The sequence below is a fragment of the Mustela erminea genome, chromosome 5 (assembly GCF_009829155.1).
Source record: "Mustela erminea isolate mMusErm1 chromosome 5, mMusErm1.Pri, whole genome shotgun sequence".
Classification (NCBI taxonomy): domain Eukaryota; kingdom Metazoa; phylum Chordata; class Mammalia; order Carnivora; family Mustelidae; genus Mustela; species Mustela erminea.
Window position 1 is genome coordinate 52698840 of NC_045618.1, and position 72089 is coordinate 52770928.

At 37.8% G+C, this 72089-nt stretch overlaps 2 protein-coding genes and 1 pseudogene across 2 annotated transcripts; all 3 read right to left on the reverse strand.

Moving 5' to 3' along the window:
• Positions 1-4702: 4702 nt before the first annotated feature.
• Positions 4703-35233, reverse strand: LOC116590103 (olfactory receptor 11H6-like). Its single transcript, XM_032341765.1, has 2 exons — positions 35206-35233; positions 4703-5682 (listed from the first exon to the last, which is right to left on the reverse strand). Exons 1-2 carry the CDS (start codon positions 35231-35233, stop codon positions 4703-4705), a joined length of 1008 nt encoding a protein of 335 aa, XP_032197656.1.
• Positions 35234-50341: 15108 nt separating this feature from the next.
• LOC116590104 lies at positions 50342-52014 on the reverse strand (annotated as a pseudogene).
• A 15332-nt stretch (positions 52015-67346) lies between these two features.
• LOC116590105 (olfactory receptor 4K13) lies at positions 67347-71528 on the reverse strand. Its single transcript, XM_032341766.1, has 2 exons — positions 70605-71528; positions 67347-67400 (listed from the first exon to the last, which is right to left on the reverse strand). Exons 1-2 carry the CDS (start codon positions 71523-71525, stop codon positions 67347-67349), a joined length of 975 nt encoding a protein of 324 aa, XP_032197657.1. The 5' UTR covers positions 71526-71528.
• Positions 71529-72089: the final 561 nt, after the last annotated feature.

The following is a 72089-nucleotide window of genomic DNA, read 5'->3' on the forward strand; positions in this document are numbered from 1 at the left end:
ACAAATGGATAAAGAAGATGTGGTCCATATATACAATGAAATCTTACACAGCCATCAGAAAGGATGAATACCCAACTTTTGTATCAACATGGACAGGACTGGAGGAGATTATGCTGCATGGAATAAGTCAAGCAGAGAAAGTCAATTATCATATGATTTCATTTACTTGAGGAATATAAGGAATAACATGGAGGACATTAAGAGAAAGATAGGAAAAGTGAATTGGGGGAAATCGGAAGGGGAGACGAAAGATGAGAGACTGGATTCTGAGACACAAACTGAGGGTTATGGAGGGGAGAGAGGTGGAGGTATGGGTGAGCCTGGTGGTGGGTATTATGGAGGGTATATATTGCATGGAGCACTGGATGTGGTGCATAAACAATGAATCTTGGAACACTGAAAAAATAAAAGATGTTAAGAAAATAAAGAGAATGCACAGGCTTTAAAAAAGAAAAACAGAACAAAACAAAACAAAACAAAAAACTAAGGATACCAAAATATTGATTCAAAAGGAAACATGCACCTCAATTTTTACAGCAGCAATGTCCTCAATTGCCAAAATATGGAAAGAGCCCAGATGTCCACTGATGGAAATGGATAAAGATGGAATGGATAAAGATGATGTGACATATATAGAATGGAATATTATTACTTAGCCATCAAAACGAATGAAATCTTGCCATTTGCAACAACATAGGTGGAACTAGAGGGTATTATGTGAAGTGAAGTAAGTCATTCAGAGAAAGACAACTATTATATGACTTCACTTATGTGAAATTTGTGGAATTTAAGAAACAAAACAGATTAATATACAGGAAGGGAAGGAAAAATAAAATAAAGTAAGAACAGAGAGGCAAACCAAAGAGACTCTTAACTATGGGGAACAAACTGAAAGGTTTTAGAGGGGATGTGGTTGGGGGAATGGGATAATTGGCTAATGAGCATTAAGGAGGGCATAAGGATGGGAAACTGAGCACTTGGTGTTATATGCAACTGATCAATCACTAAACTCTACCCTGAAACTAATAATACATATTGGTTAACTAACTTCAGTTCAAATAAAAATAAATTTAAAAACATATTTAAAAACTACAAAAAAGTCAAAACTTCAAAGGATATATTCAAGAAACTAAAAAGCCTACAGATTAGGAGAAAATAATTGCAGATTACATATCTGGTAAGGGACATATGTCTAAAATATGTTATTTATACTTTCTATTATTCAACAATAAAAAGACAAATAACCCAATTTAAGTGCTCAAAGGATTTGAATATATATTTCCTGAAAGAATACAAACAAGTATTGTGTCTCCATCAGAAAGGATGAATTCCCAACTTTTGTAGCAACATGGACAGGACTGGAAGAGATTATGCTGAGTGAAATAAGTCAAGCAGACAGAGTCAATTATCATATGGTTTCAGTTATTTGTGGAGCATAACAAATAGCATGGAGGGCAAGTGGAGCTGGAGAGGAGAAGGGAGTTGAGGAAAATTGGAAGGGGAGGTGAACCATGAGAGACTATGGAGTCTGAAAAACAATCTGAGGGTTTTGAAGGGGTGGCGGGTGGGAGGTTGGGGGAACCTGTTTATGGGTATTGGAGAGGGCACAGATTGCATAGAGCACTGGGTGTGATGCAAAAACAATGAATACTGTTACGCTGAAAATAAGTTAAAAAGATTAAAAAAAAATAAAGGGAATGATATCAGCATTTCCCCATGGAGGATTATATTTGCTGTGGGTTTTTCACAGATAGATTTTATGAATTTGAGGAATTTTCCCTCTATCCCTATATTTTGAATCGTTTTAATCAGGAATGAATGCCGTATCTTGTCAAGTGCTTTTTCTGCATCAATTGAGAGGACCATGTGGTTCTTCACTCTTCTCTTATTAATTTGTTCTATCACATTGATTTGCAAATACTGAACCACCCTTGCATCCCATGGATAAATCCCATTTGGTCATGGTGGATAATCTTTTTAATGTGCTGTTAGATCCTATTAGCTAGGATCATGTTGAGAATCTTGGCATCCGTATTCATCAGGGATATTGGTCTGAAATTCTCCTTTTTGGTGGATCTTTGCCTGGTTGGGGGATCAGAGTAATGCTGGTTTCATAAAAAGAGTCTGGATGTTTTCCTTCTGTTTCTATTTTTTGAAACAGCTTCAGGAGAATAGGTATTATTTCTTCTTTGAATGTTTGGTAGAATTCTCCAGGGAATCCATCAGGTCCTGGACTCTTGTTTTTTGGGAGGTTTTATGATCACTGCTTCAATCTTGTTTCTAGATATTGGTCTATTCAGGTTGTCAATTTCTTCCTTATTCAGTTTTAGATGTTTATAGGTGTCCAGGAATGCATCCATTTCATCTAGGTTGCTCAACTTACTGGCATATAACTGTTTATAATAATTTCTGATGACAGTTTCTATTTCCTTGATGTTAGTTGTAATATTTCCCTTTTCATCTATCATTTTATTACTTTGGGTCCTCTCTCTTTTCTTTTGGATTAGTTTGGTCAATGGTTTATCTTATTGACTCTTCCAAAAAACCAGCTTCTAGTTTCATTGATGTGTTCTACTGTATCTCTAGTTTCTGTCTCATTGATCTCTGCTCTAATCTTGATTATTTCCCTTCTTGTGTGTGGAGTTGGCTTAATTGTTGATTATTCAGTTCTTTAAGGTGTAGAGACAGCTGGTATATTCTGGACTTTTCAATTTTTGAGGAAGGCTTGGATCGCTATGTATTTCTCCCTTAGGACTGCCTTCGCCATATCCCCATATCCCATAAGTTTTGGACCAAAGTGTTTTCATTCTCATTGGTTTCCATGAATTGCTTAAGTTCTTCTTTGATTTCCTGGTTGATCCCAACATTCTTAAGCATGGTGGTCTTTAGCTTCCAAGTATTTGAATTCCTTCCAAATTTTTACTTGTGGTTGAGTTCCAGTTTCAAAGCATTCTGTTCTGAGAAGACTCCACCCTCAAACCACTAGAACTCATAAAGCAATTCAATAATGTGACAGGATTCAAAATGAATGTACAGAAATCAGTTGCTTTCTTATACACTAACAATGAAAATATAGAAAGGGAAATTAGAGAATTGATTCCATTTAGTATAGTACCAAGAACAATAAGAAACCTGGGAAGAGACCTAACCAAAGAGGTAAAGGATCTCTATTTGAGGAGCTACAGAACACTCATGAAATAAATTGAAGAAGACACAAAAATATGGAAGAGCATTCCATGCTAATGGATTGGAAGAATAAACATTGTTAAAATGTCTATACTGCTTAGAGAAATCTATACTTTCAATGCCATCCTGATCAAAATGCCACCAGCATTTTTCAAAGAGCTGGAACAAACAATCCTAAAATTTGTATGGAACCAGAGGAGATCCCAAATTGCTAAGGAAATGTTGAAAAAGAAAAACAAAACTGGGGGTATCACGTTGCCTGATTTTAAGCTTTACTACAAAGCTGTGATCACCAAGACAGCATGTCACTGGCACAAAAACAGACACATAGACCAGTGGAACAGAGTATAGAGCCCAGATATGGACCCTCAACTCTATGGTCAAATAACCTTTGACAAAGCAGGAAAAAATATACAGTGGAAAAAAGACAGTCTCTTCAATAAATGGTTCTGGGAAAATTGGACAGCTATGTGTAGAAGAATGAAACTTGACCATTCTCTTATACCATACACAAAGATAAACTCAAAATGGATAAAAGTGGGTGCCTGCATGGCTCAGTGGGTTAAAGCCTTTGCCTTTGGCTCAGGTAATGATCCCAGGGTTCTGGGATCCAGCCTTGCATCAGGCTCTCTGCTCAACAGGGAGCCTGCTTCCCCATCTCTCTCTCTGCCTGCCTCTGCCTACTTGTGATCTCTGTCTGACAAATAAATAAAGTCTTAAAAAAAAAAAAAAAAAGAAAAGTAATGGATAAAAGACCTCAATGTGAGTCAGAAATCTATCAAAATCCTAGAGGAGAACATAGGCACTAACCTCTTTGATAATGGCCACAGCAACTTCTTTCAAGATATGTTTCCAAAGGCAAAGGAAACAAAGCCAAAAATGAACTTTTGGGACTTCATCAAGATCAAAAGCTTCTGCATAGCAAAGGAAGCAGTCAACAAAACAAAGAGGCAACCCACTGAAGAAAACAAAGAGGCAACGCATGGAGAAAATATTTGCAAATGACATTAAAAAAAAGGGCTGATATCCAGGATGTATAAAGAACTCCTCAAACTCAACACACACAAAACAGATAATCACATCAAAAAATGGGCAGAAGCTACAAACTGACACTTCTCCAAAGAAGACATACAAATGGCTAATAGATACATGACAAAATGTTCATCATCTAAATTCAGCATACATAACTTTTGACTCATTTGAGAAAATTTAGCAATAAGGTCAGATTGACTGCATGTATGAATGTGTGTGATATTACCAGCAAAATTTTAACTAGTATTAAATCTAAGGGTCAGAAAGATTAGTGACTTTTTTTATCTTTATTTGAATTTGAAAGATTTTACTATTAATAATTTTCCTTACAAAAATGAAGAGATGGATACAGTTACATTTATAAAAATTCCATTACAATGATTATTCCTGAATCCCAAAATACTTAATTCCATTTATACAACTGAATATCAGGCTTTTAATTATTTATTCACATACATTTTTTTCAGTTATGAACAAAAGTACTTCAAAGATTTCTTCCATGCCTCTGACTAAATCTCACAATCCTGAATAATTTTCTCAGAGCTACCTTCATCTCCTTATTTCGGAAACTATAGATCAAGGGGTTGAAAAGAGGAGTTAAAACAGAATAGAACAAACTCAGAATCTTCTGTATCTCAGCTGGATTGCCTGCTGTTGGGCTTACATATACAACCATGATAGAGCCATAGAACAGGAACACCACAGCCAGATGGGAGCCACATGTGGAGAAGGCCTTATGCTGACCTTCTACTGAGGGGACCCTCAGCACAGCTCTAATCACCAGGAAGTAGGAGCTGGTAATAAAAAGGAAGGTGGAGAAAATGAGGACTGAGTTATAGATGGCACAGATGATCTCAGTAGCAGGAGCTGGCACACAGGACAGTTTTATAAGGATATCTGGGTCACAAAGAAAGTGATCAATCTTCTTGCAACAACAAAATGGGAGTTGAGAGATGAGGTTCATAGGCAAGAGGAAGTATAGGAAGCCACACACCCAGCACCCAGCTCCTATTCTGATGCAGCGCTGAACAGTCATGACAGTGGGGTAGTGCAGGGGCCTGCAGATAGCAAGGTACCTGTCAAAGGCCATGGCAGACAAGAAGAAGGTCTCAGTGGTACCCATGGAGAAGAAGAAGTAGGATTGGAGGAAGCAGCCATAGAAGGAGATGGTGCTGGTCTCAGAGAGTAAGCTGGCCAGCATATTAGGGACAGTGGAGGTGATAAACCAGATCTCCAGAAAAGAAAAATTGGCCAGCAGGATGTACATTGGAGTTTGCAGTCGATGGTCCCACCTCACAGCACAGATAATGCATAGATTTCCAGTTAGTGTCAGAATATAAGTCCCAGAGAAGACTGAAAAGAGGAAAACCTGAATTTCACCGGTATAAGAGAAGCCCAAAAGAATGAATTCACTCACAGAGCTTGAGCAATTATTTATGTTGGAATATTCATTTGTTTGTAATGCTGCAGAAACAACAAATTTCCATAAGATAAATGACCTTTTAGTATTACTTATTAAGGCAAGTATATTGATTATGATTACACTACTCTGCATGTCAATAAAATAATATTATAACTCATGGAGAAATATCTTCATCATTTTTAACTATTCATAGTCCCATTCTAGATATAACAAAGATAAAGTGAACAGATACTTGCCTGTCATCCTGAGTGTTACAATCAAAATTTTTGGTATTGACCAAAAGCAATTCTATATTCAAATATCTACAAAGTTTGGTCAAGTAGTTAATGAATAGACTGAATTAATACAGCTAAGAGATAACTCAGCATTTTTAACATACAAAGATATTAAGATAATAATGTTCCATAATCTTTGCTCTATTTGTGAGAGAAATATGTCAAGTGGATTTGAAGACAATATCCAATTTGTTAAGTACTATATGCAAGATAATTAATGTTTCATTAATTAATAAATAATTTTATTGTTAGGTTATGGGCAACACTCATATCTATTTTAGAATAGATTATAAGTCAACATTAAAATGAGAAATTAAAAAGTTGACAGGAAGCAACAAGTGTTGGCATGGATGTGGGGAAAGGGGAATGTTCTTACACTGTTGGTAGAAATGCAAGCTGGTATAGCCACTCTGGAAAACAGTATGGAGATTCCTTATATGTTAAAAATAAGGCTACACTACAACCCAGTAATTGCACTATTATATATTTACCCCAAAATACAGATGTTGTGAAAAGAAGGGGCACCTGTACCCCATGTTCATAGCAGCAATGTCCACAATAGACAAACTGGAAGGAGCCAAGTTGTCCTTCAACAGATGAATGGATAAAGAAGATGTGGTCCATATATACCATGGAATATTACTCTGCCATCAGAAGGGATGAATACCCATCATTTACACTGACATGGATGGAACTGGAGGAGATTATGCTAAGTGAAATAATTCATACAGAGAAAGACAATTATCATATGGTTTCACTCATATATGGAACATAAGGAATACTGCAGAGGACCACAGGGGAAAGGAGGGAAAACTGAATGGGAAGAAATCAGAGAGGGGACAAACCATGAGAGATTTTGGACTCTGGGAAAGCAACTGAGGGTAACAGAAGGGAGGTGGTTGGGGGGTGCATCAAGGAGGGTGCATGATGTGATGAGCACTGGGTGTTACATGCAACTGATGAGTTGTTGAACAGTCCATCAAAAACTAATGATGTAGTATATGTTGGCCAATTGGGCATAATAAAAAAATAAAAGTATTAGACCTGAAAAAATAAAAGGTTTTAAATATCCATTGCTCCCTTCAGTAAAAATAGTAAATACACTCTTAAAATTATTACATGTAGTGTAATATTACGTGCATGACTCAGTGGGTTAAAGCCTCTGCCTTTGGCTCGGGTCATGATCCCAGGGTTCTGGGATTGAGCCCCGCATCAGGCTCTCTGCTCAGCAGGGAGCCTGCTTCCCTTTCTCTCTCTCTGCCTGCTTCTCTGTCTGCTTGTGATCTCTGTATGTCAAATAAATAAATAAAATCTTTTAAAAAATCACATGTTGGGGCGCCTGGGTGGCTGAGTGGGTTAAGCCGCTGCCTTCGGCTCAGGTCATGTTCTCAGGGTCCTGGGATCAAGTCCCGCATCGGGCTTTCTGCTCGGCGGGGAGCCTGCTTCCCTTCCTCTCTCTCTCTCTGCCTGCCTCTCTGCCTACTGTGATCTCTCTCTCTCTCTCGGTCAAATAAATAAATAAATAAATCTTTAAAAAAAAATAAAAAATATTCTTCTCCTACCACTTAAGAATAAATGAAACAAGATGGGATTGGGAGGGAGACAAACCATAAGTGACTCTTAATCTCACAAAACAAACTGAGGGTTGCTGGGGGAGGGGGTTTGGGAGAAGGGGGTGGGATTATGGACATTGGGGAGGGTATGTGCTTTGGTAAGTGCTGTGAAGTGTGTAAACCTGGTGATTCACAGACCTGTACCTCTGGGGATAAAAATATATGTTTATAAAAAATAAAAAATTTAAAAATGCAAAAAAAAAAATAAAAAGAAAATATAAAAAAAAATTTAAAAAAATGAAAAATAAAAAAATCACATGTATATAATTTTTTTTAAATGTTCACTGCATTTCAGTACTTATGATGCTGCACAGAAAATCAAAGAGATCACAGTCATTGAATTTTTGTCAACAAAGACAGCCTAGGAAAGTGTGAATGTTTCCTATTCATAATCCTCCCTATAGGAAGGAAATGCCATTTAAAAAATTTCAGTTCTAATAACAAATACTATCTGAGGATACTTCCTTTAAGTTGGTTGTCTAACAGTCAGCATTATAATCATCATTAATTTAAATATGAGAGAGTAAGGGCAGTATTCAGTGAGGTTCTTCAATACCATATGATTGGTATGGAGGGTAAGTCTTCAACTCCCAGGTGTTTTATGTGGAAAGGACAAAGACTCAAAAGTGATGTCTAGAAAATGGTGGTTCTCATAGTATGGTCAGGAACTCCTGTTGGTCTCTGAAGATGTTTCAGGGCATTAAGGTCAAAAGTAATTTCATAATAATGCTAAGATATCATTTGCTTTATTCACTCTTATTTTTTCTTGATTACTGAATGGAGTTTTCTAGACTGCATGATGGGTGATCTCCTACCAAAATGTTCGATCTCACAACAAATGTCTAGTGATTAAAACCAAACAACATCCTACTGTTTTCTCTTAAAGTAAACATTAAAGAAATTTATTAAAAATGTTTAAAAACACAATACTTTCCATTAATTTTTTATGCTGACAAAAACAATTATCTTTAAATTGACATTTATGGTAATGTGATTACTTTATTATTGCCACTTTAAAAGGAGTTTAGTATAAACTTTATTTTTTGTTTTAATTTCTAAATGGTAAATATGAATAGCTATAACTCATATGAACAAAACTACTTAGGGGTATTTGATGAGTTTTAAGATTGGAGGGGTCCTAAAATCAACAAGTTTGAAAACCACTTACTTTGCAAAAATTACTACTATCTATAAATAAAATGAAAAGTTTATATTTTTTGTTTTGGTTTGGTTTGGGTTTGGAATTACATAGATATTTGCATGTTAAACTGTAAATAATGCTGTGAAGACACAGCAGATTTCAAGTATACAAATTATTATTATTAACTATTGCTACCATGCTGTACATTAGATCTGTAGAACTCACTCATCTTGTAACTGAAGCAAAGTAAAAGTACTACAGGAGGTGATGGATAATTAGTTTGGTTAATTAGTTTGACTATGGCCATCATTTTATGATGCATATCAAATCATGTCATTGTACCCTTAATACATACAATTTTTATTTGTCAATTATACCTCAATAAAGTTGGAAAAAAATGAACTATAAAATAGGACAGTTTGGAAATTAAGAGCAAATAAAGAAAAAAAATAAATTAATCCATAGTACTAAAGTCTTAATCATGAATTCACATATATTCATACTCTTTAAAGGAATTATATACTTTTTAAAATATTTTATTTATTTATTTGACAGACAGAAATCATAAGTAGGCAGAGAGGCAGGCAGAAAGAGAGGGGGAAGCATGCTCCCTGCTGATCAGAGAGCCTGATGTGGGGATTGATCCCAGGACCCTGGGCTCAAGGCAGATGCTTTAACCCACTGAGCCACCCAGGTGCCCCAGGAATTACATAATTTTAAGGTTTTTCTTAAAAACAAACTTCGAAATTTGAAAAGTAACAGACTCATACTTAGGAAGAATTTTTCTAAAACAGTAATTTCATCTAAATTCCAAAGTAATCACAGATAAGAACCCAGACTGAGGCCCTGGATTTCATATGTAACACAGTGTTACAAAATTGTAGCCCATGTAAACCCTCAATAATCTATTACTTCTGCCATCAACTTCGGGTTTTACCTCTTCATGTTTTTCTTCATTTATTCTACTATCTCTTTATGTGTGTAGAAATGTCTCTAAACATCTTAGTGTCTACCTATTTCTCATTGTTTCGTTTGGCTTTTTTCTATTACGAGTATATGTATGCATGTGTGTATGTATGTTTGAATACCTTGCAATTCTTTCCATGTCTATAATTTATTCACATGTGATACATCTCCAGATTTCATAAAACAACTGCCGGGAGTCTAGCCTTCTAGCCAATCAAGTTCTTCTTTCTCTTGCCTCCTCCCCCAACTTTTTATTTACCTTCTCTTTTTATAAACTCTTTCTCCAGTGTAGCTGAATATGTATGAAAGTTAAATCTATTTCATTTTATATATGGACACACATATATTCACATACCTATTACATATATTTATGAAACAAGAGAGGATGGGTTTTTATAAACATTTTCAAGTTGAAAAAATGATATGTAAAATACTGTCTTTCTTCAAAAGGAATTTTTTAAAGATTTTATTTATTTGTCAGAGAGAGAGAGCACACAGGTAGGCAGAGTGGCAGGCAAAGAGACAGAGGGAGAAGGAGGCCCCCCACTGAGCAGGGAGCCTGATTCGGGGCTGGATCCCAGAACCCTGGGATCTTGACCTGAGCCCAGGGCAGTTGTTTAACCCACTGAGTCACCTAGATGTCCCTCAAAGGGAAATAAATTTTAAAGATATTCATAAAAATCCTCATCTTTAACATATAAAAAAAAATTTTTTGCAGATTGAAATAAGGACAGGAATGTGAGCACCAAAACTTAAAAATAAAGAATAGAAAAAATACAGATATCTTGAAAGTAGAATATTGTGCTACCAATTAGAAAACATCATTGAACAAGGCATAGAAAAGGCAAATTACTTACTAGACATTAAAGTCAAATATGTATCATTCATAAAGCTATGTCAATGTTCACTGTGCTCAGAGAGGCTAATCCTCAAATTCTGCAAAACATAACTAAAATGTCCTTCTTTCTTATCCTCTAAAAATAACAGAAATTAACAGGGCAATAGGCAATATATCACTTGAGTTTCATTGAAGAAAATAGTCACTTACTGGAAACACATTCATTTACTGGAATTTTCTCTACCTACAGACCCCAACTCCTACACAGAGCAATACAAATGGGAAACTAGCAAACTACTTTAAGAGTTCTAATACATTTTTGAAGTAACATTTGCTTATAAGCTCTAAAAAAAATGCCTGGCTTTAATTCTGAAGAAAAACTATTTTCATAATTCATATTTAAGTGGTGGAATATAAAACTAGGAATGGGTGGAAGGGGGGACATAGAGGGGCTTGGAGTCATGTGAGCTTTACCTTACCTGTAGATACAAGATGGGTATCATAGAAATCTGTATGGTTGAACACCATCTTCTATATCACAATGAAAACTCTAGTCTCAGATCTCAGAAAAAGAACAAATATAATAGTGTTCCATGCACTACTGCGGGTGTTCACAGAACTGCAGACCTTTTTAGGAGAACATTACAAAAGCAGTCATGGGCCTCTTCAGGCTTGCCGTCTTATATTTCTCTTGCTTACATAAACTGACAAAGCAACAGGAAACTTGACAGTTGAAAAGAGAATCATAGTCTCATGATCTACACAGAACAAAATGAGCAACTGAAATAGGAAGCCCATTTACTTTCTTTGAGGATCATCTTTGGGGAGTGGCTCTCTAGAGAGGGAATTTATAAAACAATGGCTCCATTTTCTCATTCAGCATGCTGGAATTTGTTTCAAATTCAAACACGTTTCCTACTTTAATTCACAGATTTTTTTATTTGGAATAACAAGAGAAATATAAACACATAAAATGATTTGGGCAGGTATAAGTTTGCTGTTTAACTGTGGTAGAAGTAACCTTCTCTCTGAGGATAAAGAAAAAGTTGTGATTCTGGCAATGAGACCTCTTTCCAATCTTAGAGAAAAGACTGTGGAATATAGGTTAACACAGAGATTAGGAGCCTGTGCACTTAAGCACATTAAAAATTCTCTTCTTTTCTCTAAGTCCCCATGTCCTCCATGCTATAATAATGAATACTGTTATGCTGGAAAAAAAAAAAAATTCTCTTCTTTTGTTTCAGACTATTTATCATCTTAACTTCAATTTGTTTGTCCCACCCCAAGCTCACCACAATCACAAACACTGAGATGCATTCTTTAACAATGACTAAATTTCTCTCTTTTTTTTTTTTTTTTTAAGATCGTATTTATTTATTTGACAGAGCGATCACAAGCAGGCAGAGAGGCAGGTAGAGAGAGAAGGGGAAGCAGGCTCCCTGCTGAGCAGAGAGCCCGATGTGGGACTGGATCTCAGGACCCTGAGATCATGACCTGAGCAGAACGCAGAGGCTTAACCCTCTGAGCCACCCAGGCGCCCATGAGTAAATTTTTTAAAATAAGAAAGACATTTATGGAAATTTCTCTTTAGTTAAGTACTTTGCTAATGCCTTTTAATGGCTCCATAGTATAGCATCAACATTTTATGAATAAACAAAATTTATGTAATGATCCCCAAGTTTTTGAGACCTTTGGTATAATAATTGGAGCTATGAAGATTTTAAATCTAATATTAACACATATCTTGAATAGAGTATTTCCAAATAATAGAATATGATCAAATAGAGGTTAGTCCTTTAAGAGATATTTAATATTACCTCATTTACATCATATGCAAATATAATATATAAACATAACTTTTTAAAATCATTGACTGATAGAAAAATATAGGAACATCTTACTAATGGTAGAAAAAGTAAAAGTAATGATAAAATTAAACACCATTTTTGATAGACTTCATAATAAACCAGAGATAGAAGAAAATTTCTCTACTTGGTAAAGAATCTCTGCACCAGAAATAAATGGCTGAAACATTCTATAATAATAAAATGTGAAGCATTCCAATTAAAACCAAGTACAAACAAGAATGGCCACAATAGTAAAGAGAGTTGCTGTTTCAAGTGATTCACTGTCCTTCCTGTAAAAGGATTATATATCCATGTCTCACAAATGTTACGCTAGCCAATGTAACTTGGTTTGTCCAATGTAGTGTATGACAAATTTAAATATAACTTTTTTTTAAAGACTTTATTTCTTTTTCATCAGAACAAGCATGAGTGTATAACCAGGGGGAGGGAGCAGCAGGCAGAGGGAAAGGCAGGCTCCCTGCTGAGCAAAGAGCCTCATGTGGGACTTGATCTCATGACGTGAGCTGAAGGAAGATGCTTAACTGACTAAACCACACAGGTGTCCTATAAATGTGCCATTTCTAAAGAAAACCTATAGGGGGGGACAAGATGGCAGGGAAGTAGGAGGAGGCGCCTTTTCAACCTGCACCCTAAAGTGAGCTGATTACCTACCAAAGAATTCCGATCACCCACGAAATCAGCCTGAGATGAGAATTATACACATCTGGATCTCTATAGGGGCAGAAGACGCCAGTGGGCAGGTAAAGCGGTGTGGGAACGACAGACTGATATCAGAAGATAAACAAAAGGGGGAGGGAGTCACCAGAGGTGACCTGTTGGAAAGTAATACCCCTAATACGAGTGAAAGTGCCCTGCGTTTGGGGACCAGCATTAACTTAGAGACTGGTTGAAAGCACTACAAAAGAGCAAAGGATCACGGGGGGGGGGATTGTGGGAATTGGGGTGGCTAGGGACAGGGGCTTAAGTCCCTGGTCCCCGGAGAGCCTCCCCTGGAGCTGAGCCAGAGAGAGTGTGGTGGAGAAACCAGGCCTTGGTCCCTGAGCCGCCAGCGAGCCCGAGATTGCGTGGGGTCTGGCTCCTGTGAGGGGATGGGAGCCATGCCAGATGGCAGAATGTGTGAGCCCTGCTACAGAGCCCTAGATGCACATGCCCCTCATCCTCCCCTGAGAGAGGTACAAAGGCCCAGCCAGCGCTCTTTGACCCACGCCATTGTTTCAGAGCCTAAGACGAGTGCCCCATACTCTCCCCTGAGAGAGGTGCGTGAATGCCCTGCCTTGTGCTTTAGGACCTGCGCCCCGTTCTCAGAGCCTGAGACACACACACGACCCACAGCATCCGCTGAAAGAGGTGCGTGCAAGTCAGGCGATCTTAGACCCAGAAAGACCAGGCACTCCCAGCCTGGGCCAATGGGAAAATCTAAGTGCAATCCCTGCTTGGAACCTCTTTGAGGGTCTGGAGCTGCCCAGACAGCCACAGCTGCCGTGCTTTGGGGTACAAGCAGAAGATCCTGCATCCCCAGGGACCGCGACTTGGAACCTGCTCTGCCAGCAGCCAAGGGCAAATTTATATGGGCTCTGCAACACCCACAGAAGAACAGACAGAGGCTTCTCTCTGAGAGGGAGGTCAGGGTGCAGTTTGCTTTCCTCTAAACCTACAAAAACCATCAAAAGCAGTCAAGGTGAGAGGAAAAAAAAAATGTGAACAAACATAAAAACCTCCAGAGAACAAAAGTCTGAAAAAACCGGTTTCCTCAGAGCCCAACCCTTCGGGGGGCAGGAGGACTTAACTCAGAGAACATCATTGACTGAAAAACCACGTAGCCAGCCCCTCCCCCAGAAAGCCAGCCAGGAGAAAAAAAAAGAGAACGACTACCACTACTTCATAGGATAAACTTTATTTTTAATTTGTTCCCACTATTCTGGTTGATTTTTTTTAATATAGATAATTTTTTAACCTATTTACCAACACAGCAAGCTGTCCAGTACATCAAATTCCATAATAACCTTCTAACCTGAACTTTTTGATATATACACCTGTGTTTTTCTTTTGCATTTCTATTTTTTGAATTTCTCTTTTTTTTAATATTAGTTTAGCTTAGTCTAGTTTGTTGCTTTTTTATTTTTATTTTCTAATATTCACATAGAGTTAAACTTCAAAGTAGTCCCCTTTCCCCAATCAATACTACCCCTATAGGTAAACCAATTTTTATACCGCTTTATCTTAGGGAAGTTGAATCCTTCATCAAAGATATCAAGATACATCCAGGAAGAATCAAAACAACGTTCCTCGCCTACACTGAGAATTTATAACCACTCTCCCATCTTTTTTTTCCACCACTGCTTCTATGTTTTTGTGTTTGTCCTGATAGTATATAAATCTTACACTTGGGGTTCTTTTTGATGAGGTTCTTCCTTTATTTGCATATGTATATATATTTTTTCTCTTGTCATATACTTTTTTTTTCAAATTTTTTATTTTTTATAAACATATATTTTTATCCCCAGGGGTACAGGTCTGTGAATCACCAGGTTTACACACTTCACAGCACTCACCAAAGCACATACCCTCCCCAATGTCCATAATCCCACCCCCTTCTCCCAAACCTCCTCCCCACAGCAAACCTCAGTTTGTTTTGTGAGATTAAGAGTCACTTCTGGTTTGTCTCCCTCCCAATCCCATCTTGTTTCATTGATTCTTCTCCTACCCACTTAAGCCCCCATGTTGCATCATCACTTCCTCATATCAGGGAGATCATATGATAGTTGTCTTTCTCTGCTTGACTTATTTCGCTAAGCATGATACGCTCTAGTTCCATCCATGTTGTCGCAAATGGCAAGATTTCATTTCTTTTGATGGCTGCATAGTATTCCATTGTGTATATATACCACATCTTCTTGATCCATTCATCTGTTGATGGACATCTAGGTTCTTTCCATAGTTTGGCTATTGTGGACATCGCTGCTATAAACATTCGGGTGCACGTGCCCCTTTGGATCACTACGTTTGTATCTTTAGGGTAAATACCCAATAGTGCAATTGCTGGGTCATAGGGCAGTTCTATTTTCAACATTTTGAGGAACCTCCATGCTGTTTTCCAGAGTGGCTGCACCAGCTTGCATTCCCACCAACAGTGTAGGAGGGTTCCCCTTTCTCCGCATCCTCGCCAGCATCTGTCATTTCTTGACTTGTTTATTTTAGCCATTCTAACTGGTGTGAGGTGATATCTCATTGTGGTTTTGATTTGTATTTCCCTGATGCCGAGTGATATGGAGCACTTTTTCATGTGTCTGTTGGCCATCTGGATGTCTTCTTTGCAGAAATGTCTGTTCATGTCCTCTGCCCATTTCTTGATTGGATTATTTGTTCTTTGGGTGTTGAGTTTGCTAAGTTCTTTATAGATTCTGGACACTAGTCCTTTATCTGATATGTCATTTTCAAATATCTTCTCCCATTCTGTCAGTTGTCTTTTGATTTTGTTAACTGTTTCCTTTCTGTGCAAAAGCTTTTGATCTTGATGAAATCCCAATAGTTCATTTTTTTTTAATTAATTTTTTTTTTATTTCCAGCATTACAGTATTCATTAATTTTGCACCACACCCCGTGCTCCATGCAATCCGTGCCCTCTATAATACCCACCACCTGGTACCCCAACCTCCCACCCCCCGTCCCTTCAAAACCCTCAGCTTGTTTTTCAGAGTCCATAGTCTATCATGGTTCACCTCCCCTTCCAATTTCCCCCAACTCCCTTCTCCACTCTAAGTCCCCATGTCCTCCATGCTATTTGTTATGCTCCACAAATAAGTGAAACCATATGATAATTGACTCTCTCTGCTTGACTTATTTCACTCAGCATAATCTCTTCCAGTCCCGTCCATGTTGCTACAAAAGTTGGGTATTCATCCTTTCTGATGGAGGCATAATACTCTATCCCCAGGGGTACAGGTCTGTGAATCACCAGGTTTACACACTTCACAGCACTCACCAAAGCACATACCCTCCCCAATGTCCATAATCCCACCCCCTTCTCCCAAACCCCCTCCCCACAGCAAACCTCAGTTTGTTTTGTGAGATTAAGAGTCACTTCTGGTTTGTCTCCCTCCCAATCCCATCTTGTTTCATTGATTCTTCTCCTACCCACTTAAGCACCCATGTTGCATCACCACTTCCTCATATCAGGGAGATCATATGATAGTTGTCTTTCTCTGCTTGACTTATTTCGCTAAGCATGATACGCTCTAGTTCCATCCATGTTGTCGCAAATGGCAAGATTTCATTTCTTTTGATGGCTGCATAGTATTCCATTGTGTATATATACCACATCTTCTTGATCCATTCATCTGTTGATGGACATCTAGGTTCTTTCCATAGTTTGGCTATTGTGGACATTGCTGCTATAAACATTCGGGTGCATGTGCCCCTTTGGATCACTACGTTTGTATCCTTAGGGTAAATACCCAATAGTGCAATTGCTGGGTCATAGGGCAGTTCTATTTTCAACATTTTGAGGAACCTCCATGCTGTTTTCCAGAGTGGCTGCACCAGCTTGCATTCCCACCAACAGTGTAGGAGGGTTCCCCTTTCTCCGCATCCTCGCCAGCATCTGTCATTTCCTGACTTGTTTATTTTAGCCATTCTGACTGGTGTGAGGTGATATCTCATTGTGGTTTTGATTTGTATTTCCCTGATGCCGAGTGATATGGAGCACTTTTTCATGTGTCTGTTGGCCATCTGGATGTCTTCTTTGCAGAAATGTCTGTTCATGTCCTCTGCCCATTTCTTGATTGGATTATTTGTTCTTTGGGTGTTGAGTTTGCTAAGTTCTTTATAGATTCTGGACACTAGTCCTTTATCTGATATGTCATTTGCAAATATCTTCTCCCATTCTGTCAGTTGTCTTTTGATTTTGTTAACTGTTTCCTTTGCTGTGCAAAAGCTTTTGATCTTGATGAAATCCCAATAGTTCATTTTTTTTAATTAATTTTTTTTTATTTCCAGCATTACAGTATTCATTAATTTTGCACCACACCCCGTGCTCCATGCAATCCGTGCCCTCTATAATACCCACCACCTGGTACCCCAACCTCCCACCCCCCGTCCCTTCAAAACCCTCAGCTTGTTTTTCAGAGTCCATAGTCTATCATGGTTCACCTCCCCTTCCAATTTCCCCCAACTCCCTTCTCCACTCTAAGTCCCCATGTCCTCCATGCTATTTGTTATGCTCCACAAATAAGTGAAACCATATGATAATTGACTCTCTCTGCTTGACTGATTTCACTCAGCATAATCTCTTCCAGTCCCGTCCATGTTGCTACAAAAGTTGGGTATTCATCCTTTCTGATGGAGGCATAATACTCTATCCCCAGGGGTACAGGTCTGTGAATCACCAGGTTTACACACTTCACAGCACTCACCAAAGCACATACCCTCCCCAATGTCCATAATCCCACCCCCTTCTCCCAAACCCCCTCCCCACAGCAAACCTCAGTTTGTTTTGTGAGATTAAGAGTCACTTCTGGTTTGTCTCCCTCCCAATCCCATCTTGTTTCATTGATTCTTCTCCTACCCACTTAAGCACCCATGTTGCATCACCACTTCCTCATATCAGGGAGATCATATGATAGTTGTCTTTCTCTGCTTGACTTATTTCGCTAAGCATGATACGCTCTAGTTCCATCCATGTTGTCGCAAATGGCAAGATTTCATTTCTTTTGATGGCTGCATAGTATTCCATTGTGTATATATACCACATCTTCTTGATCCATTCATCTGTTGATGGACATCTAGGTTCTTTCCATAGTTTGGCTATTGTGGACATTGCTGCTATAAACATTCGGGTGCATGTGCCCCTTTGGATCACTACGTTTGTATCCTTAGGGTAAATACCCAATAGTGCAATTGCTGGGTCATAGGGCAGTTCTATTTTCAACATTTTGAGGAACCTCCATGCTGTTTTCCAGAGTGGCTGCACCAGCTTGCATTCCCACCAACACTTGTTTATTTTAGCCATTCTGACTGGTGTGAGGTGATATCTCATTGTGGTTTTGATTTGTATTTCCCTGATGCCGAGTGATATGGAGCACTTTTTCATGTGTCTGTTGGCCATCTGGATGTCTTCTTTGCAGAAATGTCTGTTCATGTCCTCTGCCCATTTCTTGATTGGATTATTTGTTCTTTGGGTGTTGAGTTTGCTAAGTTCTTTATAGATTCTGGACACTAGTCCTTTATCTGATATGTCATTTGCAAATATCTTCTCCCATTCTGTCAGTTGTCTTTTGATTTTGTTAACTGTTTCCTTTGCTGTGCAAAAGCTTTTGATCTTGATGAAATCCCAATAGTTCATTTTTGCCCTTGCTTCCCTTGCCTTTTGCGTTGTTCCTAGGAAGATGTTGCTGCGGTTGAGGTCAAAGAGGTTGCTGCCTGTGTTCTCCTCAAGGATTTTGATGGATTCCTTTCTCACATTGAGGTCCTTCATCCATTTTGAGTCTATTTTTGTGTGTGGTGTAAGGAAATGGTCCAATTTCATTTTTCTGCATGTGGCTGTCCAATTTTCCCAGCACCATTTATTGAAGAGGCTGTCTTTTTGCCATTGGACATTCTTTCCTGCTTTGTCGAAGATTAGTTGACCATAGAGTTGAGGGTCTATTTCTGGGCTCTCTATTCTGTTCCATTGATCTATGTGTCTGTTTTTGTGCCAGTACCATGCTGTCTTGATGACGACAGCTTTGTAATAGAGCTTGAAGTCCGGAATTGTGATGCCACCAACGTTGGCTTTCTTTTTCAATATCCCTTTGGCTATTCGAGGTCTTTTCTGGTTCCATATAAATTTTAGCATTATTTGTTCCATTTCTTTGAAAAAGATGGATGGTACTTTGATAGGAATTGCATTAAATGTGTAGATTGCTTTAGGTAGCATAGACATTTTCACAATATTTATTCTTCCAATCCAGGAGCATGGAACATTTTTCCATTTCTTTGTGAAAGGCCCATTTCTTCCAGATTGTCAATTTCTTTCATGAGTACTTTATAGTTTTCTGAGTATAGATTCTGTGTCTCTTTGGTTAGGTTTATTCCTAGGTATCTTATGGTTTTGGGTGCAATTGTAAATGGGATTGACTCCTTAATTTCTCTTTCTTCTGTCTTGCTGTTGGTGTAGAGAAATGCAACTGATTTCTGTGCATTGATTTTATATCCTGACACTTTACTGAATTCCTGTATAAATTCTAGCAGTTTTGGAGTGGAGTCTTTTGGGTTTTCCACATATAGTATCATATCATCTGCGAAGAGTGATAATTTGACTTCTTCTTTGCCGATTTGGATGCCTTTAATTTCCTTTTGTTGTCTGATTGCTGAGGCTAGGACCTCTAGTACTATGTTGAATAGCAGTGGTGATAATGGACATCCCTGCCGTGTTCCTGACCTTAGTGGAAAAGCTTTCAGTTTTTCTCCATTGAGAATGATATTTGCGGTGGGTTTTTCTTAGATGGCTTTGATGATATTGAGGTATGTGCCCTCTATCCCTACACTTTGAAGAGTTTTGATCAGGAAGGGATGCTGTACTTTGTCAAATGCTTTTTCAGCATCTATTGAGAGTATCATATGGTTCTTGTTCTTTCTTTTATTGATGTGTTGTATCACATTGACTGATTTGCGGATGTTGAACCAACCTTGCAGCCCTGGAATAAATCCCACTTGGTCGTGGTGAATAATCTTTTTAATGTACTGTTGAATCCTATTGGCTAGTATTTTGTTGAGTATTTTCGCATCTGTGTTCATCAAGGATATCGGTCTATAGCTCTCTTTTTTGGTGGGATCCTTGTCTGGTTTTAGGATCAAGGTGATGCTGGCCTCATAAAATGAGTTTGGAAGTTTTCCTTCCATTTCTATTTTTTGGAACAGTTTCAGGAGAATAGGAATTAGTTCTTCTTTAAATGTTTGGTAGAATTCCCCCGGGAAGCCGTCTGGCCCTGGGCTTTTGTTTGTTTGGAGATTTTTAATGACTGTTTCAATCTCCTTACTGGTTATGGGTCTGTTCAGGCTTTCTATTTCTTCCTGGTTCAGTTGTGGTAGTTTATATGTTTCTAGGAATGCATCCATTTCTTCCAGATTGTCAAATTTATTGGCGTAGAGTTGCTCATAGTATGTTCTTATAATAGTTTGTATTTCTTTGGTGTTAGTTGTGATCTCTCCTCTTTCATTCATGATTTTATTTATTTGGGTCCTTTCTCTTTTCTTTTTGATAAGTCGGGTCAGGGGTTTATCAATTTTATTAATTCTTTCAAAGAACCAGCTCCTAGTTTCGTTGATTTGTTCTATTGTTTTTTTGGTTTCTATTTCATTGATTTCTGCTCTGATCTTTATGATTTCTCTTCTCCTGCTGGGCTTAGGGTTTCTTTCTTGTTTTTTCTCCAGCTCCTTTAAGTGTAGGGTTAGGTTGTGTACCTGAGACCTTTCTTGTTTCTTGAGAAAGGCTTGTACCGCTATATATTTTCCTCTCAGGACTGCCTTTGTTGTGTCCCACAGATTTTGAACCATTGTATTTTCATTATCATTTGTTTCCATGATTTTTTTCAATTCTTCTTTAATTTCCCGGTTGACCCATTCATTCTTTAGAAGGATGCTGTTTAGTCTCCATGTATTTGGGTTCTTTCCAAACTTCCTCTTGTGGTTGAGTTCTAGCTTTAGAGCATTGTGGTCTGAAAATATGCAGGGAATGATCCCAATCTTTTGATACCGGTTGAGTCCTGATTTAGGACCGAGGATGTGATCTATTCTGGAGAATGTTCCATGTGCACTAGAGAAGAATGTGTATTCTGTTGCTTTGGGATGAAATATTCTGAATATATCTGTGATGTCCATCTGGTCCAGTGTGTCGTTTAAGGCCTTTATTTCCTTGCTGATCTTTTGCTTGGATGATCTGTCCATTTCAGTGAGGGGAGTGTTAAAGTCCCCTACTATTATTGTATTATTGTTGATGTGTTTCTTTGATTTTGTTATTAATTGGTTTATATAGTTGGCTGCTCCCACGTTGGGAGCATAGATATTTAAAATTGTTAAATCTCCTTGTTGGACAGACCCTTTGAGTATGATATAGTGTCCTTCCTCATCTCTTATTATAGTCTTTGGCTTAAAATCTAATTGATCTGATATAAGGATTGCCACTCCTGCTTTCTTCTGATGTCCATTAGCATGGTAAATTCTTTTCCACCCCCTCACTTTAAATCTGGAGGTGTCTTCGGGCTTAAAATAAGTTTCTTGGAGGCAACATATAGATGGGTTTTGTTTTTTTATCCATTCTGATACCCTGTGTCTTTTGACAGGGGCATTTAGCCCATTAACATTCAGGGTAACTATTGAGAGATATGAATTTAGTGCCATTGTATTGCCTGTAAGTTGACTGTTACTGTATATGGTCGCTGTTCCTTTCTGATCTACCACTTGTAGGCTCTCTCTTTGCTTAGAGGACCCCTTTCAAGATTTCCTGTAGAGTTGGTTTGGTATTTGCAAATTCTTTCAGTTTTTGTTTGTCCTGGAAGCTTTTAATCTCTCCTTCTATTTTCAATGATAGCCTACCTGGAGATAGTATTCTTGGCTGCATGTTTTTCTCGTTTAGTGCTCTGAAAATATCATGCCAGCTCTTTCTGGCCTGCCAGGTCTCTGTGGATAAGTCAGCTGCCAATCTAATATTTTTACCATTGTATGTTACAGACTTCTTTTCCCGGGCTGCTTTCAGGATTTTCTCTTTGTCACTGAGACTTGTAAATTTTACTATTAGGTGACGGGGTGTGGGCCTATTCCTATTGATTTTGAGGGGCGTTCTCTGAACCTCCTGAATTTTGATGCTTGTTCCCTTTGCCATATTGGGGAAATTCTCCCCAATAATTCTCTCCAGTATACCTTCTGCTCCCCTCTCTCTTTCTTCTTCTTCTGGAATCCCAATTATTCTAATGTTGTTTCGTCTTATGGTGTCACTTATCTCTCGAATTCTCCCCTCGTGGTCCAGTAGCTGTTTGTCCCTCTTTTGCTCAGCTTCTTTATTCTCTGTCATTTGGTCTTCTATATCACTAATTCTTTCTTCTGCCTCATTGATCCTAGCAGTGAGAGCCTCCATTTTTGATTGCACTTCATTAATAGCTTTTTTGATTTCAACGTGGTTAGATTTTAGTTCTTTTATTTCTCCAAAAAGGGCTTTTATATATCTCGAGAGGGTTTCTCTAATATCTTCCATGCCTTTTTTGAGCCGGGCTAGAACCTTGATAATTGTCATTCTGAACTCTAGATCTGACATATTACCAATGTCTGTATTGATTAGGTCCCTATCCTTCGGTACTGCCTCTTGTTCTTTTTTTTGTATTGAATTTTTCCGTCTTGTCATTTTGTCCAGATAAGAGTATATGAAGGGGCAAGTAAAATACTAAAAGGGTGGCAACAACCCCAGGAAAATATGCTTTAACCAAATTAGAAGAGATCCAAAATCGTGAGGGGGGAGAAAGGGGATAAAAAGAGGTTCAAAAAGGAAGAAAGAAAAAAAAAAGAAAAAATAAAAAAAAAAAAAAAAGAAAAGAATTTAAAAAAAAAAAAAGGAAAACACCTAAGAAAAATGTAAAAAAGAAAAAATATATATATTAGATAAACTAGTAAAAAATCGTTAAAAAAGAAAAAGGTAACAGTTAAAAAAAAAAAAAATTTTACCCGAAGGCGAGAAAAAAAAAAAAAACAAAAAATGAAAAAAAAAAATTAAATTAACTGCAAGACTAAAAAAAAATCACAGGGAAAAAGCCATGAGTTCCGTGCTTGGCTTTCTCCTCCTCTGGAATTCTGCTGCTCTCCTTGGTATTGAAACCGCACTCCTTGGTAGGTGAACTTGGTCTCGGCTGGATTTCTTGTTGATCTTCTGGGGAAGGGGCCTGTTGTAGTGATTCTCAAGTGTCTTTGCCCCAGGCGGAATTACACTGCCCTTACCCGGGGCCGGGCTGAGTAATCTGCTCGGGTTTGCTTTCAGGAGCTTTTGTTCCCTGAGCGCTTTCCGTAGAGTTCCGGAGGACGGGAATACAAATGGCGGCCTCCTGGTCTCCGGCCCGGAGGAGCCAAGAGCCCAGGGCCGCACTCCTCAGTGCGCCCTCAGAGAACAGCGCCCAGTTACTCCCGTCTGCCTGACCTCCGGCCGCGCTCCGAGCTCTCCGAGCCTGCGACCGGTTCAAGGTAACACCGAGCTGTGAGCTTACTGTCGGCTCTGTCTCTGTAGCCGGCTTTCCCGTTCCAATACCCGCAAGCTCTGCGACACTCAGACACCCCTGATCCTTCTGTGACCCTGCGGGACCTGAGGCCACGCTGAACCCGCGCGGGCTTTGCCCCGGTTTAGCCTCTGGAGCAATGTCCCTCAGCGGAACAGACTTTTAAAAGTCCTGATTTTGTGCACCGTTGCTCCGCCGCTTGCCGGCAGCCGGCCCCTCCCCCCGGGGTCTATCTTCCCGTCGCTTTGGATTCACTTCTCTGCCGGTCCTACCTTTCAGAAAGTGGTTGTTTTTCTATTTCCAGAATTGCTGTTCTTCTTCTCTTCGATCTGCCGATGGATTTTCAGGTGTTTGCAATCTTTAGATAAGCTATCTAGCTGATCTCCGGCTAGCTGAAGCAATCTCAGCCTGCTACTTCTCCGCCATCTTGACTCCTCCCCCCCAATAGTTCATTTTTGCCCTTGCTTCCCTTGCCTTTGGCGTTGTTCCTAGGAAGATGTTGCTGTGGCTGAGGTCGAAGAGGTTGCTGCCTGTGTTCTCCTCAAGGATTTTGATGGATTCCTTTCTCACATTGAGGTCCTTCATACATTTTGAGTCTATTTTTGTGTGTGGTGTAAGGAAATGGTCCAATTTCATTTTTCTGCATGTGGCTGTCCAATTTTCCCAGCACCATTTATTGAAGAGGCTGTCTCTTTTCCATTGGACATTCTTTCCTGCTTTGTCGAAGATTAGTTGACTGTAGAGTTGAGGGTCTATTTCTGGGCTCTCTATTCTGTTCCATTGATCTATGTGTCTGTTTTTGTGTCAGTACCATGCTGTCTTGATGATGACAGCTTTGTAATAGAGCTTGAAGTTCGGAATTGTGATGCCACCAACGTTGGTTTTCTTTTTCAATATCCCTTTGGCTATTCGAGGTCTTTTCTGGTTCCATATAAATTTTAGAATTATTTGTTCCATTTCTTTGAAAAAGATGGATGGTACTTTGATAGGAATTGCATTAAATGTGTAGATTGCTTTAGGTAGCATAGACATTTTCACAATATTTATTCTTCCAATCCAGGAGCATGGAACATTTTTCCATTTCTTTGTGTCTTCCTCAATTTCTTTCATGAGTACTTTATAGTTTTCTGAGTATAGATTCTGTGCCTCTTTGGTTAGGTTTATTCCTAGGTATCTTATGATTTGGGGTGCAATTGTAAATGGGATTGACTCCTTAATTTCTCTTTCTTCTGTCTTGCTGTTGGTGTAGAGAAATGCAACTGATTTCTGTGCATTGATTTTATATCCTGACACTTTACTGAATTCCTGTATAAGTTCTAGCAGTTTTGGAGTGGAGTCTTTTGGGTTTTCCACATATAGTATCATATCATCTGCGAAGAGTGATAATTTGACTTCTTCTTTGCCGATTTGGATGCCTTTAATTTCCTTTTGTTGTCTGATTGCTGAGGCTAGGACCTCTAGTACTATGTTGAATAGCAGTGGTGATAATGGACATCCCTGCCGTGTTCCTGACCTTAGCGGAAAAGCTTTCAGTTTTTCTCCATTGAGAATGATATTTGCGGTGGATTTCTCATAGATGGCTTTGATGATATTGAGGTATGTGCCCTCTATCCCTACACTTTGGAGAGTTTTGATCAGGAAGGGATGCTGTACTTTGTCAAATGCTTTTTCAGCATCTATTGAGAGTATCATATGGTTCTTGTTCTTTCTTTTATTGATGTGTTGTATCACATTGACTGATTTGCGGATGTTGAACCAACCTTGCAGCCCTGGAATAAATCCCACTTGGTCGTGGTGAATAATCTTTTTAATGTACTGTTGAATCCTATTGGCTAGTATTTTGTTGAGTATTTTCGCATCTGGGTTCATCAAGGATATTGGTCTATAGCTCTCTTTTTTGATGGGATCCTTGTCTGGTTTTGGGATCAAGGTGATGCTGGCCTCATAAAATGAGTTTGGAAGTTTTCCTTCCATTTCTATTTTTTGGAACAGTTTCAGGAGAATAGGAATTAGTTCTTCTTTAAATGTTTGGTAGAATTCCCCTGGGAAGCCGTCTGGCCCTGGGCTTTTGTTTGTTTGGAGATATTTAATGACTGTTTCAATCTCCTTACTGGTTATGGGTCTGTTCAGGCTTTCTATTTCTTCCTGGTTCAGTTGTGGTAGTTTATATGTTTGAGGATTGCATCCATTTCTTCCAGATTGTCAAATTTATTGGCGTAGAGTTGCTCATAGTATGTTCTTATAATAGTTTGTATTTCTTTGGTGTTAGTTGTGATCTCTCCTCTTTCATTCATGATTTTATTTATTTGGGTCCTTTCTCTTTTCTTTTTGATAAGTCGGGCCAGGGGTTTATCAATTTTATTAATTCTTTCAAAGAACCAGCTCCTAGTTTCGTTGATTTGTTCTATTGTTTTTTTTGGTTTCTATTTCATTGATTTCTGCTCTGATCTTTATGATTTCTCTTCTCCTGCTGGGCTTAGGGTTTCTTTCTTGTTCTTTCTCCAGCTCCTTTAGGTGTAGGGTTAGGTTGTGTACCTGAGACCTTTCTTGTTTCTTGAGAAAGGCTTGTACCGCTATATATTTTCCTCTCAGGACTGCCTTTGTTGTGTCCCACAGATTTTGAACCATTGTATTTTCATTATCATTTGTTTCCATGATTTTTTCAATTCTTCTTTAATTTCCTGGTTGACCCATTCATTCTTTAGAAGGATGCTGTTTAGTCTCCATGTATTTGGGTTCTTTCCAAACTTGCTTTTGTGGTTGAGTTCTAGCTTTAGAGCATTGTGGTCTGAAAATATGCAGGGAATGATCCCAATCTTTTGATACCGGTTGAGTCCTGATTTAGGACCGAGGATGTGATCTATTCTGGAGAATATTCCATGTGCACTAGAGAAGAATGTGTATTCTGTGGCTTTGGGATGAAATGTTCTGAAAACATCTGTGATGTCCATCTGGTCCAGTGTGTCGTTTAAGGCCTTAATTTCCTTGCTGATCTTTTGCTTGGATGATCTGTCCATTTCATTGAGGGGAGTGTTAAAGTCCCCTACTATTATTGTATTATTGTTGATGTGTTTCTTTGATTTTGTTATTAATTGGTTTATATAGTTGGCTGCTCTGTCATTGGGGGCATAGATATTTAAAATTGTTAAATCTTCTTGTTGGACAGACCCTTTGAGTATGATATAGTGTCCTTCCTCATCTCTTATTATAGTCTTTGGCTTAAAATCTAATTGATCTGATATAAGGATTGCCACTCTTGCTTTCTTCTGATGTCCATTAGCATGGTAAATTCTTTTCCACCCCCTCACTTTAAATCTGGAGGTGTCTTCGGGCTTAAAATGAGTTTCCTGGAGGCAACATATAGATGGGTTTTGTTTTTTTATCCATTCTGATACCCTGTGTCTTTTGACAGGGGCATTTAGCCCATTAACATTCAGGGTAACTATTGAGAGATATGAATTTAGTGCCATTGTATTGCCTGTAAGGTGACTGTTACTGTATATGGTCTCTGTTCCTTTCTGATCTACCACTTGTAGGCTCTCTCTTTGCTTAGAGGGTCCCTTTCAATATTTCCTGTAGATCTGGTTTGGTGTTTGCAAATTCTTTCAGTTTTTGTTTGTCCTGGAAGCTTTTAATCTCTCCTTCTATTTTCAATGATAGCCTACCTGGAGATAGTATTCTTGGCTGCATGTTTTTCTCGTTTAGTGCTCTGAAAATATCATGCCAGCTCTTTCTGGCCTACCAGGTCTCTGTGGATAAGTCAGCTACCAATCTAATATTTTTACCATTGTATGTTACAGACTTCTTTTCCCGGGCTGCTTTCAGGATTTTCTCTTTGTCACTGAGACTTGTAAATTTTACTATTAGGTGACGGGGTGTGGGCCTATTCTTATTGATTTTGAGGGGCGTTCTCTGAACCTCCTGAATTTTGATGCTTGTTCCCTTTGCCATATTGGGGAAATTCTCCCCAATAATTCTCTCCAGTATACCTTCTGCTCCCCTCTCTCTTTCTTCTTCTTCTGGAATCCCAATTATTCTAATGTTGTTTCGTCTTATGGTGTCACTTATCTCTCGAATTCTCCCCTCATGGTCCAGTAGCTGTTTGTCCCTCTTTTGCTCAGCTTCTTTATTCTCTGTCATTTGGTCTTCTATATCACTAATTCTTTCTTCTGCCTCATTGATCCTAGCAGTGAGAGCCTCCATTTTTGATTGCACTTCATTAATAGCTTTTTTTATTTCAACTTGGTTAGATTTTAGTTCTTTTATTTCTCCAGAAAGGGCTTTTATATCTCTCGAGAGGGTTTCTCTAATATCTTCCATGCCTTTTTCGAGCCCGGCTAGAACCTTGAGAATTGTCATTCTGAACTCTAGATCTGACATATTACCAATGTCTGTATTGATTAGGTCCCTAGCCTTCGGTACTGCCTCTTGTTCTTTTTTTTGTGTTGAATTTTTCCGTCTTGTCATTTTGTCCAGATAAGAGTATATGAAGGAGCAAGTAAAATACTAAATGGGTGGCAACAACCCCAGGAAAATATGCTTTAACCAAATTAGAAGAGATCCCAATCGTGAGGGTGGAGAAACGGGATAAAAAGAGGTTAAAAAAGGAAAAAAGAAAAAAAAAGAAAAGAAAAGAATTTAAAAAAGAAAAAAAAAAAGAAAAATATAAAAAAGAAAAAATATATATATTAGATAAACTAGTTAAGAAACGTTAAAAATGAAAAAGGTAAAAGTTAAAAAAAAATTAACCAGATGGTGAGAAAAAAAACAAAAAATGAAAAAGAAAAAAGTTAAATTAACTGCAAGACTAAAAAAACATCACAGGGAAAAAGCCATGATTTCCGTGCTTTGCTTTCTCTTCCTATGGAATTCTGCTGCTCTCCTTGGTATTGAAACCACACTCCTTGGTAGGTGAACTTGGTCTGGGCAGGATATCTTGTTGATCTTCTGGGGGAGGGGCCTGTTGTAGTGATTCTCAAGTGTCTTTGCCCCAGGCAGAATTACACGGCCCTTATCAGGGGCCGGTGTGAGTAATCCGCTTGGGTTTGCTTTCAGGAGCTTTTGTTCCCTGAGCACTTTCCGTAGAGTTCCAGAGAATGGGAATACAAATGGCGGCCTCCTGGTCTCTGGCCCGGAGGAGCCGAGAGCCCTGGGCCCCACTCCTCAGTGCGCCCTCAGATAACAGCGCCCAGTTACTCCCGTCTGCCTGACCTCTGGCCGCGCTCCGAGCTCACCGAGCCTGCGACCGGTTCAAGGTAACACGGAGCTGTGAGCATACTATCGGCTCTGTCTCTGTAGCCGGCTTTCCCGTTCCAATACCCGCAAGCTCTGCGACACTCAGACACCCCCGATCCTTCTGTGACCCTGCGGGACCTGAGGCCACGCTGACCCCGCGCGGGCTTCGCCCCAGTTTAGCCTCTGGAGCAATGTCCCTCAGCGGAACAGACTTTTTAAAGTCCTGATTTTGTGCGCTGTTGCTCCGCCGCTTGCCGGGAGCCGGCCCCTACCCCCGGGGTCTATCTTCCCATCGCTTTGGATTCACTTCTCTGCCGGTCCTACCTTTCAGAAAGTGGTTGTTTTTCTGTTTCCAGAATTGCTGTTCTTCTTCTCTTCGATCTGCCGATGGATTTTCAGGTGTTTGCAATCTTTAGATACGCTATCTAGCTGATCTCCGGCTAGCTGAAGTAGTCTCAGCCTGCTACTTCTCCGCCATCTTGACTCCTCCCCCCTCTTGTCATATACGTTTATCAGTCTTTTTGTTTGTCTGTTTTTGTTTGTATACCTCATAAATCTTACCTTGGGGCCCATTTGTGGTGAACCTTCTCTTTCATCTTCCCTTTCTTTCCTGTCTCTCTCTCTCTTTTTTTTTTCTTTTTCTTTTCTTTTTTCTCTCATTAGGGTGGGGAATCCTGATTGCTCAGAAGGGTTCCAGGGTGCACCCTGACGGCACCACGGTCAATACATCTAGCTACATCTGTTCAGCAATCTCTCACCAAAATGACGACGAGGAGGAATGCCCAATAGAAATAAATACAGAGGATGGACCTTCTGCAACAGAGCTAACGGCTATCAACATAGACAATATGTCGGAAAGAGAATGCAGGCTAACAATTATCCAGGCAATAGGTAGGTTGGAGAAAGCCATGGATGGCCAAATGGAATTGATCACGGCCAAGCTGAAAGCGACCAGACAGGATGTTCACAATGTTAGGGCAGAGCTAAAAGCTACAAGGGCTGAGGTTCACAATGCTCTCAATGAGTTCCAATCTAATCTAAATTCTCTCAAAGCTAGGGTAACTGAGACATAAGATAGAATTAGTGATCTGGAGGACAAACAGATAGAGCGAAAGGATCAAGAGGAAGCCTGGAACAAACAGCTTAGAAACCACAAAAACAGAATTAGGGAAATGAATGATGCCATGGATGTTCCAACGTCAGAATTCTTGGAATCCCTGAAGGGGAGGAGAAAGAAAGAAGTCTAGAAGATATAGTGGAACAAGTTCTCCATGAAAATTTTCTCAATCTCGCAAATGGAACCAGCGTTCACGTACTAGAGGCTTAAAAGCCTCCACCCAAGATTATAGATTCCAGAAAAACATCAAGGCACATGATAGTCAAATTAATGTATCATAATTGTAGATATAATCTCCTGAAAACCACTAGGAAAAAAAGGCTCCATACTTACAGAGGAAAGCCCATCAGAATAACGTCAGACCTGTCCACAGAGACCTGGCAAGCCAGAAAAGGCTGGCAAGATATATTCAGGGCACTAAATGAGAAGAACATGCAGCCAAGATCACTTTATCCACCAAGACTGACATTCAAAATGGATGGAGAGATAAAGAGTTTCCAAGACTAGCAAGGCTTAAAAGACTATGCAAGCACCAAGCCAACACTGCAGGAAATATTAAGGGGGGTTCTATAAAAGAGGAAAAATCCTAAAAATAGCATTGAACAGAAATATAGAGACAATCTACAGAAAAAGAGACTTCAAAGGTAACACGATGTCAATAAAAACGTCTCTATCAATAATCACTCTCAATGTGAATGGCCTAAATGCACCCATAAAATGGCACAGGGTTGCAGATTGGATAAAATGACAGGACCCATCCATATGTTGTTTAAAAAGACCCATTTTGAACCTAAGGATACATGCTGACTGAAAGTGAAGGGATAGAGGAGCATCTTTCATGCCAATGGGCCTCAAAAGAGGGCCAGGGTAGTGATTCTCATATCAGACAAATTAGATTCTAAACTAAAGACTGTAGTCAGAGATACAGAAGGAGACTGGATAATCCTTAAAGGGACTATCCACCAAGATGATCTAACAATTGTAAATATCTATGCCCCCAATATGGGAGCAGCCAATTACATAAGAAAACTGTTAATCAAAATAAAGAGTTATATTGATATAAATACACTAATTGTAGGAGATCTTAACATGCCTCTCTCAGAAATAGATCATTGAAGCAGAAAATCAATAAGGAAACAAGAGCATTGAATGACACATTGGACCAGATGGACCTCATAGATATATACAGAACATTCCACCCTAAAACAACAGAATACTCATTCTTCTCAAGTGCACAGGGAACCTTCTCCAGAATAGACCACATACTGGGTCACAAATCAGGACTCAACCGATATCAAAAGACTGAGATTACTCCCTGCATATTCTAGGATCACAATGCTTTGAAACTGGAGCTCCATCACAAGGAAAAGTTCAGAGGAACTGGAAGCTAAAGACCACCTTGCTTAAGAATGCTTGGATCAACCAGGAGATCAAAGAAGAACTGAAACAATTCATGGAAACCAATGACAATGAAGACACTTTGGTCCAAAACCTATGGGATACAGCAAAGGCAGTCCTAAGGGGGAAATACATAGCCATCCAAGCCTCCCTCAAAAAAATTGAAAAATCCAGAACACAGCAGCTGTCTCTATACCTTAAAGAACTGGAGAATCAACAACAAATCAAACCAAGTCCACACATAAGAAGGGATATAATCAAGAATAGAGCTGAGATCAATTTGGTAGAAACCAGAGATACAGTAGAACGTATCAATGAAACTAGAAGCTGGTTTTTTGAAAGAATCAATAAGATCAATAAACCATTGGCTACACTAATACAAAAGAAAAGAGAGAAAGCTCAAATACATAAAATTATGAATGCAAAGGGAGAGATCACAACGAACACCAAGGAAGTAGGAACAATCATCAGAAGTTATTATCAACAGTTATATGCCAATAAGCTAAGCAACCAAGATTAAATGGATGCATTCCTGGAAAACTATAAGCTCCCAAATCTGAACCAGGAAGAAATTGACAACCTGAATAGACCAATATCTAGTAACGAGATTGAAGCGGTGATCAAAAACCTCCCAAAAAACAAGAGCCCAGGACCTGATGGATTCCCTGGGGAATTCTACCAAACCTTCAAAGAAGAAATAACACCTATTCTCCTGAAGCTGTTTCAAAAAATTAAAGCAGAAGGATAATACCTGACCCTTTCTATGAAGCCAGCATTACCCTGATCCCCAAACCAGGCAAAGACCCTACCAGAAAGGAGAATTTCAGACCAATATCACTGAATATGTATGCTAAGATTCTCAACAAGATCCTAGCAAACAGGATCCAAGAGCACATTAAACAGATTATCCACCATGACCAGGTGGGATTCATCCCTGGGCTACAAGGATGGTTCAACATTTGCAAATCAATCAATGTGATAGAACAAATTAATATGAGAAGAGAGAAGAACCACATGGTCCTCTTAACTGATGCATAAAAAGCATTTGACAACATCCAGCATCCATTCCTGATTAAAACGCTTCAAAGTATAAGGATAGAGCGAACATTCCTGAATTTCATCAAATCTATCTATGAAAGACCCACAGCAAATATCATCCTCAATGGGAAAAATCTTGCAGCCTTTCCATTGAGATCAGGAACAAGACAAGGATGCCCACTTTCACTACTCTTGTTCAACATAGTATTAGAAGTCCTAGCAACAGCAATCACACAACAAAGAGAAATAAAAGGTATCCAAATAGGCAATGAAGAAGTCAAACTCTCTCTCTTCGCAGATGACATGATTCTTTATATGGAAAACCCAAAAGACTCCATCCCCAAACTAATAGAACTCATACAGCATTTCAGTAACGTGGCAGGATACAAAGTCAATGTACAGAAATCCAGTGGCTTTCTTATACACTAACAATGAAAATACAGAAAGGGAAATTAGAGAATCGATTCCATTTACTGTAGCACCAAGAACCATATGATACCTGGGGATAAACCTAACCAAAGAGGTAAAAGAGCTATACTTGAGGAACTACATAACACTCATGAAAGAAATCAAAGAAGACACAAAAAGATGGAAGACCATTCCATGCTCTTGGATCAGAAGAATAAACATTGTTAAAATGTCTATACTGCTTAGAGCAATCTATACTTTTAATGCCATTCCAATCAAAATTCCACCGGTATTCTTCAAAGAGCTGGAGCAAATAATCCTAAAATTTGTATGGAATCAGAAGAGACCCCAGATCGCTAAGGAAATGTTGAAAAACAAAAATAAAACTGGGGGCATCACGTTACCTGATTTCAAGCTTTATTATCACCAAGACAGCATGATACTGGCATAAAAACAGACACATAGACCAATGGAACAGAGTAGAGAGCCCAGATATGGACCCTCAACTCTATGGTCAATTAATCTTCGACAAAACAGGAAAAAATATACAGTGGAAAAAAGACAGTCTCTTCAATAAATGGTGCTGGGAAAACTGGACATCTATATGCAGAAGAATGAAACTCGACCACTCTCTTACACCGTACACAAAGATGAACTCAAAATGGATAAAAGACCTCAACGTGAGACAGGAATCCATCAGAATCCTAGAGGAGAACATAGGCAATAATCACTTCGATATCAGCCACAGCAACTTTCACGATATGTCACCAAGAGGGACGCCTGGGTGGCTCAGTTGGTTAAGCGGCTGCCTTCAGCTCACGTCATGATCCTAGCGTCTTGGGATGGAGTCCCACATCGGGATCCTTGCTTGGCAGGGAGCCTGCTTCTCCCTCTGCCTCTGCCTGCCTCTCTGTCTGCCTGTGCTCGCTAGCTCTCTCTCCATCTATCCCTGACAAACAAACAAACAAACAAATAAATAAATAAATAAATAAAAGATATGTCTCCAAAGGCAAAGGAAACAAAAGCGAAAATAAACTTTTGGGACTTCATCAAATCAAAACCTTCTGCATAGCAAAGGAAACAGTTAAAAAAACAAAGAGGCTACCCACGGAATGGGAGAAGATATTTGCAAATGACAGTGCAGACAAAAGATTGATATCCAGGATCTATAATGAACTCCTCAAACTCAACATACACAAAGCAGACAATCATATCAAAAAATGGGCAGAATATATGTACAGACACTTCTCCAATGAAGACATACAAATGGCTATCAGACACATGAAAAAATGTTCATCATCACTAGCCCTCAGAGAGATTCAAATTAAAACCACATTGAGGTATCACCTTACACCATTTAGAATGGCCAAAATTAACAAGAGAGGAAACAACATGTGTTGGGGGGGATGCGGAGAAAGGGGAACCCTCTTCCACTGTTGGTGGGAATGCAAGTTGGTGCAGCCTCTTTGGGGAACAGTGTGGAGATTCCTCAAGAAATTAAAAATAGAACTTCCCTATGACCCTGCAATTGCACTCCTGCGTATTTACCTCAAAGATACAGATGTCATGAAAAGAAGGGCCATCTGTACCCCAATGTTTATAGCAACAATGGCCATGGTCGCCAAACGGTGGAAAGAACAAAGATGCCCTTCAGTGGATGAATGGATAAGGAAGATGTGGTCCATACACACTATAGAGTATTATGCCTCCATCAGAAAGGGTATGTGCTTTGGTGAGTGCTGTGAAGTGTGTAAACCTGGTGATTCACAGACCTGTACCCCTGGGGATAAAAATATATGTTTATAAAAAATAAAAAAGAAAAAGAAAGAAAAAAAGAAAGAAAGGACGAATACCCAACTTTTGTAGCAACATGGAGGGGACTGGAAGAGATTATGCTGAGTGAAATCAGTCAAGCAGAGAGAGTCAATTATCATATGGTTTCACTTATTTGTGGAGCATAATAAATAGCATGGAGGACATGGGGAGTTAGAGAGGAGAAGGGAGTTGGGGAAAATGGAAGGGCAAGTGAACCATGAGAGACTATGGACTCTGATAAACAATCTGAGGGGTTTGAAGCAGTGGCGGGGCTGGAGGTTGGGGCACCAGGTGGTGGGTATTATAGAGGTCAGGGATTGCATGGAGCACTGGGTGTGGTGAAAAAGTAATGGATACTGTTATGCTGAAAATAAATAAAAAATCAATAAAAAAAACAGAAAAAGAACACAAAAAATTAACTTGAAATGGATTACTGACTTATTTATTTATTTATTGATTGATGTTCATTAAAGTTAAAGGACTACTACTGCCCCTTGGAACAATTTGTTACTTAAAATATAACCCCTGGAGGATTTTATTAATTACCAAGCACATTTAGATAGGGCCTTAAGAAAAATATATACCTGCAACTGGTCTTTGGAGAGAAGGATGATATAGTACCGTGAAGCTGGGCAGCTGGGGATGCCATGCCAGATCAGGGCTTTAAGTTTCCTCCTTCAGGGAAGCTGAGCAGCCAGAACACCAGGTAAGCTTAGTGGGGACAGAAATACTGCCTGCTTCCCTTTTCTGTTATAGCTCCTTTCTCTTCCCAGGAGCACCTATTGTTATTTAGATGAGTTCTTTGAATGTGCTTGGTTAACTATAAACTTTATCTTCCTCCTTCTATGTCCACAAGACATGTGACCAATGTTTGAACTTCATGGGTTCCTCTGTTGGCTATTGTTTCTATCTAATAAAAGTGAGACTGAGGAGTTGCTAGATGCAGCAGTCTTTTCGACTGTTGTCCCCTGCTCCCAATCTCTTGCAGCTGACTTGTTTGTGCCTAATTCTTCTCCTGTTGGCTGAGTGGAAGCTGCAAGGGATTAAAGACATAAACATACTGCCTGAATCCACAAAATTCCTAGGAGAGAGCATAGGGAAAAATCCCTTGACACTGGTCTTAGCACCAAGTTTTTGTATACGCTACCAAAAACATAAGCTACAACAGTAAAAATCAGATGTGGGATATTATCAGACAGCTTCTACACAACAAAGAAACAACAAAATGAAAAGGCAACATACAGGATAGGACAAAATATTTGCAAATCATGTATCTGTTAAGAAGTTAATATCCATGGGTCACCTTAGGGACTCAATTGGTTAAGCACCTGCCTTCTGTTCAGATCTTGATCTCTGGGTTCTGGATTCAAGCCCTGCATAGGGCTCCCTGCTCAGCAGAGAGTTTGCTTCTCCCTCTCCTGCTGCTCCCCCTTTCATGTGTGAGCTCACTCTCTTTCTCTTTCTCTCCTTCTCAAATAAATAAAATCTTTAAGAAAAAAAAGTTAGTATCCAAAAAATATAAGGAACTCATACAGCTCAATAGCAATCAATTAATCCATAAACAATCTAACTTAGAAATAGGTAGTAAAGCTGGATAGAATTTTTCCAAAGAAGACATTCAACTGGCCCATAGCTATAGGAAATGGTACCCCATGTCACTAATCATCAGGGAAGTGTAAATTAAAATCACAATAAGCTATCAGTTCACACATATTAGAATGAGTAAGGTCTTCAAAAAGAAAAGAGGTAAGTATTGATGAGGATGCAGAGAAATGGGAATACTTGGGCACTGTTGGTAGGAATATTAACTGGTGCAGGCAGTAAGGAAAAGAGTAAAAAAAAAATTTAAAATCAAACTACCATATAATCAAGCAATCCCACTTCTTGGTATATATCTGAAAAAAAAAAAAAAGAAAAGAAAGAAAAAATGATGTCAAAGAGAGTCATATACAAGTCTACAGGCATCGTACACGGCAGGAGGCCGGCTGGGGGCCCCTCCCAGACTTCCCCACCCCGGGTGGAGCCAGCACGTGGGGAAGGGGGACCAGGCTAGGGGATGGGGGGTATCCATCTTTGCACCTGTTGTCTGGGAGGGAGTGGGTCTGAGAGGACCCCTCGGGCTGATCCTTGTTGCAATCTGGAACCCAGAGCCCCAGGTACATTCAATGTACATTCAATGCAGCATTGTTCACAATCACCAAGATATGGAAACAATGTAAATATCTGTCAACAGATAACTCAGTAAAGAAAATGTGAGATATAGACACACACACACACAAACACACACACACACACACGCAGGCAATTATTCAGCCATGAGAATAAAGGACATTTGTGACAATATGGATGGATCTTGAGGGCACTATACTGAGTGAAGTAAGTCCAAGAAAGACAAATACTGTATGATATTACTTATATGTGGATGTAAGCTTATAGCAGGTAAAAATAGAATGTATTTACCAGGGGTTTAGGAGAACTCAGAGAAGTTAGTCAAAGGGTATAACTTCCAGTTATGAGACAAGTGAGTTTTGGGGACCAATGTATAGCCCAAGATTATACTTAATAATATATTACATATTTTAAGATTGCTGAGAGTATAGATTAAACATTCTAACCATTCTAACCACATATCAAACATTCTAACACTACAGTGGTAATCATTTTGAAAAATCTATGTATGAAATCGATGTATTTTATACCTAAAACTTACTCAACACTGGATGTCAATTATATCTCACTAAAGCTGGGGAAAAAAAAAGAGCTACACTGAGACAGATAGATCAAAATAAAATTCTAAATATTCAAGTAAACCCAGGACTGCAAAAAAAAAAAAAAAAAAAGAAAAGAAAAAGAGAGAGAGAGAGAAAAGAAAAATAAGGAAACAAGCATAAAATAAAATATATGGGGAGACTCAGACTTAACATATCAACATTTCATTAAAGAGTTTTAATTCACCAATTTAAGGAGACAGGTTGGCAAAAGTGGAAAAATGACCCTTTAATGCCATCTGTAAGAAACTTAATTCAAATGTAATGATACAGTAGTTGAAAATTAATTACCATGCACACAATTGAAGAAGCTAGAATAACTATTAATACAAGAACAAAGAGAATTATCAGATACAGAGAATATTATACAGCAAAAAAGGAGACAGTCCGATAAGATTAGCAATCATAAATGTATATATATACTGAACAAGAGAACTGCAAAATATGTGAAGAAAAAACTGACAGGGCTAAAAGGAAAAAGCAAATTCACAATTATATTTAGACACTTCAATACCCCTTTGCTCAACAACTGATAAAACAACTAGAAAGAAATTTAGTATATAGTATACAGAAGAATTTGACTATACCACCAAGTGACAGAACCTAATGGACATTTATTAGAATATACCATCCAACTCCAGGAGAATACATAGTCTTTTCAAATATGCACAAAACAATTACTAAACCAGACTGTATCTTGGGACATAAAATAACCTCAAAAAATTTAAAGCAATTTAAATTGTATAAAGATTGTTCTCTAAAATGGTCACTTACTGGAAAGCAACAATAGAAAGATAATTGGATATTTCCAAACAGTTGGAAATTAAACAAAACACTTTTAAATAATCCATGACTCATAGCACAAATTTCAAGGACAATGAAAAATATATTGGACTAAAAATAATGTGAAATGGGCTGAATGAAGATGAAAATGCAACATATCAAAATTCATAGGGACAAAGTTAAATGAATACTGAAAGGGAGATTTATACCATTAAGTGCTTATATTAGAAAAGAGAAAAGTCTCAAATCAATTATGTAAGTTCAGGAGCTTTTGGTATACTGATGGTGTTTCTCCACATGGGTTCTAGTTACACAAGTATGCTTAATTTTTGAAATTTTATTGAGTTATAAAATTATTATTTGTGTACTCTTCTGAATGTACATAATTCTTCAATAAAAATGTTTATGTAAAAATGGTAGAAAGATAAAGTGTTATTTCAATAGCAATAAAATATACTTGGAGCCAAATATGAATAAGGTCAAAAGAAACTGAATTTTGGTAGCAATACTTTCCTGTTTAATCCTTCCCCAATGTGCCACGCTGTGAAAGCTTTACAAATGATCTTGATGAATTTTCTAGAAAATAAATGTTTTCCCTTACAAAGAAGTATTCCAGAAAAAAATACATTCTTAAACTTACCATAAGATGCCAAAGGAAGAAAAGAACAGCAAAATAAAATTATAAACCAACCTAATTATAACAAATGCAAAAAATTCACACTTACAAACTCAAACCAATACTATATTTAAGCATTCCTACACCAAGTGGGTTTTATCCCAGGATAATCTGTCAAAAGATGGATCATTTTATAGAAATTATCAGTACTATATCAAGAGATTAAAGAAAAAAAATCTGTATTATTTTAATTTATGCAGAAAAAAATAATTTGACAGAATGTAAAGAAATTATTCAATTGACAGTTCTCCAAATTTGGCAATGGAGCTACTCTCTACTATTTACAGTCACTGCTTTTCGTTTATAATTGAGCAAAGCTGTGAATTCAACAATATAATTGAGTTTTCCTCTTATTTCAAACTTTTCATGATGAACTTCTAATTTCCACCCAGCACCTCTAATGGTATCACTAGAATCTTACATTCCATTTACCTCACTCATATCTAGGCTTATTTTCAGGAAAAGAAATTTTCTCTCTCTCACATGGCCCATGACTTCTGCTTCTGCCTAACATGGAGTAACACAGACTGGACTTACTCTCCCATCTGAGACAACTTAAAAACATGAAATAACCATTCTCAGAATCCTGGACTTCAGGCAGTGAAGGATACAGTAGTCCCTGGGACAGGAAACAAATAAATTGAGTCCTACAAGTGTCCAGGCTTTTTTGCTGTGAGAGATTCGAGGCTGCAGCACAGAGAAAAGAAACCCAGATAGAGTCGGATGAATTTCCTCAGTTGAAGAGATAAAGCTGAGAAACTGGTGTGCCCAAGGAAGCTAGCCTTCACATCACAGTCTCAAAGAGAAGAGACTTATAAACTCAGATAACTGTCATAATCTCTAATTTTCAAAATACCTACATTTGAAGAATCTAGATAAAAATGAAAATAGACTAAATTTAACAAAGATAGACCTGAAAACTTAAGACTTATTTTTTTTTAATTTTTTATTTTTTATAAACATATATTTTTATCCCCAGGGGTACAGGTCTGTGAATCACCAGGTTTACACACTTCACAGCACTATGACCCAGCAATTGCACTATTGGGTATTTACCCTAAAGATACAAACGTAGTGATCCAAAGGGGCACGTGCACCCGAATGTTTATAGCAGCAATGTCCACAATAGCCAAACTATGGAAAGAACCTAGATGTCCATCAACAGATGAATGGATCAAGAAGATGTGGCATATATACACAATGGAATACTATGCAGCCATCAAAAGAAATGAAATCTTGCCATTTGTGACAACATGGATGGAACTAGAGCGTATCATGCTTAGCGAAATAAGTCAAGCAGAGAAAGACAACTATCATATGATCTCCCTGATATGAGGAAGTGGTGATGCAACATGGGGGCTTAAGTGAGTAGGAGAAGAATCAATGAAACAAGATGGGATTAGGAGGGAGACAAACCATAAGTGACTCTTAATCTCACAAAACAAACTGAGGGTTGCTGGGGGGAGGAGGTTTGGGAAAACTTAAGATTTAATCACTCACTGAAAACAACTGCAATATCGAAATTATATAACACCAGCGTTTTATTCCTAGAAAGTCTGATTCTAGATATGTTGACACAAAATGAATAAAAATTTTAGAACTTCAGAAAGTTTTATTGGAACCCAAGTTAGGACTGTTGCCTGGGATACAAAATCTTCACAAAAAGAGTGCTCAGGAGAAGGAATGTTTTAATATGAAATTATACATGCTTTTTGTTACATAAGGAGTTAAAAATCTGCATACCTGGGTGGCTCATTCAGTTGAGGATCTGACTCTTGATTTTGGCTCAGGTCATAATTTCAGGATCATGAAATCTAGCCCCATTTGGGCTCCATGCTCAGAGGCAAATTGACTTCAGATTCTTTCTTTCCCTGTCTGCCCCAACCTTCCACCCTCCAAAGCTTGCAGGCTCCCATGCATGCACCATACCCATGTTCTGTCTAAAAATAAGTAACTCTTAAAAAAGAAGTCTTACAAATCATCATGAGAAATGACACTCCAGAAAAGTATATACTTTTTCTTATGCTTTTCATATGTGCAAGGCTTTGGAGGTATGGGATCAGAACTTAGGCAGATTTTTACTCTTAACTTTAGTTTGAAGTATTTATTTTAGTTTATCTGTTTTGAAACAGATGTACAAGGTATGCTGGGGCAGAAACTGAGTCTGTGCTCTCAGGTCTGGTTAAGCCATTCTGATCTTGGAAATGTTAAAGTATAGTTTACCTAGGAGCCCAGGAGCAGGCCCATGAACACTGAAGGTTGATTTCCTTTATTAAATATTCAAACCTATGGAGCCAACCAGACACCCCTGACAATTTAGCATTTAGAAATTACGTTAAAAGATTCTTTACAGGGGTGCCTGGGTGGCTCAGTGGGTTAAAGCTTCTGCCTTCTGCTCAGGTCATGATCCCAGGGTCCTGGGATCAAGCCCTGCATCAGGTTTTCTGCTCAGCAGGGAGCCTGCTTCCTCCTCTCTCTGCCTGCTTCTCTGCCTACTTGTGATCTCCATCTGTCAAATAAATAAATAAAATCTTTAAAAACAAACAAACAAAAAACAAAACAAAACAAAAGATTCTTTACAAAAAATAATTTGATTTAAAAGCTACTTAAATATCGATGTTAAAGAAAAACATTAATATCTCAGAAAATTAAAAAAGGAAGCAGCTGATTTCAATGACTGCATGTAGAGAAGAAATGTTTAAGAGGGCTTCAACTTCACAGCAAATTCTCAGTAACCAACTTTTCTGCCAATAAACAACACATTTTTTTTTTTAGATTTCTTTCCTTAACTTTATTGAGATATACTTCATACACAAAAATTTGAGCATATTTAATGCACACATCTTGATGAGTGTGGACAAGGGTGTATCCTGTGATACCATCCTCATGAGCAAAGTTATAAATACATCCATCACCTTCAAAAGATTTTGTGTGTTTCCTTGTTTTTATTGTTTGTTTGTTAGGCTTTGTTTTATTTCTGTGGTAAGAACACTCAGCATGAGATCTATCTTCTTAACAGGTTTTTTTTTTTAAAGATGTGGTATATATACACAATGGAATACTATGCAGCCATCAAAAGAAATGAAATCTTGCCATTTGCGACAACATGGATGGAACTAGAGCGTATCATGCTTAGCGAAATAAGTCAAGCAGAGAAAGACAACTATCATATGATCTCCCTGATATGAGGAAGTGGTGATGCAACATGGGGGCTTAAGTGGGTAGGAGAAGAATCAATGAAACAAGATGGAATTGGGAGGGAGACAAACCATAAGTGACTCTTAATCTCACAAAACAAACTGAGGGTTGCTGGGGGGAGGGGGTTTGGGAGAAGGGGGTGGGATTATGGACATTGGGGAGGGTATGTGCTTTGGTGAGTGCTGTGAAGTGTGTAAACCTGGTGATTCACAGACCTGTACCCCTGGGGATAAAAATATATGTTTATAAAAAATAAAAAATTAAAAAAAAATAAAAAAAAATAAACAACACATTTTATGAGGTTATAGTTTTTGATTTAATATATCCACATGATGTTTACCTGAGAATGCATCCCGGTGCATTAAGAGAGATTAATCACATAAGCAAATCCTTCTAACCAAGCCTTAATAGCAAATACTCCTGAAGATGGATAATGTCAACAATAATCCAGTGGTTCTCAGTCAGGATTGTGAATTCGAATTACCTGAAGCAGCTTAGTGTAAAAAACACATTTCTGGGATTCATTCCTAGAATACTAATTCAGCAAAGCAATGATGGATTCATGTTCTTTGCATTCAAAAAGCATCACAGGTGATTTTAATGTAGGCAGTCTTCAAGTTACACTTTGGAAAACACTATATTCTGAATTTTATTTACTTTATGTCGAAATAAGGTGAAGGTGAACTTCATAAACACTACCTCAAAATTCAAAAAAGTTCCTCTATTTAAAACCTGTGGTGCAAGGGGAGCCTGGGTGGCTAAGCCAGTACCCCTTGCTGAGCTCTATGCAGAGCGTGAAACGTACTTTAAAAAAAAGGAAAAAAATGGTGGAATTTAAGAAACAAAACAAGAGAGCAAACGGAGAAAAAAGAGAGAGAGGGATAAACCAAGAAACACTCTTTAACTGTAGAGAACAAACAGCTAGCAGAGACGAGGTGGTTGATGGGGATTAAGGAGGGCACTTGTGATGAGCACCAGGTGTTGAAGGGAAGCACTGAATCACTATATTGTACACCTGAAAATATTACACTGTAAACTAACTAGAATTCTCTTAAGATTTTATTTATTTGCTTTATTGCAAAAACATGTTACAGATTTTGGGAGCCAATGGTAGATCTAATTCTAGTTCTGTCACATACTAGAAATGTTAACTTGGGCTAGTGAATTCAACTTTCTGAGCCTTTGCCTCAGCAGTAGAACAGATCAAAATCAGGAGATATGACCTCACACTTTTTAGAATGGCTATTATAAAAAAAATAATGAGTGTTTGGGAGAGCGTGGAAAAACACAATACTTGAACGCTATTGATGAGAATTTTAATTAGTACAGCTACTAAGAAAATAGTATAGACGTTCTTCAAAAAGTTAAAAGTAAAACTACCATATGATCCAACAATCCCACTTCTGGAAAACATCCAAAGAAAACAAAATGAAATGAAATCAAGTTTGAACATATACTTGTGCTCTTATAACCATTATTGTAGTATTATTCATAATAGATAAAATATGGATATTAATTTTATTTATTTATTTATTTAATTTTTTAATTTCTTTTCAGCGTAACAGTATTGTTTTTGTACCGCACCCAGTGCTCCATGCAATCCGAGCCTTCTCTAATACCCACCACCTGGTTCCCCCAACCTTCCCCCACCCCACCTCTGCTTCAAAACCCTCAGATTGTTTTTCAGAGTTCATAGTCTCTCATGGTTCATCTCCCCCTCCAATTTCCCTCAACTCCCTTCTCCTCTCCTTCTCCCCTTGTCCTCCATGCTATTTGTTATGCTCCACAAATAAGTGAAACCATATGATAATTGACTCTCTCTGCTTGACTGATTTCACTCAGCATAATCTCTTCCAGTCCCATTCATGTTGCTACAAAAGTTGGGTATTCATCCTTTCTGATGGAGACATAATACTCCATAGTGTATATGGACCACATCTCCCTTATCCATTCGTTCCTTGAAGGGCATCTTGGTTCTTTCCACGGTTTGGCGACCAAAATCTGCAACATGTTTTTGCAATAAAGCAAAATAAACTTCTTTTCTATATTAATCAAAACTCAGAGTATATACCAATAAATCAGATATCTCTCAAAATATGTGTCTACCTACTTTCTTATTTATCCATCAATGTTTGATTCACCTTTGTTATATTTCATGCAGATATACATAGAAGCACAAGATATATGCACATACAAATACTGTGCATTTTAGATCTCTGTGTACAATAAAATCCTTAGGATCACTAGCTCTATAACCATTTAAACAAATACAAATACACATTGCTTAAATATTTTAAAAGAGCATAATTCCTAAGTCACTAAGCATTCTGAACTCTGTACTGTTTGTTCTTTTTAATAGAAACTATTGTGGAAACATTAGAAGGCATGAAAAATTTCATGTATATGTATGACATTGCAGAGATACTGTAGGGAACTGTGCTTGGCTGGACTCCAGAAGGTTCTCCTCTCAGTAATCGGATTCATTCTAGGAAGGTCATTTGACAATGCTATAAAATCCAGATAATGGATAGCAATGCAAAATAATTATTATCTATGAACATAACAATACGATTATGAAGGAACTTTTCCAAGAACTAAGGTAGACTTTGTGGAGCGAATAGTTTCAAGGTAGTTCCAGGAAATAACATCTGATAGGCCTTTTATAAAATTCTTCCCCTAGAGATGAGTAAAGGAAGTCCATTTGGTAAAGTTCACCCAAAAATATGAGTGTGTTCTTGAAAAGAAAGGAAGGAATCCAAATTTATTTGAGAACAGGTGGCGATTTTTTTTAACATTCAGGTACTTTAAAAGTTTAGTCTGAGATTCCTTAAAAAATTTTCAGCAAAACAATGGAAAGTTTCTAAATGCACATTCTTCTTGCCTCTGTGCAATAATCAGACAAAATCTAATGTGATCAGACTCATTCAATTATCTGAAAGAACTTTCTTAGAGATTCATTAGCTTCAAAATAAAGTCTACATTGTCTGTTACCTAGAGGACATATTTCTACATTTGCCACTGGATCACCATAGAGTTTTAAGCAATTTATTTCTCATCACATGGAATCCACTTTTCATCTTTAAAATAATGATCTTAGGGGCGCCTGGGTGGCTCAGTGGGTTAAAGCCTCTGCCTTTGGCTCAGGTCATGATCCCAGAGTCCTGGGATCGAGCCTCGCGTTGGGCTCTCTGCTCCGCAGGAAGCCTGCTTCCTCCCCTCTCTCTGTCTGCCTGCCTCTCTGCCTACTTGTGATTCCTCTCTCTCCGTCAAATAAATCAAATCTTAAAAAAAAAAAAAATAATGATCTTATATTTGAAAAATCTCTTTATTCTGTAAATATGTGAATCACTACAGTGAAATGTTTTTCATATGTTATTTGTGATTGAATAGGAACATGGGAGACATGGGAAAAGCAATATCTGCAATATTAATGTTCCTTATTAAATGTTATTAAAATAAATACGTTAATATGCAAATGTAAAAAAATATATTTTATTTATTTGAGGGGGTGAGAAAAGAGAGAGAGAGAGAGAGAGAAAATCACACAAGTAGGGGGACAGGCAGAGGGAGAAGGAGCAACAGTCCCCGCTGAGCTGGGGCTCCATCCAAGGACCCTGGGATCATGCTGAAGGCAGATGATTAAGCCACTGAGCCATCCAGGTGCCCTAAGTAACCAGAATTTAAATAAAAACTTAAAAAAAATACAATCTATAGTTCCCTGTGCACTGAACAAGGACAAAGTCCCTACAAAAGCACATAGTTTGGGGAAAACTGATGACTCTAGACAACTAAAATCCAGGGATTTCTGCATCTAAAGTGAGGGTGCAAGAGTCCACACTATCTTCATGGATCTGGTCAAAGCAAGATGAAAAGCAGGGCAGAGATTGCAGATAAGAGCCACTTGATTTAAATTAAAAAAAAAAAAAAGCCACTGGATAGATCTACAAAGTCATGAACACTTGTGGGATCTATTACCTATCAGTATTTACTAGAGGACTGGTTCTGTGCTAAGCATCCTACGTGTGTGTAGTAATAAGACAAAACACAAAATCCTTAGAAATCAGAGAAAAATTGAGTTAATAAGGGAAGTGTTTCCTAACCATGAGGACTGGATTAAATTTCCCTCTCCTGTACTCAAATATCATGTTTATCACTATCATAGACCTCACATGACAGCATATTTTGTGACCGTTTCCTTCTTTTTTTTCCACTACACTTGAAAATGTGTGATCTAATTTGAAATATAGTAGGTCCCTGAAATTAACTGAACAAATGCATAGTTATTAGACGTATCTTGATAAAAAATGGCTATCTCTATAATCTACAAAGTCAATAATCAATACACCAATAAAAACTAAGGAAATTAATCCTAAGGCAGAAAGATTTCCTTTTAACTTCTCTCTATACTTTTTTTTTTTTTTTTCCCATGTTACCACACAATGGAAGCACTGCAGAATCTGAAATGGCTATGATGGGATTCTCCTCCCTAAAGAATGCAGTCTCAATTGAAATGGAAGACACTAAAAACTAGCCCCTTCTCTGAGTCTTGTTCTCAGGAACTCTCTGGAAGCCCGCCATTTTGACATTTTAATTAGGATGACCTGTAAAACAGCACTCATCACCCCTCCCTGAAACAACGACTTATTTTCCCAGTCAGTTTTGGGACCAGACTGACCACAACTGCTGACTGACCCACACAACTCTGAAATCACCGCCCCATCCCCGACTGATGGTTGCCCAAGTTCGGGACAAATTTCCTGAATCCAAAGTTCTCATTCCCTATTTGCATATGCTGTGACATCACCACAATACAGTCCCCAACTATAGGGCCCGAGGAAGGAGAGCCATACCAGAAGCCTATCCGGAGAACACTCAAGATGGGCCATTATGTGGGGCCCATCAAGAAGGAGCCTTGCAGGAACATCACACAAAGAGGGGCACCGCAGGAGGACAACACCTGGGCATGATCTTCCACAAGGTGACCCGGCCAGAACGAAGACGCGATCCGGATCTTCAACACGACCAGGCACCGCCTCCACCCGGGCCTGCTGACGGCTCACCTACCTGATGGAGATCCAGCGTCCCCCACAAGTGGCCGGTGACATCTTCGGAATCCGCAACAGGAAGCAGGCCGTGCCTTGCAGGAGTCTCCGCTGGCAAGCACACCCACGTTTGTCAGGAAGGCCTCCCCGCCCTTCAGGGAGCTAGTAAGGCACACCTGAGGTCTCACACAGGCAGTCAGGCCTGGCCCCGGTGTGTGCTCCACCAGTGGCCGACCCTGCCCCGAGGCCTTCTGGACAAAACCAGCTGCCTCAGCCCGGTGGAGCAGGAGACACGCAAGCACCGAGGCCCAAAGGAAGGCACGCCAGCACTGCACCACCTCCCGAACGCTTTATTGGCGGCCCTCCCTGCAGCTCCCTCCGCCCTGGCCACGGACTCCCTGTTGCGCCCGCACCTGGCTAACCGCAGGCTCCAGCACAGCCTGGAGCCCTTGCATGTTCTTGCGGTGCAGACTGGGTGATGCTCTGGCAGACAGGTTTCTAGGACCCACTGCCTGCCTTAGCGCAACATTGACATTTGATGCTGTTTCTTCTGATGTTTATTTCAAGATTTCAGAGGCAACAGAAATGCCCTCCCAGCTGGGCCTTACTGGGCAGGAGGGAGGGGTCGGGGATTGAGATAATCAACACTTCTTTCCCCCTTTGTTCACAGGGAAACGCAAATGTCCCTGCAAAACTTTTAAATAAAGACATTAAGAGGAAAACATGAAACAGACTCCCATAGACATGATGTTCATTTATAATGGGATTTAACCTCTAAAGACACAATATGTTTTCTTCCTTTTTATTTCAATGTATTCTAGCATGTTTATAAATAAAACTTTTCACTTTCAGATTTTAACCCTGCTTTTGCTCTCTTCAAGAATATAAGAATAAAGTATCATCGTCCTAAAAACTATGTTGGTATCCACTCTTTTTTTTTTTTAATTTTATTTATTTATTTGAGAGATAGAGCATGAGAGGAAAGAAGGTCGAAGGGAGAAGCAGACACTCCACAGAGCTAGGAGCCTAATGTCAGATTTGATCCTGGGATTCCGGGATCATGACCTGAGCCGAAGGCAGTGGCTTAACCAACTGAGCCACCAATGCGCCTTCCACTCTTTGTTTTAATTGAAGTATGATTGACATACAATATTTTATTTAAATATGTATTAGATTGATTCAATATTTTTGTACTTTATCAAATGATCCCCTAGGAAGTCTAGTTATTATCAGCTTACAAAGTCATTACTATATTCTTGACTATATTCCCTATCCTGTACATCACATCCCTGAGACTTACTTATTTTATAACTGGTATTTTGTGTCTCTTAATACCCTTCACCTACTTTGCCCATCTCCACCCTCCTCACATCAGACAACCACCAGTTTTTTCTCTGTATCTGTAAGACTTTTTCTCTTCAGTTTTTTTCTTTTGTTTTTTTAGACTTTACATATAAGTAAAATCATACAGTATTTGCCTTTCTCCGTCTGACTTATTTCACTTACCATAATACCCTCTGGGTCCAGTCATTTTGTCTAAAGAGTAACAGTTCATTCTTTTTAAATGGCTGAATAATATCTATATCTATATCTAGCTAGAAAAGTTGGAAAGAACTCAAATACATGGAGGCTAAAGAGCATCCTACTAAAGAATGAATGAGTCAACCAGGAAATTAGAGAAGAATTTAAAAAATTCATGGAAACAAATGAAAATGAAACCACAACTATCCAAAATCTTTGGGATTCAGCAAAGACACACACACACACACACACACACACACACCATTTCTTTATCCATTCATTTCCCCTTGGACACAGGTTACTTCCATATATTGGCTATTGTAAATAATGCAGTAGTGAAAATAGAGTGGAGCTTTTAAGCTCTTTAGTTGTTCACAAAGAGGGGTATAATTCGTCATAAAATTTGACAAGTCCAAAGTCTGTAAAATCAAAACACAGTAGTATTGCAATAGCAAGCAAGAGGACTCTTGAGAAATTTATCCCACGGCAGTTTTAAATCTGTATTCTTTTAGTGTTTATGAAAATGTGTGAGATTACAGTCATATAAGAAGCCATAAGAACACAGGAGCATACCTCTTATTGAAAACATTGTCCAAAATTATTGGAAGTTTCATTCGGTTACTCAAGTAACCCAAACATTCCTCAATTATCTCCTCTTGTTTTACGTTTCAGAATCAACATACAAGAAAACGGATTAAATTCTTTGATGAGTAGTTTAGTTAATACAAAAGTTAACTCTTGTTTATGATTGTCCTTTTAGGATGCAAAGAAATTTAAAAACTTAGAATAAGATTTGACTCTGTTGTACTCAAACACACTTCTTAATAGGTCCACAAGGGACAGAATCAATTCAGTAAGATACAGAGTAAATGTGGTGTTTTTTAAAGTCTGTGGGTAAAACCTGATTAATTTCCTAATCCATATTAAGTAGCAACCAATAGCTTAATTTATACCATGAAATATTGAGCCATAAAATACAGATTTTTCTCATGTGGAAAATAACTTCTATAATTGAATTTCACTGGCATACATTAATTTTTTCAATAAAAAGATCAAGCATAATACCTAGTCTCAAGAAAAATGTGTTTTTTAAATCAATAGGATTTCATGTCTTTTTCCTCCTCACAGACTTTGAAAACCAGAGAAAGATTCATAGGGCATTTTATTCTCAGACTAGCTTCCTTCTGCTGAGTATCTCATGTCTTGAATGCCCATGAAGTGATGGCTCTTCCTATACTGACTTATGATTAGGAAATTAAAATGCATTTTGTATACTTACTTTAGGCAAAATAAACTAGTAAGAGAAATTCAGTTTAACAAAGAGAGAAAGAAAATTTCCAAGACCATTCCAAAGTGAATGTTTGGATTGAATGTGTATGAACATGTATGTCTGTTTACATTAAATTATATATATTATATAGTAACTACTATACCATTATACTAATATGATATTACAATGTCATTATATTATATAGATAAATTACACATAAAATATGATAAAATTATAATAATTATAATGTAATATAAATCTTACATTATAAGGTAGCAATACTATAATTATATGATAAAATTTTATTTAAAGTATAAATTTATGTAGAATAAAACTATATACATGATTTCTGTTGTAATCCACAACTATTTCTCTGTAATATAACACAATACAAATTATATCAATAAAACATCAGAATGAAATCTTTACACAGAATCCTATTAAAGAAAGGATATCCCCTGAATGAGTAAGAACACGTAGGTCCAAGGAAAGCTGGAATTCAGTGAGAAGTCATGTGTTGGTTACCCAGTTTCTTCATAGTGGTTTTCATCTTTTTATTTCTCATTGTGTAGATAAGGGGGGTGGTTCAAGAGTGAAGTAAAAGTGGGACGCCTGGGTGGCTCAGTTGGTTAAGCAGCTGCTTTAGGCTCAGGTCATGATCCCAGCGTCCTGGGATCGAGTCCCACATCGGGCTCCTTGCTCCGCAGGGAGCCTACTTCTCCCTCTGCCTCTGCCTTCCACTCTGTCTGCCTGTGCTCGCTCTCACTCTCTCTCTCTGACAAATAAATAAATAAAAATCTTTATTAAAAAAAAAAAAGTGAAGTAAAAGTGGTATAAAACACAGACAGGAGCTTGTCCACAGAGAACTGACTGAAAGGCCACATGTAAATGAAAATGCAGAGCCCAAAGAAGAGTGTGACTACCATGATTGTGCAAAACAAGTAGAGAGTGCTTTGTATACCCCACCAGCAGCACGCTGTTAGGCAGTGATGAGGATAACAGTGTAAGAGACCAAGAGGAACACAAAACAGTTCATGGATAGCAACCCACTGTCTGATATCATATGTATACCTAAGATATAGCTGTCTATGCAGGCAAGCTTGATCATGAGAGGAAGGTCACGGAAGAAGCTGTCCACCTCTTTGGGGCCATGGTAAGGTAAATTCACAGTAAAGGCTACTTGACTGATGGAGTGCACAAATCCAATGACCCATGAAACCAACACCAGCCCCATGCAAGTCTGCTGGCTCATCATGGTCATGTAATGCAAAGTTTTGCATATCTGTCATAGGCCATGGAAATCAGAAGTACTATGTCAGCCCCACTGACAAAGTGCAAGAAGAATTGAGCCATACATCCTCCAAAGGAGATGAGCTTTTGATCACTAAGAAAGTCCCTGATCATGTTGGGGGTGGCAAATGAGGCTAGCCGTATATCTAAGAAAGATAGATTTCCCAGCAGGAAGTGTATAGGAGAGGAGTGCAAGTGGGAGTCAGAAATTACAGTGACCACAATGATGAGGTTACCCAGCACAGTGACCACATAGATCCCAGAGAAAAATATAAAGAAAAAATTCTGGAGGTGTTGTGAAGTGCAGAGTCCATAAAACACAAATACTGACACAAGGAATAATTCTGCAGCTCCATTATCTCAAGTTTCAGATTGTGTCCTGAGTCTATATAAAGAAAAGAGGTGGACATGAAAGGGCCTGTCAACTGCCAGGCACATGAAAGTGATCACCTAAATTTCATCTGAATATAATTTTAATTTGTAAACCATATATAAAATACAATACAAAAATGATTAAAGCCAAGCCCAGCAACAGTTTGCTTGTGTCCCATGTTAAGGCTGCTTAAAATCTTGCTTTTTAAAATTTTTTACTATCTACTTTATTAAGATAAAATGTACCTACCTACCAAAATTCACCCATTTTAAGTGTAAAACCTAATGCTTTTTAAACAAATTTATGGAGTTATGCAGCCCGTCTCCACAATGCTTGCTTTGAAATCTTCACCCTCCAGACAGCGCAGTCTCCTTCACAGACTTCTGATAATAGTGGAACTATCTCCTCCTTCCATATTCATTTGTTCATTCACAAGCTCACTCATTCAGACCATGTCTATGAAACACTGACAGTTTTCCATTACCACTTAGTTCAGTTAATAAAGCCATCAGTACGAAAGGAAATAAATCAATTAACCTAAGGCTCATACAGCTCCCCCAATTCCACATTTTTATTATTGCTCTTGTCATCTCTATTGATCAGTTAGTTTTGGGATTAAAAAGCCAATGATCCAATTTATTTGTAGACTTCTTGTGTATAAACTACTTAAGAAAATATTTTAGAATGGCTTCAATGAAAGAAATATTTTCCAAAACCTTTCAACATGAGCCAGAGCATAAAACCTACCTAATAATTTGGGGGAGAGGGTAGCTTTCACAGTATACATGAGTACTGATAAGTTCAGCATTTGAGTATGAATGTAGTTCTGAACTTGCAGAAGAACAGGGATGGGATGGATAGGTTTCATTATCAGTTTATCATGAGTAATTAGGTGGTACACCAGTTTTCTCCCTAAGAGTAAGATATTGTATAAATGTTTTTATAAAGACATTAAACAGAATTCTTCATGAGTAATCTCACAAATGACACAGAACTGTCCTTTGTATGAACTTTTATTATGTTGGCCCTTTACGAAATTGAGGACTATAACACGGAGTAATAGTGTGGGAAGTCTTCTTATGGGAGATAAAGTTACATGTCCCAGATCTGAAATATTCTAATGATGTGAATATGATACTGTGATAGAATAAAAAATCTAAAGGAATTCATGTTTATTATACCTGTTTTAGTGAATAGCTCCAGTCTCAACCAGGTTTTTGTAAGGATAACAGAGACTCAGATTCTTTTGTTCCTCTTAAACTTTTATAAATGGATTATATTAAAAGATTTAATTGCAAGACTTCTTAGGAATAGGTGCTGTCCTTCTTTAGAATGGGATTATATATCTGAAGTTAAACAGTGCTGTGTACACAATGGATATAATCATAATTCAGGATGTCTTCACAAGTTTTGTTAGATGACACTGACACTAGCTAGCATACATTATTACAAACATAATGGCTGTTCTTTATTGGTATTCTTTTCCTCTATGGCCACAAAAGTTTTCACATGTAAACCTAAAACATAACTGAGTTTCCTTTAGTGTGTTCTAGAAATTAAATGAGTGGAAACTCAAAACAATCAAATGGAAAACTCAGGAAACAAAAAACAAAGAAATCTTTTTACTTGCTATTGAATTAAAGATGCTCTAAAATTAGATATTCATGATAGTTGCACAATTCGGTAAATGTACTGTAAGTCATTTTATTATAAGTGGTAATGAGTGAACGTTGTGGTATGTAAAATTATGTCAATCAAGCTCTTGTAAAAATGTATGCCTAAAGCAATGTGACTAAATGAACTTAAATAGGGCTCTGATTTCAGAAAACACTTCATGATTTACAAAGGCCATTTAGAGGTTTTTAAAATATTAAATTTATAGTCAGAAACAAATGAGATTGATTTTTTTATACTTGCAAATGCTACTTAGGAAACAAATATAACAATGACAAAATTTGATTTTATTTGACAAGTTAATGTTATTTCCTCCAATGATTTTAATGTAAAAAGTAATGGAATGAATTGGTCTCTGGTTGACTTGTATGTTCAGACACACATTCACTAAATGTCTATCAAAGGCTGTTTACTAACCTGGAGTTAGATGTTCACTGCTGGTGCTGCCAGTCCCTCAACTTATATTTCAAATCTACACCTGAACAGAACTTATTTTTTATTAATTTTTAAATGTTTTTATAAACATATAATGTATTTTTTTTTCTTTTTTAATTTTTTATTTTTATAAACATGTATTTTTATCCCCAGGGGTACAGGTCTGTGAATCACCAGGTTTATACACTTCATAGCACACACCATAGCACATACCCTCCTCAATGTCCATAACCTCATCCCCTTTCCCTGAACAGAACTTTTTTCTTTTAAAATTAAATTAATTTATTTATTTTCAGAAAAACAGTATTCATTATTTTTTCACCACACCCAGTGCTCCATGCACAGAACTTTTGAAAATATATGTGTTTTTTATTTTGTAGAGGATTTAAAAAGTTCTTTCTCCTCCTCCTGGAAAACAGTTCCAGAAAATCATCACTTTAAGAAGTTAGAGGACTTCAGATATGAGTCTTCTTTGGACTTTATATAGAAATATCTATATTCTCTCTCCCTTAAAGATGGGACATTGATAGCCAATTACCATAAAGGAGCTTGAGGAATACGTTCAAGTGAAAATTTGTGCTAATAAGTCATGTTCATTTCCTTGAGTGACAAAGCTAGAAAGATTTTAAAGATGTCAGATTCTATGAACACAGGTACAATTATTTTAATAGTTTAAGCAGGATAATATGTATCTTTATCTAGTTAATACACTATAAAATGTACTTTTCCTTTAGACAATAGGTTAACAAGTTACGTTTTAAAATATACTGAAAATCTGACATCCTTGCACATTATTCTATGTAACTTTCTATTCTATGTAACTTTCATCAAGCACAATACTTTGGGACATCACATTGGTATGTGCCAAAATATTTGCTTTCTTCAGATTCATATAGTCATGAATAATGAAATCTCCTGGTGTCCAGGCTACTTTGCACATTATTTATAATTGCTATCCACTTACCTCCCCAAATCATTTTGAAGTTAATTCAGGCTCTTCTGCTAAAGGCTGCATGCTGATTACAAATATCTTGAATGTTCTGATGAATGATAATCACATTTACAACTATGGACATGATATCAATTCCATATTAGGTATATAAGCACAATTGCATTTATGAGACATTTCACTGCCAATTCAGTATCTGGGTATATATAGTATAAAGTATCATTTTCTATCTTGGCTTCAGATAGTTTATTTCACTGAAAAGGAATCACAAAACTTTTCTAAGTTGTTTCTCTACTTAAAGCACACAAACCATAAATGATAAAGAAAAAAATTGTACAAGTAAACTTTGTGTATCAATGTTATTTGTTTTTGATATATAGTCATTATTTAGGTACAAATAAACTATGTCAAGCCAAGAATAATGGAGAAGCTCATGACAGCTAAAACAAGTGAATATTTGCATAGAGGTAGGGAAATGTTGCCTAAACATGATGACTAATTTTATGTGTCATTTTGGGAGAGTGTTTTTGGATGAAATTAAAGTTGAAACAGGTGAACTCTGAGTAAAACATATTTTCCTTCATAAGATAGGTGGGCCTTATCCAATTAGCTGAAGGCCTGAATAGAACAAAAAGACTCACCTTTCCAAGCAAAAAAGAATTCTCCAGTACATGGTCTTTGATTTTCACCTGTACCATCAGCTCTCCTGGGACTCAGGCCTTCCAGTCCACACAGCAGAGTTCAGACTTGCAGGCTCTGAAAAACACACGAGTCATTTCTTATAATAAATCTCTCCCTTTCTTCCTATGTCTCTGTCTCTCTCTGTCCCTTTCCTCTTCTCTTTCCTGAAAACCCTGACAGATACCATAACTATCAAGGCAGTAATAGAAAAATTCAGAAAGTAAAATAACAATACACAAAAATATGTAAATATTTTAAAATATTTGTATTTTAGGAAGCACCATAACAAACAAACAAAAAACAAACAAACAAAAAGCAGTGTAAATCCAACCACAAATTTGTAAACTTGATTTCCAATCTTGAGACCCACAAAGTCACTACTTAGAGTTGTGTAGACTTAAAGTGTTCAAGGCCTACTAGACAAAGGGCCCATCAGGGCTGACATCCAGCCTGTGCCCCAACCATCCATCAAACAATATATCTTAAACAGGCCTGGGCTTTCCCCTTGGACGCACTTCTTTTCTAATTTATACAAAGTTCCAGTGTGGCTATTTTAGCCCTTATGACAAAGCCCTAATATACTTTAGACAGAAAAAGTATTTATAAATCAGTAAGTGAAGGGAACCTGAAGGGAAAGAAGAGGAAAGAATTTAGGAAAATAATTTTTTTAAAAGGAAAAAGATTAATAGGCCAATAAACATTAGAAATTTATTCTCAATAAATAAAACTTAACAAGGCATACTTTTATCCATATGTTAGTTTTGGAATAAATACATCAAACTCATGGTCAGGTCTAATGAAAATGGATAATTCCACAATAAAAGTAACAATATAAATTTAAATAACCCCTGACATCTCTTAAGGACTTCCTGTATGCCAGTGCTATGTCGGGTTGATTCTTTCAATTAATCTTCACAACAGTCTAATGAGAGAGACTCCATCATTTCTGATTTATAAATGAGGAGACTGAGGCTAATGTGTCTGGACACACACTGCCAGTAGCAGAGTTGATGTTCTAACCAGGTGCATGGGCTCTAGAATCTATATTCTTAAGCTGTGTAAGGCCAACTCCCTCACTGTTAAGAGAAATGTAAGTCAGTACAACTTTTGGACAGACACTTGGGAAATATAAATTGGGCTCCCTGAAAAATGCCGGCAGACCTCTACCTAGTATTTCTGTGATAAAAGATGTCTACCAAAGAGTTGGATTAATATGTGAAAAATATAACTATTTCATTTTGCCCAAATACATAAAATGAATTAATGATCAATGTGATAAAATATAATAACAAAAATAATGTTTTCAATACACATTTCAATATATTAAGAAAAGTTCATGGTGTTTTGTTTTATTTTATTTTATTTTTTTTTAAAGATTTTATTTTTATTTATTTGACAGAGGGAGATCACAAGTAGACAGAGAGGCAGGCAGAGAGAGAGAGAGAGGGAAGCAGGCCCTCTGCTGAGCAGAGAGCCCGATGCGGGACTCGATCCCAGGACCCCGAGATCATGACCTGAGCCGAAGGCAGCGGCTTAACCCACTGAGCCACCCAGGCGCCCCTATGGTGTTTTGTTTTTAAAAAAAGGACACCAGGCTATATATGTAGTCCACATTCTCCAAAGCATTGATGAATGAAATTGACCATTGTCTCCCTCACAGTATTTACATTCTCACAGAAAATGCAGATACATAAACAAAAAGAAGATGGTAATTTACAATAAGGCTATGGAAAAAAATCAAGTAGGATAAGAGATAGTGGGAATGCCAGATTTTTTTTTTTTGTTTTTAATAGGATGTTAAGAATAGGTTTCATTGAGAAGGTGGCTTTTGACCAAAGACTTAAAGGAGGACATGGGAGTATCTATGTGTACATCTGGGAAAAGCAAAACACTGAGAGAACAGCCAGTGCGGAAACACTTAGATGGCTACTGCCTGAGGTTGTTAAACAACTCCTGGGACTGAAGTGGAATAAGATGGAGAGTGGTTGGGATGATAAGCAATTGTGGGTAGGGCCCTGTAAGACATTACCAACACATGGCTTTCTCCTCGGTGTGAAGTCGTGAGTGTGAGTTTTGAGTAGAGGACAGGCATTAGAACAGCTCTAACTGCTCCTGTTGGAAAACACAAGGATGGAAGCTAGGAGGCCAGATAAGGAGCAAGTTCACTAATCCAGACCAGCTCTGATGATGGCTCATTTCACAAATGTACACTATAAGACAGAAGCAGTCAGACTCCAGATACAGTATGAAATTAGAGCTAACAGGACTACCTGAAGATTATTATAGGTTGTAATTATAATAGAGAAGTCAAACATGATTCCAAGTATTGTAGCCTAAGAAACTCCAAGGATAAAATTGCCATTATATAAGATCATAAGCACTGTATTTGTAGACAGATTGGGAGGAAAACTGAAAGGGTAAATTTTGAATATATTTTATATACATATATAAAAATATATACACATTATATATACTAATATATGTATGTGTATACTTTGTATGCTACGTTCTATAGTGCCCCACAGATCTCTAAATTCCAGTTCTTTACTTTTTTTTTTTTTAATTTTTAATTTTTTATAAACATATATTTTTATCCCCAGGGGTACAGGTCTGTGAATCACCAGGTTTACACACTTCACAGCACTCACCAAAGCACATACCCTCCCCAATGTCCATAATCCCACCCCCTTCTCCCAACCCGCCTCCCCCCAGCAACCCTCAGTTTGTTTTGTGAGATTAAGAGTCACTTATGGTTTGTCTCCCTCCCAATTCCATCTTGTTTCATTGATTCTTCTTCTACCCACTTAAGCCCCCATGTTGCATCACCACTTCCTCATATCAGGGAGATCATATGATAGTTGTCTTTCTCTGCTTGACTTATTTCGCTAAGCATGATACGCTCTAATTCCATCCATGTTTTCGCAAATGGCAAGATTTCATTTCTTTTGATGGCTGCATAGTATTCCATTGTGTATATATAACACATCTTCTTGATCCATTCATCTGTTGATGGACATTATCTGTTGATGGTTCTTTTTTTTTTTTTAAATAGGATGTTAAGAATAGGTTTCATTGAGAAGGTGACTTTTGACCAAAGACTTAAAGGTTCTTGATGGTTCTTTCCATAGTTTGGCTATTGTGGACATTGCTGCTATAAACATTCGGGTGCACGTGCCCCTTTGGATCACTACGTTTGTATCTTTAGGGTAAATACCCAATAGTGCAATTGCTGGGTCATAGGGCAGTTCTATTTTCAACATTTTGAGGAACCTCCATGCTGTTTTCCAGAGTGGCTGCACCAGCTTGCATTCCCACCAACAGTGGAGGAGGGTTCCCCTTTCTCCGCATCTTCGCCAGCATCTGTCATTTCCTGACTTGTTGATTTTAGCCATTCTGACTGGTGTGAGGTGATATCTCATTGTGGTTTTGATTTGTATTTCCCTGATGCCGAGTGATATGGAGCACTTTTTCATGTGTCTGTTGGCCATCTGGATGTCTTCTTTGCAGAAATGTCTGCTCATGTCCTCTGCCCATTTCTTGATAGGATTATTTGTTCTTTGGGTGTTGGGTTTGCTAAGTTCTTTATAGATTTTGGACACTAGTCCTTTATCTGATATGTCATTTTCAAATATCTTCTCCCATTCTGTCAGTTGTCTTTTGGTTTTGTTCACTGTTTCCTTTGCTGTGCAAAAGCTTTTGATCTTGATGAAATCCCAATAGTTCATTTTTGCCCTTGCTTCCCTTGCCTTTGGCGATGTTCCTAGGAAGATGTTGCTGCGGCTGAGGTCAAAGAGGTTGCTGCCTGTGTTCTCCTCAAGGATTTTGATAGATTCCTTTCTCACATTGAGGGTCCTCCATCCATTTGGAGTCTATTTTTGTGTGTGGTGTAAGGAAATGGTCCAATTTCATTTTTCTGCATGTGGCTGTCCAATTTTCCCAACACCATTTATTGAAGAGGCTGTCTTTTTTCCATTGGACATTCTTTCCTGCTTTGTTGAAGATTAGTTGACCATCCAGTTCTTCACTTTGGATTCAGTTTTTCTTTCTGTTCCTCAGATTGGAGAAACTCAATCAACTTTCCCCAAGTTCACTAGTATTTCTTCTGACAACCAAAACTGCAGTCAAGCCCCCCTAAAGAATGTTTCATTTCTGTTATTGTACTTTTTTTTCTCATAATTTCTGCTTTTTATTTTTTCCATCTCTTTATTGATGATACTCCCTATTATTCTTCTGCTTCAATAGCCTTCACACATACAATGTAGGTATGATTTTGGGCTACAATCAAGCTCTATCTTCTTATTGCTGATCTTATTTTCCAAAGATGCTTAAAATCAAAATCTTCCATTGTACATATATTTCTGCAATGTGACTATGTCTCTCCCTGTCAGGATTTACAGTACAGATGCCAGACAAATGAGTGAAGAAGCCATCCTGTAAATGAGTTTTCCAAGTCCAAGGTGAGCTCAACTCTAAAATAAGCTGTCCCTTTGTGGCTCAGACATGAACTTCTCAGCTGAGTCCTTCCCCAGTCACAGACCGAAACTGTAAGGAGAATGAAATGTCTACCGAACCAGGACATTTTGGGAAACTGTCTGACACATATCAACCTGGAACACACACCTCCAGTCCTTCTTTTAGAGTCCCATGTGGTTATCTCAAATAGGCTTCCATGTATTTAAAGTTTCCACGTTTCCTTCTACTCTTCTCTTTTTATATTAACTATCCCAGAGAAACATTCTTAATATGACTCTTTGACAACTTTTACTGTTTTTCCTATCATGAACTTCCTTCTCAAAAATCTTCAGGATCGATGTCCTTGCCTTCAACTCTCTATCCCAGCTTATATAAAAATAGTATTCTTATGCCAAATCTGCCACTGCTTTCAGTCCTGAAGTACACCAACACTTATTCATGTGGTTGCTACTGCTGCTTTCCATAAACTCACTTTCGCTAACTCATCTGTTCCATGAGGGTTCCTAGTTCTCCATGTGGGTGCATGCTCTGGTGATCTGATCTCTGTGGGTTACCTTCTCATATTCCTGCTCACACCAGAAATGGGATCCCACATTCCTTTATTTATTAAAAAGATAAAAATAAAAACTAACGACATCCGTTAAATTGTAGTATTAGTTTGCATGTCTTTATCTAGAAATGCCGACATAATTATACTTGAAAAATCAGGGAGCACGGCTTATCCATTGCACCTCATCACTGAGCATGATAACTAGTATAACCCAGGAGCTCATTAAATGTTACTTGAAATGACAATCATTATGATGGAATCTCTGCTACTGGCATTAAGAGAAGATAATGCTAAAATTACTATTAAGAAAGAAATTCTATATATGTGCAGAAGAAGTAACTTTCATAATCATGCCTGTCTAAATAATACGTTACGTTGTACAGGTAGCAAAAAAAAAAAAAAAAAAAAAAGGAAAGAAATAAGGTTGAGACATCTGATATCATTATATAAATTGGGAATCTGCATTTCTATTGGGAATCTTGCAACTATATTAGCTACCAAAGTACAATTTTTGCTCTAACACCTCTATTCTATTTCCTTTTTTCTTTGTCATTCTAATCTCATGCCGCTATTGTACTCTGAAATGTACTGATCATTTCACTGTCACACCATTTGAAAATGAAGACATAATGGATCCCTTTTAATTCTTTTAGATATTCATCTAATGATTTACTAACTCATTAATGGATTAAGATGTATCTGCCCTGAGACTGTGCAGTGATCTGTTGAGAATAAGACAAATGAGACACCACTGAAAGCCTCAAGAAGTACTTTGCTAGTAGCATTGACAAAAAAAAAAAAATGAATGCAATAAAAACTTGAACTAGGAATGACAGTAGCACATAGCAGGGTCAACGGGTAAATAATCTAGAGGACTCAGGTTTAAGCAAAAACATCACTGAGGACATATAACACCTCAAAACTATTTTTTACTACTTTGCATGAAATTTAACATTAACTATAGAGTATATTAGTGTTAGATTGGTGGGGAATTGAGAAGGTTAAAATTCTTATACAGAGGAACTTTCGTTGTGTGACTGATAACACATCACTCAATAATAGAGAACACATCAATCAATTAAATAATAGTATTTAATTAATTTTCTCTCATTAACACTATATGTTTCCAGTACTTCCTTTATGGATTTGCATTCATTTGTCACATAATGAGAACATTTATTTTATTTATTCATTTATTCAACATTTAATTCCTACTATGTGAAAAATTTTTCTAGGTATTATGATTGAGTGGTGTTTTAGTTTTGGATGATTTCAAACAGTCTCAAGACAGGTTATTTTTGCTCTATCATTTTGCATATCTGTGCCAAGTTTCCCTGAAAGTTCATATTCAAGAGAGTAAAGCAAAAGTTTTTACTAATTAAAATGAACCTCAAAACCCAAGGGAAAATAGCAAGTGGGCTGCCTTAGTGATCTCTGTGATCTTTGAAAATTGCTTAACCTCTCTGTGTCTCATCTTCAGTGTGCCAGAGGCTTAGTCTAGGCTTTGGGGACACAGGAAAGTTCCCCACCCTGACCATGGTCACTGAGGTAGCTGCTTGAGGGGATTTTCTGTCAGAGTTGAGAGCACAGAGGGGCTGAAAGGATGGCCCTGGGAGACAGAGCTCTTAGAGAAGGAAATAGCTCATTGCCGCTGCTGGGGGAGGATGGCCAGGGAGGCATTCTCCCCCAAATTAGTGGAAACAGGTAACAGTGCAGGCATCTAGCCTAGTCTTCCCCTCTGTTTTGGGTCTCTTCCACATGCAGCCACTGGCCTCTCCCCTCTAGGCATAGCCAGAAGCCTTGCCAGGAAGGGCTGCTCCAGAAGGCTATTCCCTCAAGATCCCCAAAAAGACAATTTACACTCTCTGCAGGGGCTGGCCAGTGACTGAAATGGCACTAGTACCTGAGTGGGATCTGTGAGGCAGGAAACAATGGAGGTGTATTGAGCCTCATAGACAGGTCCATCCACACTGACCATACTTTGCACCATTGGCCCTCACAGGGACAGGTGCCACTTTCTAAGCACCCATGTGTGGGAGAGACAAATGGCTTGGCATTTGTGTATGCATGTATTTAATTTCACTTAATAATGCCAAATTCCTCTGCAACCTGGTTTACTCTCTCACTAATACTGCACAAGGAGCCCTATATTGCCACGTTCTTCTTACCAATTTGCATCATCCAAAATTCTAATTTTCTATTAATTTCATGGTGTAAATGTGTATTGTACATTCAATTTTTTCTCATAGGAGAAGTTAGTTCTGTGTTTGTATTAGTTTTCTAGGACTACCATAATAAATTACCACAGGCATTATGGTTTAAAATGACAAATTTATTCTTTCACATTTCTGTAGGCAGAAGTGTAAAATCAACACTAATGCAATATGATCTCATCAAGAGCCTTACCCTAATTACATCTGCCAATACCCTATTTCCAAGGTCACATTCTTAATTTTCAGGTAGACATGAGTTTGAGAGGACAGTATTCTATATACGCAAAGTGAGGCCAGATACTTGGTTCCTGGACTATTGAGAAATCATAGCAGAGTTATCATTTTACTAATTGATTGTTAACTTTATCCACATGGTTTTTTTCCTTAATTATGGCTTATGCACCTCTTAATCTCATGCATGATTAACCATTATCTTTGTCTTTTTTATCTCTCTTCTCTATTTACTCACTGATTATAGAAACATAATGAGGACTGGTCAGTAACATTTGTCTTGACATATCTGATCATGCCAGATCTCGAATAGTGCCTCATTGTTCAGAAGAATGCTTACCTCCATATTGCTTCAAGCACACTCTCTTCACCACCTGCCCATCCCTTACAAGTTTTCAAGAAACCCATTACCCTCCTTTCATGTATATAAGCTGTCTCTAGGCTCAACTGGGCATGTTGGCTTTGGAAATCCCCTCCCTTCTCAATGGGCTGCCCTTCTGATAATAAAGCTGTCTTTCCTTCAAAACTGGGATCGCAGACATTGCCTGACTATGTCTTAGGTGCACAGACAAGTTTGAGTTCCTGAACAAATTTGGTGAGCCAGCCAGGAGGTTTGTCCCTGAAGGAGGCAAGTCTTGGCCACAAGGGTGACTTCATGGGAATTTTCCACAGGATCTTGGATCACCACTGAATGCAAGAGAATTCCCTTGGCTGCCCTCCAGACCGGCACTGGCCTCTTCTCAAGACCAAGTTTTAAGTGAAGGAATGACACCTTCCATGAGCTCTGGGAGAACGTCTGTTGTTGAAGGGTGAGTTTTAGAGCACACAATCAGCAACTGTATTTCCTCTCTTAGGAATCTTTCCTAAGAAGACCTTTAAAGAAGGGCCCTCACATATTACAAGATTAAACAGTCATAAAACCATCCTGAGTTTCTTTTGTTGATGGATCATTTGCTTAGGTTTTTTTCCTACGGCGCTCATATTGCTAGTCCTGTCTGTCTTGTCTGTCTTGTCTGTCTGTCTTACCTGCATTATGGGAAACATCAGTTCAATCTAGAATGTAGCACTTTGGGTTGCATTATGCAAATCTGGCCTTGTTTTAGTTACACTTCTATGAACAAAAAGAAAAGAATGATATTCTTTTAGCTCAGCCACAATAAAACTGGAACAGTTTTATGCAAAGTAGCAATACTTCCCCAGAAACAATTCAAAGTCCTCAACCTCTCTGGGAACAACTTACCAAAATCATTCTCCATGCCTAAGACTGAAAAAAGAAAAGGGAAGAGAAAAGAAGCCTTTTAAAATCATAAAAAGCTAGAAAAACACCCTTCTCAAAATCTAGCCCAAAGGGCACCTGGGTAGCTCAGTCAGTTAAGCATCTGACTCTCGTATCAGGTCAGGTCTTGATTTCTAGGATGTGAGTTCAATCTCTGCATTGGGGTCCATGCCCAGTGTGGAACCTACTTAAAAAAAAAAATCTAGCTCACAATTTCCATAAGGTTATTGGTCAAGGAAAAATTCAAATCTTTACTGTACAGTCTTTTGTTTGTGTCTGGTAATATGGCATTATCTACTTCTGGTGGTATTACTAATGTTAATGATGAAAGAGCCCTATTTAGTTCAAGACAAGCACTTACAAGAATGGGGCATCCTACCACGCAAAGATAGAAACTAATTCAAATGCTTCTCTGGTTCATATAATCTGGAATAATCTCTGTTAAATTAAAGCTTGAGTTTGTTGGTTTAATGAAAATGGACATGTCTTTTGGAGTTATAGCTTTTATGAGTCTTGTTTGAAACATTACTCTTTCTCTACTGTTTGCTCTTCCAAATTTAAGACAACTCTCTCCTAAGAGATCTATGACTTACAGAGATTTGATAAAATATGCCTTTGTGAACAAATTCACTTTTTCTCCCTACCTGTACCCTCCAGAAATCAGAAACTCAGAGTTGGTATTCCTTCTTTTCTGACAATTATAGTTATTTCCATAAGTTCAAGAACATCTGTTCTTGTAACAAAACATTATTGGAAACATTGGTTATTTTATGAAGGCTTTGACTAGAATGCCATATTTAGGAGGGGGCATGCATAAACTCACATATGACCAGACAGCTTTAATGAACTAAGGTTGACTTTATAGTGCCAGTGAGCCCCTTAGAAATGTAAGCCTGGTGTCTTGCTTATGGAGTTCTCAGGAGCCTTACTGGGAGAGTAGAGAATGTTTCATGCTGGTAAGTGCAGGAACCTCAGGATATCTGGGGGACTTTGAGAAGAGAGGAAATAATCCAAAGCTACAGGTACTGCAGACAAATCAAAAGGCATGTATTTGACTTGGCTTTGGGTCTCAAAAGACTATTAAAATTTCAATCTGATATTCCTTATGAATAGATCTAGCAAAGCAGGTTTAAAAGAACCTGTGTGGCTGATCACAATTCTTGTTGGGCTTATGTAAATAGTTAAGCCAAGTTTGCTAAAACTGGATTTATTTTGCAAACATACTAGTCTCAATCTGACTACCTTCAATAAAAATGAGGGTAAATTTAGATAGAAAAAATTATATTTCAATAGCACACATTTCTGAATGTTAAATTCTAATTCTGATTGTCTTCACGTTTGTTCTTCACCTAAACAACTAACTAGATCATAAATTCTCCTGGTTTGTTCGAGTATCTGTCTATGACTCTCCCAACAAAGGTTTCCTATTTTTTCCCCATTCTTTTAACTTGAACAAACCTGGGATTCATCTACTAGCTCCAAACAATCCTGCCAGGCCAGAGGCATCAGAGCAACCAGACAAGGGGCCAACCTGTGACCCCAATCATGATATAAATTCAGAAGGATAAATAAATAAATAAATAAATAAATAAATAAATAAATAGATGCAGAAGGACTTCCCAGACTCCAAAAGTATCAAGAATCTATCCTGGTAGGAATAAAAACAGGAGTTTTAAGATTCAACAAGTTAATCAGATATCTCAAGAAGACCCCTCATCTTTTCTTGAACCACTCTATCAGGCACACTATCAATATGCTGACATTGATCCTGATGCACCTGAAAACTTAAAAGTGATAAATATGACTTGTATTAGCAAAGTGTTCCAGATATTCAAAGGAAATTACATAAAATAGAGATAGCTTTAGTGATGGCTACTTGGGCATTGGTAGGGAATGGTTTTAAGGTTTCTAATAAATGGGATTAAGTCCAGAAAACAGAGAAAAAAAACAAAGAAATAAAAATAAGACAGCATACTACTCTGCTTGCTTCTGCGACCTCAGGAAAATCTCCCCGAGAAACAGTAACATTCAAAAGCAAGGTCCAAGCCCTGTGCCCAGATACTCCAGAATATTGTTGAGGGCAGTTTTCCCACTTCCATTCTCCGGGCTATTGCTCTTCACCCCTTATTAGCAAGAAGTAGCTAGAACAGTCATTATTTCTATTCCCCATGATTGAGGAATTATAAAATAAGAATGGGGATTTGAGGCAGGTACCAGGTTCCCGGACCTGTTTTGAAAGCATAAGCAGAACTATAGTTGTATTAGTTGTATTATTAACTTGGCTCCATTTTCTGTTTTGTTCCCTACTTATTGTGGTTTATGCACCTCTTAACATCATGCACAATCAGTCATCAAGTTTTGCCATTTTTACTGTTACTCTCTGTTTACCCACTAATTGTAGAAACCCGTGGAGGGCTGGACAGTATTTTGACATATCTGATCATACCAGATTCTAATATTGCCACATTGTCCAGAAGAAGGCTTACCTCCAGACTGTTTCAAGGACACCACACCAAGTTTTCAATAAACATTACCTTCCTCTCATATACATAATCTATGCCTAGGACCAACAGAGGAAGGCAGCTTTGAGAATGATTCCCTGCCTTCTTCTTGGGCTAATGTCTCATGATAAAGCTTTCTTTGCTTCAAAACCAGTGTCTCAGAATTTGGCTTACAGTACATTGGGAGCAAGGACAAGTTTAAGTTTGGTGAAGACTATACCTCTATTTAGACTTTCTACAGAGAGAAATATAAACCAGTTACTATTTGTATTTACCTTTTTTCAATCAACACTATTTGTAAATTTCATCCATTTTATTATATATAGTCATTTTTAAAACCCAAATTCCTTTGAGTGACTCTTAGAGTTGAAAGTTTCTATATCACTTTTCTTTGACTCAAGTATATGAGAGCAATAAATTAGCCTTTGCATTATTTGTCTGTGGAGTCAGTTTTCCAGCCCTCAGTTATATTTTAACAAATTTCTGGATTTGGAGAAGAGGTAATTACAAATGGGATTCCAGAATTTGGTTAATACTGTTAGAGGTAGAACAGAATTATAAAGACATGCATGGCTTCTAAAAGCAGACTAGTTGGAATCTGTTCCTTTCCCTTCTAGCTGTGGAACGTTAAGCAAGTTATCAAAGCCTTCTGCTTCCATTCCCTCATACAGAGAATGGTGATGGAAGTAGCACCTCACTTTTAAGACTGAGAAACTCAAAGACTTCCCTAGACAGCCTAATTATTAACTTAATTAATTTACCCAATACTATCTTTTAGATACAGATGGAAGAATGGCTTTTGGCCACTCTCTTTAGTAGCCTCAAACAAGTCCTACTTTCCTATCTGACCAATTATGATCAAAGTAAAATCATTTGGCAGCATATTCTAAGCAAAGGGTTCAGTCTTCCAAACTGAAATGATGAGAAGATATATTTTTAGTTCCTCCTGAAATTTGGAGGGATCATCCATTCTTTTAGGGATGTTAAAAACTTAGTTTTATAAATTTATGGCAGGCAATAGATTTAAAAATCATGAACAATGATTTTTAACATGCAGACAGTTTATAGTTACTGGTCTGCTTTGCCTTTTTCAGAACACTCTAACTCCTAATGGTGACTTAATGAGTTGTGACGTCCACTGGAATTCTGGACTTAGCTGATCGGTATTAGCAGATGGGAAGCCCTTAAAATAACACTAAAATGTGTCCATGAAAATGGCTATTTTTGGTAATGGTGAGATGGTAATCAGCTCCACTGCCTCTTTGGAAGGTATAGGCTGCATACTGATTGCCTATTGGGGGACTGCAAAGACTCCAGACCATTCTTATTTTTTTTTTAAACAAATGGAGATTTTTATTGGTATAAATTTTTGTTAACATAAATTCTGTCATTTGAAAATAACAAAGAAACTTAAAAACATGTGACCTTTTACTTCCCCTTTTTAAAAAATTATTTTTATAAAAATATAATGTATTACTTGTTTTAGGAGTACAGGTCTGTGAATCATCAGGCTTACACATTTCACAGCACTCACCATAGCACACACCCTTCCCAATGTCCATAACCCCACCACCCTATCCCTAGCCCATCCAGCAACCCTCAGTTTGTTTTGTGAAATTAGGAATCTCCTATGGTTTTTCTTCCTCCCGATTTTGTTTTATTTTTTCCTTCCCTACCCACCCCCCACAACCCCCACCCTGCCTCTCAAATTCCTCATTCTTACAAAATCCTCCTTCCTATTCTGGGTTTTTGCTAAAGCTAAAAAGCGAAACCTAAGAGATTATGGGCACTAGGTGGCAGGCAAGCTTCCTATAAACTTCCAGTTTTTACTTAGTTTTAACACCATAATTTAGATTCCTTTTCTTAGATTTCTTCTACAGCTAAAAAGGATTTACCTCTACTCTTTGGAAATGTTCAATATAGCTCCAATGAAATTAAAAAAAATTTCCATGTCAAATAAACTAAGTGTTATTCATAGTTATCATCCCAAATATGTGTCATTTTTATAAAAATATGTAAAATATTCATTATATTGTGTAAGTGTATTAAAGGCAGTAATTCTTACTGGAAAACAGATGTGTCAGCAATTTTATGAGATATATCTATTTTATTCTTTGGCAACCAGGAAAAAATTCAGAGATAGTATTAACTCCTAGACATGTGATAAGCTAAAATATGAAGTAAAATGTTGAAAAATTATAGGAGAACATAAGATTATCATAGTTGAAACATTATATGCTAAGCCCAAGAAAATCAGCAAAAAATTTCAATGACTTAGTGTTCAGGTCAGTGGCTAATTTCAAAGAAATATACATATAACTCTACTTTTCCTTTATTCCAGAAATAGCAACAAACAAATAAACAAACAAAAACCCAAATAAAATAAAACCACACACAACTAAAAAATTGAACTCAAAAACTTAAAAAAAATTGTAAGTTTAAGGTAGTTTCTGTATATAATGAAGAAAGTTATAAAATGTTACTGGGGGTGGGATTATGGACATTGGGGAAGGTATGTGCTTTGGTGAGTGCTGTGAAGTGTGTAAACCTGGTGATTCACAGACCTGTACCCCTGGGGATAAAAACATATGTTTATAAAAATAAAAAAAAATAAAAAAAATAAAAGATCTTTAAAAAAAAGAAATGTTACTGGGGGACATAAAAGGTCTATATTAAGTTCAGAATATGAACCATGTTCTAGGATTAAAAAGACCAATACTGTTAATATTTCTCCATAAATCAATATATAAGATTAAATGAAATTATAATTACTTAGAATTCACATCATTTGATAAAATCATTCCAGCTAATATCAATAAATAACTGAACTGGTTTCAAGATAGTCTGAGGAAGAATAGCAATGAGGGCACTTATATAATAGATATTAAAATGTAAAATAGATTTTTAATAATGAAAACAACTTGCTATTGAATGAATCCCAAAGGCATCATGCTGACTGAAAAAACCATGCTCAAAAGGTTACTCACTATTTGATTCAACTTATATGACAGTTATTAAAAGGCAAATCAGGGACCAAAAAAAAAAAAAAAACCAAAAACAAAAACCCAGATCCCTTTTATCAGAGCTGGAACACGAGACAGAAGAATGGACCACAAAGGGGCAGAGGGAAATTTGAGGGTTGATGAAATTCTCCTATATTCTCATTGTTATGGTTACATGACTATGCATTTGTCATGATTCACAGCATTGTACACTAAAGAGAATGATTGTTTTTTCTATTTGTAAACTGTATTTTAAAAAATGAAAAAGAAAGTTTGATTCTGGTACTAAGAATTGAAGATAGACTTTTCAGGAGTACCAGTCACCCCTTCTTTCCTATAGGCTCTGAGTCAATTTATCAGTGAACTCAAAAAAAGGCAGAGACAAATATTGGTGTTATTACTGGTAAAGTTGTACTGGACTTGCAACCACGTAATATAGTACTGTCCATGACACAACATGATTGCAAATTTAGTGCACTCTCCCCATCAATGGGCTGTAAACTTCCTGAAATCAAGGATGTATCTTCTGGCTCATTGTAGGCTCACAAAATATGTGAAGCATGGTTGGAGGCACTGTATCTGGGGCAACTAAGTGACTAAAATGAATACACATTAACTAGGGATTACCTACTAAATGTACTTTTTTAGCACCAGTTAATCAGACACTCAGCTAAACGGCCTATGTGAGAAGTCATCTGTGTACATTTTCTACTGATAGATTCCCAATAACAGCTATAATTATAGTAGCACCAGTAATAACTACAAGCATAATAGAAGTAGTAATAATAATTATAAAAATTAAAAACATTCCAAAATAATAAAAGAAACATATAAAGAAATTTCTGTAGATAATTAAGTAGATAAAGATAATTTATTCATTTTTTTGAAATTTGCATGAAAAGAAGCAGTGAAGAGAGGATTTAAATGCATGTCTTCCAGACTCTACATGTCATGTGTTTAATCACTGAGAGTGACCAAAAAAGGGGTTTGCTCTTTAACAGTTACACCTACTGGTTCCTTTTATAGAACATGAAATAGCTTCAAAGTTCATTCCTTAAAATGTCCACACAAGAAATTATTTCTTCAGAAGCATCATCTACAAAGTGTGTTTCGCATTTATATGTCGAGTCCTTATCTTCTTTATGGCTGCTTTTACTTCTTGATTCCTTAATGTATAAATAATAGGATTTAAGAGAGGTGTGAAAATTGTATAAAACACAGAAAGAATTTTATCGACAGAGTATCTGCTGAAGGGCCATACATAGATAAAGACACATGGGGCAAAGAAGAGAGTGACAACTGTGATGTGTGCTGACAGAGTGGAGAAGGCCTTGGCTGAACTACCAGCAGCACGGTGCCTGACTGAATATATGATGATCCCATAGGAGACAAGCAAGAGGAGAAAGCAGACCAGGGACAGGAGGCCACTATCAGCAATAACCAGCAGTTGTAGCAGGTAGGTGTCCTTGCAGGCAAGTTTGATCACAAGGGGAAGGTCACAGAAAAAGCTGTCCACCACATTGGGACCACAGAAGGGCAAATTTAGCATGAAAGCCATCTGACTAGATGAATGCACAAATCCAACTGTATAGGAGGATAACAGCAGCCAAACAAGCACTCGTGGGCTCATGATGGTCAGGTAATGGAGGGGTTTGCATATGGCCACGTACCTGTCTATTGCCATGGCTACAAGCAACATCATCTCACTCCCCCCTAAGAGGTGCATGAAGAACATCTGAGAGTAACATCCCCACCAAGAGATGGTCTTCTGTTTTCGGAGGAAATCCACAATCATCTTAGGGGTAGCAAAAGAAGCTAGGATCATATCAATACAAGAGAGATTGATAAGCAGAAAATACATTGGTGTGTGAAGGCGTGAGTCAAAGATCACAGTGACCAAGATGAGGAGGTTTCCTAACACAATCCCTGCATAGACCACAGAGAATCCTAGGAAGAATAGAATCTGAAGATTCTGTGATTTAGAAAGTCCCAACAAAATAAACTCGGACACCACCGAATGGTTTGCCCTTTCCATGTTGTCAACTTTATCCCATCATAATCAAAGTGAGTGAGAATCGTGGGCAGAAAAGTTGTGGTCACAGAAAGTATGGTTCATGTTGGTATCTGATTTTGACACTTAAACTGGGTACCTGAACTTAAAGCACCTCCCACTTTTGGGGGGTGATTTTGTTAGTCAGTGATTCTGAAATGGCCCAGAGAAGTGTACCCAAAAAGCAAGGAGAATTCAGAATATATATTTCTGAAAGACAAAAATAAAAACAACACATGAAATCATCATTGTATTGTGGACTTGGAATCTGAAGACCTCAGTACAACACCTAGCTGAGCTACTCATTGGGGGCAACATAGGACAAGTATCTCCTTTCCAGGGTTAAGTTTCCTCCTCAGTAAAATGAAGTAAAAACAATCAGATTACATGATATTGAATGCCTGTTTATCATACGAAGAGGTATAGAAATATGATTATGATGGTGGTAGGTTCTACATTCATAGAAAAATACCAAGTTTCTTATCCTGGAAATGATAAATGTAGAAAATACAGCACGGATATTAAAGACCCATATTTTGAAAGAGATTC

Bases quoted from the DNA above. Each gene is read 5' to 3' on its own strand.
- LOC116590105 (XM_032341766.1), bottom strand. From the start codon at position 71,525: ATGGAAAGGGCAAACCATTCGGTGGTGTCCGAGTTTATTTTGTTGGGA. The intron at 67,401-70,604 runs GCGAAACACACT...TCATCATTTCAG, and splicing joins TAAGGACTCGACATATAAAT to TTTGGAAGACTGAACCCTTT.
- LOC116590103 (XM_032341765.1), bottom strand. From the start codon at position 35,233: ATGGCATCCCCAGCTGCCCAGCTTCACG. The intron at 5,683-35,205 runs GTACTATATCAT...TTGTTTCTGCAG, and splicing joins CCCAGCTGCCCAGCTTCACG to CATTACAAACAAATGAATAT.